General features: G+C 43.2%; 1 long non-coding RNA gene across 1 annotated transcript; it reads right to left on the bottom strand.

The window, feature by feature from the left end:
- Window positions 1-43,346: 43,346 nt before the first annotated feature.
- On the bottom strand, window positions 43,347-45,593 carry LOC138802163 (uncharacterized). Its single transcript, XR_011364693.1, has 3 exons — window positions 45,506-45,593; window positions 45,286-45,431; window positions 43,347-43,641 (listed from the first exon to the last, which is right to left on the bottom strand). It is a non-coding gene; the product is annotated as an uncharacterized lncRNA (long non-coding RNA).
- Window positions 45,594-72,089: the final 26,496 nt, after the last annotated feature.

Raw genomic sequence — 72,089 nt, 5'->3', positions numbered from 1 at the left:
AGCCATCTATAATGGGGGAGGGGGGGAGAGGGAAGCCATCTATAATGGGGGGGGGGGAGGGAAGCCATCTATAAGAAGGGGGAGAGGGAAGCCATCTATAATGGGGGGAGGGAGAGGGAAGTAATCTATAATGGGGGAGAGGGAAGCCATCTATAATGGGGGAGGGGGGAGAGGGAAGCCATCTATAATGGGGGAGAGGGGAGAGGGAAGCCATCTATAATGGGGGGAGGGAGAGGGAAGCCATCTATAATGGGGGAGAGGGAAGCCATCTATAATGGGGGAGAGGGAAGCCATCTATAATGGGGGGAGAGGGAAGCCATCTAAGAAGAGGGGAGAGGGAAGCCATCTATAAGGGAGAGGGAGGGAGAGGGAAGTCATCTATAAGGGAGGGGGGAGAGGGAAGCCATCTATGGGGGAGTGGGGGGCCATCTGTAAGCAGGGGGGAAAGGGAGCCATCTATAAGGAGGGGGGAGAGGGGAGCCATCTATAAGGGGGTATAAGTAAGGGGGGAGAGGGCCTATAAGGAGGCTACACAGAGGGGGGCATATACTATAAGGGGGATCACATAGTGTCAGCCTACTCACTAAATGAGGGCATATAAGGACCAATACAGATGTGCAGTTAGTAGAAAGATAAGGATGGTGCCTAATGGAGTGAGGAGCCTAATATGTTTGTCTGGCAGATTCTGTGGATTCGTGGCTCGGAGAAGTTCTCATAACGGCCCAGGACGGATGGAGGAGAAAATTAAAACGACTCTGATCAGAGAAGACGCCCCTTGTGAGTCACCTGATATAACTGCACTATAATGTATATGGTGTACAGAGCCTGTGTAGGGCTGGGTCAGCCTCTATATGACTGGATGAGGTGATAGTGATCTGTGTACAGTGGATTATTCAGTAGCAGCGGTGGTGTTAGTCAGTATGTGGTGGTAATATTTGTTACTTTTATCTGGTACTGTGTTTTATTGGTCTCAGTATGGATTTGGTCAGTAACAATATGGTGGTGATGGTAGTGGGTGTGGTGTAGCGGTAATATTTCCTTCCTATATACTGGTAATATTGGTCTCAGTGTACAGGATTTGGTCAATAAGAGTATGGTGGTAATATGTATGGTGATAAAATGTTCTCTTCCTATAGGCTGGTGTTATTGGTAATATCGGTCTTGGTCGTGAAAAGGGGGGGGGGCCCAAGTTGACCTCTCGCACCAGGGCCCAGGAGACATTAGCTATGCCCCTGTCTGTATATATATATATAGAGTTATTATATGGTGGTCACTCTATGGTGGTAATGACTCTATATATACACTATACAATATTACCGCAATAAACTGACCACCACATAATGACCCTACATGCACACTATATACTGACCAATATTACCGCCATAGACTGACCTCCGCACAATGACACTACATACACTATATACAGACCAATATTATTGCCAAAGAGTGACCACCGCATAATGATACTGTATACACTATATACAGACCAATATTACCGCCATAGAGTGACCGCCACATAATGACTGTATACACTGTATACAGACCAATATTACCGCCATAGAGTGACCACCACATAATGACTATATATATACATACTACATACAGACCAATATTACCGCCATATAGTAACCACCACATAATGACTATATATATATACACAACATACAGACCAATATTACCGCCATAGAGTGACCACCACATAATGACTATATACAGTATATACTACATACAGACCAATAATACCACCATAGAGTGACCACCACATAATGACTCTCTCTCTCTATATATATATATATATATATACTACATACAGACCAATATTACCTCCATAGAGTGACCACCACATAATGACTATATATACACTTTCCTCTTCGTCCTCAGGCAGCACAGATGGGATATTCTATCCCCCAGACTCCACCCTAGGACCGTCCACCTAGCAAAGCAATCAAGAAATTAGCATGCTTAATTGATGGCCTATAAGAACCCACTCTCACAGCTCTCACATGTGTTTTTTTCTGTCCTCATTCCACCATGACTTAAGGTATTGCTGAGTCCCTTCGTCTATCCCCTACCGACCACTACCCCCCCACTAAAACCCCTTATTCCACACACCCCTTCCCCCCTTTGACCCATTAATTGAGGACACCTCCTTTAACGTTGGAAAAAATTGGCCATAACAGCCTCTTTATTAAAAGTGCTTCCAATAATTAACAAACATAAAAATAAATAACAATAATAACAATAACATTCGTTAACCCATTATGACTAGGGAGGTCTGGCAGAGCACCCTGCAGCAGCACCAGTATTCCTGGCTATCCCCCCAGCCGCACCGCGCCGACTCAGGGGCTGACAAATCTGTCATCTGGCACTGCACCATTTTCCATCCACAAGCCACCAAACAAGCGGGGAGTATCATCCCTCTTATGGGTCCCCATCCAAATTACCACCTTAACGTGCCCTGCAAGACCTCCCTACCGCAGGCTGTCATGACAAAGAAAGCACCCAAAGCCCACACCCGAACACCAAAAGCCTGTAATAGGGCGGGCGGGCGGGCTGAATCGGGTCCGGCAAGAACTGTAGCTCCACCTCTTCCTCCTCTTCTTATCACACCGCGTCCGTTGGTAAGTGACTCACCTAGCAACTCCCGCGTTTTCTCCTCAAACCCCTCACCCCCTCCCAACTGGCTCACACTTAACCCCTTACTGCCCCACTTAACCCCTTAAACTACATTCCCAGCTAACCTAGTCATGCTGGGCCTCCGCTAGGTCTGCGCCTCCCGCTCCGTGCCCTTCCTGCAGGAGTGTGTAGTATCTACCGCTCCTGCTCTTGTCCACCTTTGTTTTTTTTCCATCCTCCTATTTTGGAGGCAGTTGAGTATTTCCTCCCCTGCTTCCATCTTGTATTCTAACATATATTTCTGTTTGTTTTATTCCAGATTGGCCAATGTGGGAAACCCTGGCCACAGCACTAGCAGCATGTGCTGCACTTAGGGGTCATGCCATGAGTGCTGTGGCATTTTCATATGACCCTTTGAAGCAACAGCCAGTGAAGGAAATCCTGGCCAAGTTGCAGGCTTGCTGTACTTTCTGGGGATCCTGAAAGGTCAGCATATCCCCTGTGCTCCTGATAGCTGAGCTGAGCTTCCTGGTGTGTTTCACCCAGTGATCAGGGAGGCCCAATGGCCCTGGCTGTAGGGTGCTGCAGTTATCCATTGTGGCTGACCGCCAGAGGGAGAGTCCATGTGGATCCTGGCGTGTCCTGGCTTCCACCTGCCGGTTGAGCTATCTGCTTCCTGTATCCCGCTCCTGGCGTAGCATGATGGTTGGCGCGTCTGTGGGGAGAAGACTTCGATCTCCGTCATAGGTGAGTGGAGCTGTCACTTAAACTATTACACGTGTGCAGAGGGTTGTTACTCTTGCTCCTGCACTGCTGTGCTGCCGCACCTTGTGTGCTGGGCAGCCGAGGTCCCTGTTTGTTAAGGTACTTGGATATTAGGATGTCCATAAGACCTCATGCCAGCCAGAGTGTCCCTGCTTCAGGTATAATTATCAGGTATACAGCACGCCATGTCTGGTCACAGGCAGCAGGTATGTTTCTCCCCCTGGGGAATAATACTCCTGTAGGCTTATGTGGCCTGTGTATAGCGCCTCCTATGCAGCCCTATCCTGGTTCTCACCCCGGTGAGTTATCGGCTGCTATGACCACAAATATTAAAAGTGGGGTAATAAGCACTGTCTTATTGTATTCTGACGTGCTCATGTTATATATTCTGTGTATGGTTCTGCCATGTTATATACTCTGTGTATGTTACTGCTAGTGGTTCCCAGCATTACTGTCATGGCGTCTCCTGGTTGACCATGTGCTGTGTCCTCTGCATTCTGGGTAAAAGGAGTTGCTTGCTGCCACACTGTGACCACACTTCTGTAGTACAAACACTGTGATTATGGAATTATTCTTCCAGCACTGAGCCCTGTTCACACAGTTGAAAACACCAGATTATACATAGGCCTGGTATACAGCTATACAGGCCAAGGCATTGGTTCAGTCACTGTTGGAGTTGCGTTAGCACTCTATAGCAAGCTATTGCTTTCTGTTATCATAGTGTCAGTACGGCCTGTCTATACAGGCTATTTCTCCCTGGGGTCAGCCATTACATGGCACACAGCTTGTAACGTTGCTTCCATCTTTTGGAAGTCATATTAGGCTGGATAAGGCTCTAAGGCTTGTGAATATTGTTGTGGTTCCCTGTTGTCAGCCAGAGTGCTTGTAGCTCTTGTGAATGCAAGCTATTTTTCCCTGCTATCAGCCAATTAGACTGGATACAGCCTGTAGGTCTTGTGCTCCCTGTTATCAGCCAGTTCAGGTATTGATGGGAAATGCAGAAACATCATCTGGGTTCATGATTTTTGCTCTTCTTACCTATTTTGATCCTGGCAGCGTGTAGAGACATAGCAGCTGTAGATGTATGATATCCTTAATTACATCAGTGTATATCTGTGTATGAGATCTCTCCTCATATCAGTGTATATGTATGTATGTATATCCCTGCTTACATCAGTGTATATGTATGAGATCTCTCGTCGTATATATCTGTGTATGTGTATAGATCTGCTATTCCTTGTATGTCATAGCTGTTTCACTTCTGCTTCTGTGCAGTTACATATAGAGTCCTGCTCTCCTGTTTATATACCACCTTCTCCTGGTGGTTCTCTGGTTGTGTATTATCACTATGATGTACTGACATATGTTTCTTTTACAGATATCAGGCCTTTCCAGTGAAGCCTCCTGATAAAGGATCCATAGGTCTAAGCACAGCTGTGTACTATGCGCCTATAGCCGGTGTGATGTGGGCCTATAGACTATGTGATATGTGCCTATAGCCGGCTCCTACATTCACTATTATCTGCTGATCTCTTCTATAGTCTAGAAGAATATCTGTTTATTGGGAATGTTTCCTTTGTCCCTTGCAGATCCGGTCTCTGAGCAGCGCTGGTCGTCTGACAGGAGCACAAGATGTGCAGAAGTCTTCATCTTCATCAAATGTCAGAATTGTTTCATGAACTTTTGCTGCCAGGGGTCTCCGGTCAATACGGTGATGTATTCATGATTTACCTCATTGCTGCTGATCTGCTATGAGTTTTATCCACTATTCCCTGTGCTGGGAGGTCGGGGATCTTTCTCCTGTGTGTGTCAGCCTAAACATAGGGAGAAAATTCTAGATGGGTTCCATAATATGTCTCCTCTCTTCTTCTGTAGAAGTCTCTATGCTTTTATGATGCCATTCATACATTGCTGTACAATCCTTACATCCACACCTCAGGGAGCACACATGGCTTATTCTTCACTGTCTAAGCAGTAATTGTCATCTGCAGGACTGATTTCGTCCTTGCTTGGTCTCCAGTCCTGTATACCATTATGAAGCTGTGATGGCAGCCCTCCAGGTCCTTGGTGTGGTAATGTATACCCTTATCAATTGGCTGTTGTGATGGTAGTCCTCAGAGTCCTTGGTGTGGTGATCTAGCCATTATGGTGATGACTGCTCTCCAGGTCCTTGGTGTGATCCTGTGTTGATGATCGGCCATTTTCAGGTAGATTCAACAGGGAAGCTTCATGGATTTCGCCTCAAACGTTCTCATTTACTACAAGAGAGCCTCTACCGTCAGATGGCAGGCCACTCTGCGAGAATTGGAAATGAGAATCTATCCTCTCTACCATAAGGACCTTCACCATCTCACTTCTTCTGCCACAGATAGAGGTACCTCAGAGATCTCCAACAGGAAATCCTCCCATCCTGGTATCAGATCCCTTCTGGTTATAGAGGCTGAACTCTATTAGTGGAGCAGGCCTTCTCTACAGCTGAATGAGAAGATCTCCACAAACAAAGACCTCTATTACTGTACCCTGATGTCTGTGCTCAAGACGGGGGGACTGGCAGATGCGTGGCCTATAATGCAGTTGATTGTCCTTATGGTTCCCATGAGATGTGATCTGTGAGATGTTGGTTGCTTTTCCCTGTGTCATGTTAGGTTGAAACATCTGTACCTGGGAAACAGATGTGACTGGAGCCAGTGATCCAACCTCTGTGAGCTGTGACTGGAGCCAGTGATCCAACCTCTGTGAGCTGTGACTGGAGCCAGTGATCCAACCTCTGTGAGCTGTGACTGGAGCCAGTGATATAACCTCTGTGAGCTGTGACTGGAGCCGGTGATCTAACCTCTGTGAGCTGTGACTGGAGCCGGTGATCCAACCTCTGTGAGCTGTGACTGGAGCCGGTGATCCAACCCCTGTGAGCTGTGACTGGAGCCGGTGATCTAACCTATGGGAGCTGTGACAGGAGCCAGTGATCCAACCTATGGGAGCTGTGACAGGAGCCAGTGATCCAACCTATGGGAGCTGTGACTGGAGCCAGTGATCCAACCTCTGGGAGCTGTGACAGCAACCGGTGATCCAACCTCTGGGAGCTGTGGCGGGAACTGGTGATCCAACCTCTGGGAGCTGTGAGGCATCTGGACAATTCAGATTATCATAGGAAATTTGTTCCTGATCTACACAGACAACCTGACATCAGCCCTTACCATAAGTGTGTTATGGTCTAATGGAATGCGTTTTTCCAATATCCAGGCAATACATTAGAAGATCTATGGAAGGAGATATTCTGTAACAGCAGAGATTAAGACCATCAGAACGGGTTCAACAGGAAATAGCAGAAGCTGCACCTCTGCAGGATACCGACCTACCAATAAGGCTGGTTATGGTGTTACCTATGGAAGAGAAAATCTTGGGAGTCCTTCTCCATAACAAGATCTACCATAATACACAGTAGGATCAATATTTAACAGGATTCTATTGCCAGCATGGAAGCTAGTAGATAAAGGACTTAAGAAGAAGGTCCTTCATTGTTCAGAGTGGATACCAGCTACTGCTACAGATGGTGCCGGTGGGAGTCTCTGGAGAATGTAAACCTCATAGTCACTCCATTTCTGCACAAAGGCTTCCATTAGGATTACAGTACAAGTCTCCATCACTGTACGATGGATGATGTTCACTATTCTGCCACTTACTAACAGATCCATTATAGTGATCAGAAATATGAAACAAGACCTTCTCTTGGCATCTTCCTCTTGTAAGAAGGTTCTCTGAGGCTTCCCTGAAGTTTTTTTTAGATCTACCAGAAGACTGGAAGAAGGTGTAGACTTCCTTCAAACATTGGACCCCAGTTGCCAGATGGTGATGACCTAATACTCTGTCCTTCATTGTATTCAGTGCAGAAGAGAAAAATATTATTTTCTCCTATTCCTGGCAGATTATATATAAAATTCAATCCAATGAAGTCAAAAAGACACTGTAATTGTGTCCAGAACTGTTACTACTAGACAGGCTCCTTCTCTTGCCCAGAGGATGCATCAAATTTTCAGTGATTACTGGAGGATGAGCGATTCTACCATCTCAACTAATACAGCAGAACCTTTATTCCACCTGGCAGAGAGGGTGTAATTCTTCCAAGATGCCTGTACTATAACATTCTGCTCCAGGCTGTGAGGGGCTTGGTACTCAAAATTGTAGTTTTTAGAAATTCAGCTTATTGGCTGATGTCCTTCAATATTTACCCTCCCCTGGGTTTTAGCTATAAAAATCCCATCTGTGCTGCCTGAGGACGAAGAGGAAAGATAAAATTTGTCTTACCTGTAATTTTCCTTTCCTCGAGTCCGAAGGCAGCACACATATACCCACCCAATGATCTATTTTTGGGAATTCGTCTATATTTAAAACACATGTGAGAGCTGTGAGAGTGGGTTCTTATAGGCCATCAATTAAGCATGCTAATTTCTTGATTGCTTTGCTGGGTGGAGTCTGGGGGAAAGAATATCCCATCTGTGCTGCCTTCGGACTCGAGGAAAGGAAAATTACAGGTAAGACAAATTTTATCTATATACAGATCAATATTACCTCCATAAAGTGACTGCCACATAATGACTCTATATACTCTATATACAGACCAATATTACCGCCATACAGTGACCACCACCTAAGGACTGAATACCACTTTAGTTTTTTTCTCAATAAAATACATGGTATTACCTTAGTGACATCATCATACACTATACATAGGAGCTGCAGCCAATCAGCGGCCTCAGCGGTCACCGGCAGCAATTACATAGGACTGATGAGGCCAAAGAATGGCTGCAGCTCCTATGTACAGTACATTCACCTCTACACTTCTGCTGGACAGTGGAGTCAGCCATGCTGATACACACACACACACACACACACACTATATATACACACACACTAACACATCCATAAAACACATTATACAGATCTAAACCATCCAGTCCATACACTATACACATGACATGTAACACACACTACATTTATGCATTATACACCTACATTCATAAACACACTGCATGTACAGTATACTTACTCCCTTCTAGCAGCTTGCTGGGTGTAGTGGTCCTTGTCTGCAGCCCTCTCCTCATCGTCTTGACTGCTGGTACATTACAGCAGTCTCACCAGCAGGACGGAGACAGGTCACATGGTACAGGAGGCAGGTCACATGGTGCAGTATAGGGGGAGGGGGAGCTACACTTCAGGAGCAGAGCGGGTCCTGCAGCCTCTATGTGACCCCTGATAGCAGCTATTAGCTGCAGCCAGGGATCACTGACAAAGCCTGCAGGACCCTGTCTGTGCGGTCCAGCCCCTGACACCTAATGTAACTGTGGCAGGGGGCCCCTGGGGGATGGGGGCCCTGGGCAACTGCCCTCTTTGCCCCCCCCCCCTAATGCCGGCCCTGGCCTGGTGGGAGAGCAGTACGCCGGGACCCCGTGCAGCGAGGAGAGGTAATGTATACAGAGCGGGAGCCAGGCGGCAGCTGAAGGGGTTAGGTGGCCGGCAGAATTACATACACGGCAGTGGTTGTTCAGACCGCTGCGTGTATGTAGTGAAAGTGATCTGCCAGGACCTAGCCGACTTGCAGCGTTATTAACGCTGCGAGTCGGTACGTGTAAGGCTACCCTTAAACAGAACCCTGAGACTATCACAGAGCAGGAGCATTTATACAGAGACTGGATTACTCACAGGTGCATTCTATTTATTATCATCAGTCATTTAGGACAACATTGGATCGTTCAGAGATCCTCACTGAACTTCTGGAGGGAGTTTGCTGCACTGAAAGTAAAGGGGTTAAATAATTTTTCACGCCCCACTTTTCAGTTTTTTATTTGTTAAAAAGGTTTAAAAGATCCAATAAATTTTGTTCCACTTCACAATTGTTTCCCACTTCAAGGGGGCCAAATAGTTTTGCAAGGCAAAGGTATTTTTTCAACCAAAGCAGGAGTGGGTTGAAAACACAGAAACTGCGCACACTTTTCCACTACTGTTCTCTCTGTCGAATTCTCTCCTCATTTTGGCTAAAATACTGACCAAAAATACTGACAAACACTAGCCAAAATACTATGTTTGAACAAAGCCTTAAAGGGAATCTAGCAGCAGATTAGATGATCCTAACTTGCTGATAGATTATGCACCGTTGGGGTTTATGCACACGGAGTAATGGTCGCTGAAAACTCAGTGTGGAATCCTCCGCTCGTTCCTGCGCGTTTCCGCTTCCCTCCCAGCCATTTCCATAGGCTCCATTATATGCTTCCACTGTCGGATTCCACTGTCCACCCAAAGAATTGTCATATCAATTCTTTGGGCTGACGAGGGAATCCACCCAAGCATATAATGGAGCGTCTGGAGCCAGCAGAGAGGTAAACGGGAGCGTGCAGGGATTAATATGTATCAGTGGCGGATTATAATATGGGTAGTTTGGGCGGCCGCCCGAGGCTCCGGCGGGGCCCACGCCACGCCGCCCACATTATAATCCGCCACTGCACGGCTGATGCGCGGCTGCCAGGGGTGTCCCGTCCTATCCCCGGCAGCGCGCGCATCAGAGAGCTCCCCGTGCGCCTGTGGCTGTGACTTCTGGCGCACGGGGAGCTCTCTGATGGGGATAGGACGGGACACCCCCGGCAGCTGCGCATCAGCCGGGGACAGACCAGGAGGCGAGAGGCTCGACGGGGGAACGGATGGCAGGTGAGTTGTTTTGTGTTTTTTTGTGTGTTATCTGCACGGGGGGGGGGGGAAGAGGGGGACCATCTATAAGGGGGGAAAGAGGGGGACCATCTATAAGGGGGGGAAAGAGGGGGACCATCTATAAGGGGGGGCAGAGGGGGACCATCTATGAGGGGGGGAAGAGGGGGACCATCTATAAGGGGGGGAAGAGGGGGACCATCTGTAAGGGGGGCAGAGGGAAGAGGGGGACCATATGTAAGGGGGGGCAGAAGGGGACCATCTATAAGGGGGGAGAGGGGGACCATCTATAAGGGGGGCAGAGGGAAGAGGGGGACCATCTATGAGGGGGACCATCTATAAGGGGGGCAGAGGGGGACCATCTATAAGGGGGGGGCAGAGGGGGGATCATCTATAGGGGGGGAAGAGGGGGAACATCTATGAGGGGGACCATCTATAAGGGGGGCAGAGGGAAGAGGGGGACCATCTATAAGGGGGGCAGAGGGGGACCATCTATAAGGGAGGGAAGAGGGGGACCATCTATAAGGAGGGAGAGGGAAGAGGGGGACCATCTATAAGGGGGCAGAGGGGGACCATCTATAAGGGGGGGGCAGAGGGGGACCATCTATAAGGGCGAGAAGAGGGGGACCATCTATAAGGGGGAATAGGGAAGAGGGGGACCATCTATAAGGGGGGGGCAGAGGGGGACCATCTATAAGGGGGGGGGCAGAGGGGGACCATCTATGAGGGGCACCATCTCCTCTCCTGACATCCTCTGTGCTGCTGGGACCCTGTGACCTCAGCTATAAGATCAGCGCCCTCCTCTCCTGACATCCTGTGTGTTGCTCGGACCTCTCCTATAGATCAGCACCCTCCTCTCTTGACATCCTCTGTGCTGCTGTGACCTCCCCTATAGATCAGCACCCTCCTCTCCTGACATCCTCTGTGCTGCTGGGACCTCTCCTTTAGGATTAGCACCCTCCTCTCCTGGCATGCTTTGTGCTGCTGTGACCCTGTGACCTCCCCTATAAGATCAGCCCCCTCCTCTCCTGACAACCTCTGTGCAGCTGTGACATTGGGGGGGGGGGCAACAGCAGGAAACCAGGTGGCAATATGTTTATTGGGGGCAACAGCGGGTGAACAAGTGGCAATATGTTTATTGGGGGCAGCGGAGGTGGGGTGGACACTGCTTACTGGGGGTCGCAGCAAGGGACAAAACATTATGTTTATTGGGGCCAGTATGGAGGGGAGGCAGGCAGTGTTTATTGGGGACAGCATTGGGGGGGGGGGGGGGGGCAGTAGTGGATTATAATGTGGGCAGTTTGGGAGGATTGACCGGGGGGGGGAAGGTTGGGTGGACAGCCCGGGGCCCAGGGTACATTTAATCCGCCACTGGTATGTAAATATGAGCATTTCGTGCACTGATGGCGATCCTATAGTGAACCGATCCACTGGCTTCTGCAGAACACCTTCTCATGAATATTCACTCAGCGCTCTACAATGAACGTTGCCCTATAGTGACTTTACTGCAGAGTGCTGGGTAAATATTCATTAGTTTTCATTCTGTGTGCTGCTTTGCCTTTATACCCCACAGCTAAAACGGAATATGTAGGGTGTTTTCATGTCACGGGGTAAGTGATAACTTTACTCTTTAAATGGCAGATGCAGTTCAGTTTGGTTCATTGGACATTGAAAGGTGTAATGAAAAATATATTTGTGAATTCAGCATATTTTGTGATATCAAATATAGCCTAAAGTTATTATCGACTTCACTTCCCTATGTAAACATTAAAAAAATAAAACTACTTATGCAGGACTATACTACTGATGTGTATTGCTATTAATAAAATGAATTAAAGGTGACATGAGACCTGGCAGATAAACAGTTAAAAAATGTTACCCACTTGTGCATCAAGTGGGAAATTGAAGGTTCCTCAACAGTACACTCTGCATTTAATTGCCAGATTGTCCATCTGGCATCAGGCAATATGATAAATGAGGGCCACTGATAAGTCAGTTGGCTTTGTGTATTTGGATCCTAATTTAAATAGTAACACCCCATAGTATCATGGACCAATATGCGGGAATAGCCTAGGTTATATTAAGAAAAAAAAGGGGGGGGGGGCGCTTAGGATTTTTTTTTCTTGTTTTGTTAGTCATGGCCATTTATATATTTTCTGCAGACACTAAAAAGACACATTTTCAAAGGTTTGCCTTTATTTGTGTTGGCCTAGAAAAAATGACTACTAATAATTCTGTAGTCAGCTAACGTATATAGTTTAACATGTTCGTAATATACTGTACCTTGTGGAATCGTCTGCGCATACATCAAAATTAGATTTTCCTATAGTCCTCTTCATAATGTGGAGGTCAACACCAGGAACACTCAGATATTTTATCAATGTCATGGATTACCACCCACTGGTCAAACAAAGTTTGTAAGGTTAGGAAAATTAAGTATAATAAAATAAAAACACATATTTTATTTGTTTTTATAAAAAACTAAAAGTTGTAGTCTTGATTCTAACAGAACCTAAGCGCTTATAAACATGGCTATAAAGGTTGACAGTTTATATAGAAACACACACAATGTGCTTTAAATGTATGCTCTTTTACTTTGGGGTTGCTTCTATAATATTAGAAAATATTGTTTTTAATGGAATCTGGGGCTTGGACTCCATCGCATTAAACATAGAAAAACCTAACCAAACCATGAGCCAGACCATGGGCAGACATATTGCCTGTGTGTGTGTAAAAGAATTCCCTGAGTGTCCCTCCAGTGCCCTGTCTCCCTCAGTGTCCCCCTGCCATCATCCTCTCCAGCAGCCACAGCCGGCACAGCTCTGGGAGTCTGGTTGTGACATCACCATGTTATCCAGGAAGTGAAGCCTTGATGCAGTAGTAAGTGCAGGGAAAAAACACTTTATGTGCATTTCCAATAACAACTGTATATTGGTAATTTGTATAACTTTTTGGGGGGTAATATAATGTTTAAATTTTTTTGCCAGACTAGAATGCAGCTGTTAGGACTAGGAATAACCGCTCAGGCCGGTTGCTGGGGGCGCGACGACGGCATCCATAGCAGCCGGACTGCTGTGCATGTTTTTCACTAACTCTGCTCTGCTACTCCTTGTTGAAGCAGTGGCCAGGGTGCTCTTCCCTGGCCGATCAGCATAAGCTGTAGTAGGTTTCATTAATTGTTGATTGACAGCTGACACTCCAGTCAGCTGTCAGTACCTGGGCAGGACCTGGAGCCTCAGCCCCTATCACGCCTGGGGGCTGGGACTACAGGTTGCATAAGTATCCTCCTCTGTCTTCCACCCCCTGCCTGTGAAAGTGCCTAGTTCGCTAGTGTATCTGGATCAAGTGTTTTCCCTTGTATTTCTGGTAACTTGACTTCTGGCTTCTGACTTATCGACTACCCCTTGAACACGTTTGTACTGCACTGCTCGACTGTTACTAACCCGGATTCTTGACCTTGCTCTCATTGTGTTTTGTCTTGTTTCGTTAAGTGTTGCATTTTAGTAGATAAGGGACTGCCGTCCAGTTGTCCGTTTGCCACCTAGGGCATCTGAGGCAAGCTGGTAGGGACAGCGGGGCGGGTGCCAGCTTCAAGGGCTCACCTGTCCTTGTGTCTCCCTGTCCCTATCCTAAGAGCAGCTTAGCCTTTTCATTCTGTTACAAATGTAAAATATGTTGATGCTTCTCTTTCTAAATAATTAGTGATGAGCGAACATGCTCGACCGAGCTTGGTACTCGTTTGAGTATTAGGGTATTCGATGGTTACTCGGACGAGCATCTCGCGATACTCGAGAAGATCTCATCATCCGTTTCCTGTAAGTTTTGGCGCTTTTTCTCAGCCAATAAACATGCAGGAGACTCTTTGGTACATCCTGCGATCACGTGGGACCCATACATGTCGATATCAGTGATTGGTTGGCCAGATCAGATGACCCTGCCATATAAAAATCTCAGCCGCCGAGGCTTGGCTCACATGCATGCTGGAAGAGATTAGGGACAGAGCTGCTGCTGGTCAGGGAGAGCGTTAGGGGGGGAATTAGCGTTCCAGTAGGCAGGGAATACTAAAGAAACAACCAAACAGCCCTTGTAAGGGCTTCAAATGGTTTTTAAATTGTATTACTACAGACTGCTGTCTGGGACTTGTAGTGCAGCTACCACGATTTTAGCAGCACACTGTAGTGATCAGCTGCTGGCAGAAAGGGGACATTAGGTGTTGCAGACAGACCCCTAAGAAGTGCTCAGTACTATTTTATTGGGCCCGCCACTATATTTTCTGATTTCTGTATTTCTTACGCAAGGCATATCTAAGTTCACTACTGCTTGCACAGTGTAAAGGGGGTGTCACAGAGTGTGTATAGGTGCAGCCACCAACAAATTGTATACCACAGCCTCCCAAAAACTAGTGGGACCTGACCACCATTAAATTTTCTTATTCGGTATTTCTTACTGTGGGCATATCTAAGCTCACTGCTAATTGTCCTGTGTAAGTGCTGCTATACACCATATAGCAGCACTTACACACAGACTCAATACGACTACCTCCAAAAGTAGTCTGAGTAATATATTTTCTTGGCTTGCTGTGATCTGTAGTGCAACGATCTCAGTCTTGACTGTTCAGTGTCCATAAAATAGTGAAGCCCAGGGGTAAGGGTCGAGGGCATGGGGTTCCAAGCGATGCAGTGGGCAGAGGTAGCAATTCTGGGCAGGGTGACACAGCAGCCCCCGTTGAGGAGGGAGCTGTGGCACACCACAGACATTCAATCCCTAGCTTCATCTCGCAACTTACAGAGTCTCAGGGTAGACCACTATTGAAACCACAGCAGGGTGAACAGTTGCTGATGTGGATAGCGGATAATGTGTCTAGTAACTTATCCACCACCCAGTCTTCCACGCAGTCCACCCACGCTAGCCAAGGGAGTGGAACCCTTGCTCTAGAAGTTCAGCCTCCTTCGCCATAGCCTGGCCCCTCCAGGGAAAGGAGGGATTCAGAATTGGAGGAAGGGCTGGTGGTTGATGAGGACGAGGTGACTGACCCAAGCTGGGTGGATAAGCCTAGTGACAGTGCTTCCAAGGGGGATTCAGGTACAGCCACAGGACAGCTTGGAAGAGGAAGAGGGGTAGGTAAAGGGAGAAGCAGCGCCAGAGCAAGTAGATCAGCAACTGTTTCACAGAGTCAAACTCCCGTGGGCAGGCCTAAATGTTCGCAAGTCTGGAGGTTCTTTAAAGAAACTGTGGATGACCGACGGACTGTAGTGTGAAACCTGTGCCACGCCAGGATCAGCAGGGGAGCCACCAGTACCAGGCTAACCACTACCAGCATGCGCAGGCATATGAGTGCTAAACACCCCATTCAGTGGAACCAAGGCCATTCACTTAATGCTCCTTCCCCTGTGTCACATGCTGGCTCTGTCAGTCCCCCCGCTCAGGCCCCAGGCACGAGTGCCTCCCGCCCTACACCCGCCCATTCACCTCCACTATGCTCAAAGTCAGACTCCAGACTGGTGGCTGGGACATGCAGTGCAGCTACCAAGATTTTAGCAGCACACTGTGTTGATTGGCTGCTGGCAGAAAGGGGACAGCAGGTGTTGCATACAGACCCCTAAAAAGTCCTCAGTACTATTATTATTACTATTATAAAGTATATACCACCATCTTTCACAGGGCAATTAGCAGTGAGCTTTGATGTGACTGCAGTTATAAATGAAGAAATAAGATAATATACAGGTCACACTAGTTTCTGGAGGTTGTCGTACACACTCTGTGGTTAACTGCAGCTATATAGTATATAGTATATGCCACCACCATCTTTCACAGGGCAATTAACAGTGAGCTTGGATGTGACTCATCACTTCTCCCCAACGCTGATTGGATTTTGAGTTTGAGTTTGACTTGGAGGTGCCGGGCTGCCCTGCCCCTAGCGTGTTGTCAGAGCGGGTCTTCAGTGCAGCTGGTGGCATCATCAGTCACTAATAAGCGCACCCGCGTGTCAACTGACAGCGCTGACCGGCTGACGTTTATTAATTTTTTTATTTATTTATGTGTTATTGAAGCCATATCCAAGCTCACTGCTAATGACCCTGTGTAAGTAGCAGTGAGCTTGGTTGCGTGTGACAAGAGGCAGAACCTTGTGGCGGCTCTGCAACTCGGCAGCCTCACACATGTACCATGCCTGGCCCACATCTTCAACCTAATGTTGCTGCCGTTCCTTAAAAACTACCCCAATTTGGCTGACTTGCTCACCACCTTGCGCATCTGTGCGCATTTCCGCAAGTAAACCAGGGAAAGTTACCCCAACTGCTACAGTCAAATTCTAAGTCGAAACAGCGGAGGGGGAAAAGTGGGGAGTCACATTATGCAGGGAATGTTACCCCAACTGCTACAGTCTAATTCATAGTCAAATTCAATTTAGCAGTCTTGACCATTTCGACCATTTCGAACCATATTATCTGTGGATGTCATCTTATGGGTGTCCTCTGCTGTCCTTTCAACAGTACCTTTTACCTTTTTTCGATGTTGTAGCCGTTTTGAAGGCAGGATTGACCAGGCCTTTCACCAGTAGCTTCTATCCTTCCTTGGATGTTGTTGTAGCCTTTTTGAAGGTAGGATTGACCAGGCCTTTCACCAGTAGCTTCTATCCTTCCATGGATGTTGTATTAGCCGTTTTGAAGGCAGGATTGACCAGGCCTTTCACTTCTAGCTTCTTAACTTCCTTGGATGTTGTTGTAGCCTTTTTGAAGGCAGGATTGACCAGGCCTTTCACCAGTAGCTTCTATCCTTCCTTAGATGTTGTATTAGCCTTTTTGAAGGTAGGATTTACCAGGCAGGCCTGTTACCAGTAGCTTCTATGCTTCCTTGGATGTTGTAGCCTTTTTGAAGGCAGGATTGACCAGGCCTTTCACCAGTAGCTTCTATGCTTCCTTGGATGTTGTATTAGCCTTTTTTGAAGGAAGAATTGACCAGGCCTTTCACCACTAGCTTCTATCCTTCCCTGGATTTTGTATAACCTGTTTTGGAAGCAGGATTGACCAGGCCTTTCACCACTAGCTTCTATCCTTCCTTGGATGTTGTTGTAGCCTTTTTGAAGGCAGGATTGACCAGGCCTTCCACCAGTAGCTTCTATCCTTCCTTGGATGTTGTTGTAGCTGTTTTGAAGGCAGGATTGACCAGGCCTTTCACCAGTAGCTTCTATCCTTCCTTGGATGTTGTATTAGCCTTTTTGAAGACAGGATTGACCAGTCCTTTCACCAGTACCGTCTACCTTCCTTGGATGTTAGAGCCTTTTTAAAGGCAGGATTGACCAGGTCTTTTTAATAGACAGGCTACAGCACTTGCCCTCTCTTAGAGACTCTTTAAAGAATTGAAAATGTATTCATTTGATCAAATCAAATTCCGGGGCCTCTTAAGAAGACTGTTTTGTTATTCTTCGCCCCCTACCTCCAAAGATATGCCTCTCACGCACAACTGCATGAGGGTGTGAGGCTAAATCTAGCCATAATCCAGCTATTTATTGGATGATTGTATTGTCCATCTTGGTCTGGGTCTGTGGTGTCAGGCTAAGTTTTTGGGTGGTTCATATGTTACCTGTATTTGAATGGTTCCCTGTGTCCTCACCGCCATGCTGTGTCAGGCTAAATTTTGGGGTGGTTTATAGGCAACCTCTGTTTTTATTAATTCTCTGTGTCCTCACCACCATGCTGTGTCAGGCTAAATTTTGGGGTGGTTCATATGCTACCTCTGTTTTTAATGGTTCCCTGTGTTCTCACTGCCATGCTGTGTCAGGCTAAATTTTGGGGTGGTTTATAGGCAACCTCTGTTTTTAATAATTCTCTGTGTCCTCACCGCCATGCTGTGTCAGGCAGGCTGTTGCCCAGAATTTGGCATAATGGTGCGATTAGGCAGACTCAAAGGCATCCGTACAAGCTGCCCCTGCTGTTTCCTGTCCATTTCAGTGGTGTTTCCATCATTTTCTGAGGTTGACAGGTTTTCACACGACTTTCCCTCTACCGAACTTGGGTCCCCTGCAAAAATGCTCAAGTTTCCCATTGACTTCAATGGGGTTCGTTACTCAAAACGAGCACTCGAGTATTGGGAGATATTCGTCTCGAGTAACGAGCATTTTAGTACTCGCTCATCACTATAAATGATATAACACCAAATTCTCATGTCTAAATCAAGCTTAGTATTCCTTCTGTGCTCCTGCCAGCAGAGGGAGTACTTCCTAGGCATACTCCCATGTGGTACATTACAAGGATGTAGGTGAATAAAATGGGATGAATGATAAAGTAATAAATTGTCCTATATCCTCCTATCAAACGTAAAGAATTATCTTTGCCTCAGCTGTTTGCTGAAGTAAAGTTTGACAAATTACATAGTAATAAAATACATCAAGATTTTAAGTCTGACATTTTTACCCAGAGAATAAAGAATGTCTGTCACTGTACCTCCAAACCGTGAATAAAATATTGTCTTCTATTAGTTACTGTCTGAGTTGAATTGATGAAATGTAACCTACATCTTCTAAAATCTTCTTCTAAAAGATAAAATCTAGAGAGATAAATTATGATTTGCATTTAATCCTGGTGGTGGTGATGTTTTAAACTAAGCTGCGTATCCTAGAATGATGGAAACTACGGTCAGATACTGAGAATGATAAATTTAAGATTAATATACATTATGAAACTGAAGGTCATATATTTGACCATGCTTCTGAATATTTGGGTTATTATGGTGCTGATTATGTGAATGATATTTAAAAATTAAAATTATTGATAAATAGTGGTACTTTGGTTTAAGAGTAAGCCTTTAACCAAGCCCAAAATGACCCAGTGGACCGCGCCAATTTTCAATTTTGCACTTTCGTTTTTCCTCCTCCCCTTCTAAGAGCTCTAGCAGTTTCATCTACAGGGCCATGTAAGGGCTTTTTTTTTTTTTAGGCATAGGGGTACTTTGTAATGGTGCCTTTCATTCTACCACAACATGTATGAGGTATCCCCCAAAATATTATTTATGAAAATTGGTGAAATTGGAAAAAAGAATGCAATATAACTTTTGGGGGTTCTTGTGTCTACGAAATGCATTATATGGTTTAAGCGACATGATACCATTATTCTATAGGTCAGTCACATTTATTGTTTTGTTTTTTTTTGGTTTGTTTTTTAATGAAATCTTTTTTTTTTTTTTTCTTTTTGCAATTATTAATAAAATGGCTTTATTGTGACTGTGCATTAATAAAAAGTAGAGATCATGGCGCAATAACAGTTTTAGTTTTTCACCTACGGGCTGTATGATCTCTACTTTTTGTTAATGCAATATTTGTGTAGTTCGGGCGTTTTGATTACTTTTTATTATTTTTATATATATATATATATATATATATATATAGTTACATAGTTAATACGGTTGAAAAAAGACACATGTCCATCAAGTTCAACCAAGGAGGGGATAGATACAGGGAAGGGGGAGGGGTGATATGTTCTATACATATGCATCTATATTATTTTGGTCTAAGAACTTGTCTAGCCCTGTTTTGAAGCCCTCTACTGTTTTTGCTGTGACCAGATCCTGTGGTAGACTGTTCCACAGATTCACAGTTCTCATGGTAAAGAAGGCTTGTCGCCTCCGGAGATTGAACCTTTTTTTCTCCAGGCGGAGGCAGTGCCCTCTTGTCCTTTGAGGGGGTTTTACCTGGAACATCTTTTCCCCATATCTCTTGTAGGGGCCATTTATATATTTAAATAAGTTAATCATATCTCCCCTTAAACGTCTCTTCTCCAGACTAAACAAATGTAATTCTTTTAATCTCTCCTCATAACTAAGATGCTCCATTCCCCTTATTAGTTTAGTTGCCCGTCTTTGTACCCTCTCCAGCTCTAGAACATCCTTTTTATGAATCGGGTTCCAAAACTGGACGGCATACTCCAGATGGGGCCGCACCAAAGCTTTATAAAGCGGTAATATTATATCCCTGTCCCGAGAGTCCATGCCTGTTTTAATGCATGACAATATCCTGCTGGCTTTAGAAGCAGCTGACTGACATTGTGTGCTGTTCTGTAGTCTATTATCTACAAGTATACCCAGATCCTTCTCCATCAGTGACTCTCCCAGAGTAACTCCCCCCAGGACATATGATGCATGCGGGTTATTAGTACCCAGGTGCATAACTTTACATTTATCCACATTGAACCTCATTTGCCAAGTGGACGCCCAAACACTCAGAGTGTCTAAGTCATCCTGTAACATCTGCACATCCTCCATAGACTGTACTGTACTACAAAGCTTGGTGTCATCTGCAAAGATAGAAACATTGCTGTTAATTCCATTCTCAATATCATTAATAAACAAGTTAAACAGAAGAGGGCCCAGTACTGACCCTTGGGGTACACCACTTATTACCGGGGACCATTCGGAGTAGGAATCATTGACCACCACTCTCTGGGTACGATTATTAAGCCAGTTTTCAATCCAGTTACACATTAAATTTTCCAAACCAATAGACTTTAACTTACCCATCAGACGTCCATGAGGAACTGTGTCAAACGCTTTTGCAAAGTCCAGGTACACTATATCCACAGCCGCGCCGCCATCCAGGCTTCTACTTACCTCTTCATAGAAACATATTAGGTTGGTTTGACAGCTTCTGTCCTTAGTAAAACCATGCTGGTTATCACTTATAATACTATTAGCCACTACATACTCCTGGATGTAGTCCCTTATAAGCCCCTCAAATAGTTTCCCCACAATGGACGTTAAGCTTACGGGTCTATAGTTATAGTCTATAGCTATAGTTATATATATATATATAAATGTGACAAAAAAAGGTAACTCTTGTGCTTTTTTTCCCCGCTTTTCGTTTACGTCATTCATCGTACGGGATGATAATTGTTATATTTTAATAGATCGGACAATTACGCACACTACAGTATATAACATGTTTATTTTTATATGTTTTATTTATACTATGGGATAGTGGGTCATTTTAATCCTTATTGGGGAGGGGATTATAAGCCCTTATTGACACATGACGGGTATATTCGTCATGCGGATGTTAAGGGTAAGCAGATAGGGCTCCCAGTGTGAGCCCTCTCTGCAGCCCACGGCCCCCTGGTTGCTATGTGCAGCTGGGGACCGCAGGTATTAGCCAATCGCTGCTGCCAGCTAATTAACTATTTAAATGCAGCTGTCAAAGCTGACAGCTGCATTTAAATAGTAGCTTTTCCCCTCTCCCTGGTGTCTTGTATTGAGCAGGCCAGAGCTTAGCGTCGGAATGACACTGATCCCGGCTCGGCAATCAGTGTATCTGGTCTGCTGCCGACCAGTATAATAGGGCAATGATCTCTATTATATACACAGCATTGATCTCAATGGGAGATTACAGCTGTGTATATATAGTCCCCCAGGGGGCTTCTAATTGTGGCTATGTTCACACTACGTAAAAGTACGACCGTTGTTGCTGCGGTGGAACAATGCCTTACTTTCAATGGGATCCCGGCCGGAGCGTATACACATCGTACACGCTCCGGCCGGGATCCCATACAGGGCCGCAAATAACTGACATGTCGTTTTTTTGCGGCCGGTATTCAGTGATACAGCGTAAGCTTAAAAACCCGCCAAAGTGCAAAAATGTATATTTTTGTTTACTTCAAATCTAGAAAAAAATGTAATAAAAATAAGTGATCAAAATGTTGCATATATGCAAACAAGGAACTGAAAGAAAGAAGAGATTGTGGCGCAAAACATGACACCGCACACAGCCCCATAGTCCAAACAATAAAAGCGTTATGAGGATGGGAATAAAAACTTTTTTTTTTTTTTTAAGTTTTAAAAGCCATCTTATATAAAAGGTATGCAAGTTACATATTGTTGGGATCGTACTGACTTTAGGAACATAGATAACATGTCAGTTTTACCATAGGGCGAACGTCCTAAACATGAAACCCCTCAAAAAAAAAAAATTGCATTTTTTTAAAAATTTCACTGCATGTATAATTTTTTTTCTGGTTTTGCGGCATATTTTATAGAAAATTTAAGTTTGTATTTGCAAAGTATAATTGGTGTCACAAAAAATTAAGGGCTCTTATGGGTCTATAGGGGAAAATATGCAAGCGCAGTGGCCTTTTAAACATGAGGAGGAAAAAACGAAAGCACAAAAATGAAAACTGGCTCCGTCCTTAAAGGGTTAAAACATTTTTCCTTTTTTTTATTTTTTACACATTTTAAGTCAAATGGACTATATTAGATACTTGTAAGCAGATACCCAATCACAGTTGTCCATATTAAGTGTCAGTTTTATTTTTCTTAAGTGACATTTCTGCAGTTATTATTTGACAAATGTACCTCATGTTTTAGTTTAAGGATATACAGGTCATGTGACCAGAAACCACTGTGTCACACTGCCTGAGTGATCGCATGATACCACCACTTATTTAACTGAATGTGGCCACACCATGCCTTTGGCATCAAACAGTGTCTACACAAATCATAGGAAGGCGCTTGCATGACATTGGATGTCTGGCTAGTAGCAGGTGTTCAGTTGAACTCATGTCACTGTTGTCAAAGGCTATTACATTGCAGTGCAAGAAACGCAGACATTTCTGTGATTTTTTTTTTTTTTACGATTACAGCCCAGAACAAAATGGAATAAGAAGGCAAATGAACATAAAAAGTGATACAGATAAAAAATACTATAGATAAAACTATAGATCACAGCACAAACAAATGAGCCCTCAAAGCCTGGAAAGCCTGGGCAATTTTAACCCTTTAACGACGGCACTACTTTTCATTTTTGTGCTTTCGTTTTTTCCTCTTCGTGATTGAAAGGCCACTGCATTTGCATATTTTCCCCTACAGACCCACATGAGCCCTTATTTTTTGCGACACCAATTATACTTTGCAATAACAGACTTAATTTTTTCATAAAATATGCTGCAAAGCCATAAAAAAAATATGTGCAGTGAAATTTGAAAAAAGGTGCAATTCTTTTTATTTTGAGGGGTTTCGTGTTTACGCCGTTCGCCCTATGGTAACACTGAAATGCTATCTGTGTTCCATACAATTCAGTACAATTACAACAATATGTAACTTGCATAGCTTTTATTTTATTTGATAGCTTTAACAAAAATTAAAGCCTAAAAAAAAAAAAAACTAAGGGTGAGATTTATCAAGGGGTGTAAAATTTAGACTGGTGTAAACTACCCAAAGCAACCAATCACATATCAGCTATAGGCAGTGCTGAAAGGAAAGCTGAGCTGATAACGCTTTTATTGTTTGGTCTATGGGACTGTGTGAGGTGTCATTTTTTGCGCCACGATCTGTTCTTTCTTTCGGTACCTTGTTTACATACAGTACATGTGACTTTTTGATCACTTTTTATTACATTTTTTTCTGGATTTGATGTAAACAAATATGCACAATTTTGCACTTTGGTGGGTTTTTGCGCTTACACCGTTTACAGTGCAAGATCAGAAATGTGATCATTTAATAGTCCGGGTGAGTACGCACACTGCAATACTAAATATTATAATTTTTATTTTATTTATTTATTTATTTTTAATTTATTTATTTTTATTTATAAAATAGGAAAAGGGGTGTGATTTAAACTTTTATTAGGGGAAAGGATTTTTTTATTAATAAAAATACTTTATCTTTTTTCACACACATTAATTAAATTGAGATCAATGCTGTGTGTATAATAGAGTACTAATCCATCTGATCACTGCTTTATTATTTATCATTCCGATGCTGAGCCCCGGCTGTCTCAGTAGAAGGGATCTGCGGAGCGCGATCACATTGTGCGGGGGGGAGATTCCCCCATTAGACACCAGGGACAGGGGGACACAGGCTATTTAAATGCAGTAATCAGCTTTGATAGCTGCATTTAAATAGTTAATTAGCCGGGAGCGGTGAGCGGCCAATACATGCGGTCCCCAGCTGCACATAGCAACCGTGGACCGCTGACGCCAGGAGCCCTCTCTGTTTACCCTTAACGACCGCAGGACCATTATACTCGTCGTTAAGAGGTTAAGCAAATTTTAAAACTTTTCAGGATTTATTATTTTTAAGGCAGGAAAAAAAATTTTGTTAAGTAATTTTCAACCAAAACCAGGAGTGGATTGAAAACACAGAGGCTATGTTCTCACAATTGAGTGGATTGCTGCCGTTTAATGACAAATAATGGTTGTTATTTTAAAACAACGGCCCTTGTTTAAGGCTAGGTTCACACTCTGTATCTGTGCGGCTGTATTGCGGGCGGTAAATCATCGGCCGGATTTTTCTGGTTCATGCGTACCCTGGAAAGTATACGATATACGGCTGCACAGTGCACACTATGTATGAATCTACGGCCCTATCATAAACGGACCCGTAAAAAATGAACAAGACCAATGTTTGCGGCTGGTAAATGCGGCCGTGAATTGACAGGCGGTCCGTGTGGAGTACTTCAAAAATAGCCGGCAATGATGCCGAATGCCGATGCCTCTGATAGTTCATACTGTATATTAAATTAATAAAACACATTTTCTTTGTAATAAAGTCACTTTTGTTGTTCAATAATTTAATTCTAACGAATCCATCATTGTGCAATTAAATATACTGTTAAAATAAATATATATAAATAAATAAATGTATATTTATATATTTATTTATTTTTTGACAGTATATTTAATTGCACAATGATGGATTCGTTTAAATTAAATTATTGAACAACAAAACTGATTTTATTTAAACAAAAATGTGTTTTATTAATTAAATATTAATTAGTACAGGAAGCTCCAGTAAGCCGTTAATTCATATTGCCGGCAATAGAGCATTCTGTACTAATCATCACTTTACTTTAATTAAAACATCAAATGTTTCTTCAAATTATGTTATCACAATAGCATTATTAGAAGAAACATTTAGAATTATATGTGCGCTCAGCTGATTGGCGCACATATAATTAGCGGGTCTGCAGCACAGTGACTTCATTGTGCTGCGGACCAGCGAAGAGACAACATCGGGGTGAGTATAGAGCTCTCCCCATCCCCTCCCCAGCACTGCACCCCTCCCAGCAAGGAAGGGGGGGTCACTTAACCCCTTCCTTGCTGGGATGGGTGCAGTCTGACATCAGTCTGGCCCCCAAGGAGTTAAGGGGGATAAAATACATCCTCCCTTAACCCCTTGGGGGCCAGACTGTAAGCAGCGATCTGTAAAGATGCTGCATACTGTAAGAAGCACAACACCGCTTACAATGATGGGTGTTGTGCTCCTGTTTGTGTGTTTTTTGTGTGTTTCTCCCTTTTGGTTTTTCAGATATCGGTATCCTGTGGATTATGTCGGATTCCGTGGACTATGTCAATGATCAGCGGTTCTTTGTTGTTGTTTTTTTAATAAAATGGTCAATGAGGGGTGTGGGGTGTTTTTATTTGAATAAAATTTTTTTTTAACTTGTGTGTTGTCTTTATTTCTTTACTTTATAGACTTAGTTGTGGAAGCCGTCTAATAGACGGAATCCATTACTAAGTCGGGGCCTAGTGTTAGCCGGTATAAAATGGCTAACACTAACATCCCATTATTACCCCAGTACCCAATGCCACCAGGGGTACTGGGAAGAGCCGGGTGCCAGTGGTCCCGGAGCGTCAAAATTGGCGCTCCTGGATTGGGTGGCAGCAGGCTGGTAAGATTTAGGCTGGGGAGGACCTAAACCAATGGCTCTTCCCACCCTGGTCTTACCAGCCTGCTGCCGCCCGGTCCAGGAGCGCCAATTTTGACGCTCCGGGACCACTGGCACCCGGCTCTTCCCAGTACCCCTGGTGGCATTGGGTACTGGGGTAATAATGGGGGGTTAGTGTTAGCCATTTTATACCGGCTAACACTAGGCCCCGACTTAGTAATGGAAGCCGTCTAATAGACGGAATCCATTACTAAGTCTATAAAGTAAAGAAATAAAGACAACACACAAGTGAAAAATTTTTTTTATTCAAATAAAAACGCCCCCACACCCCTCATTGACCATTTTATAAAAAAAACAACAAAGAACCGCTGGTCATCGACGTAGTCCACGGAATCCGACGTAATCCACAGGATACCGATATCTGAAAAACAAAAAGGGAGAAACACACAAAAAACACACAAACAGGAGCACAACACCCGTCATTGTGAGCGGTGTTGTGCTCCTTACAGTATGCAGCATCTTTACAGATCGCTGCTTACAGTCTGGCCCCCAAGGGGTTAAGGGAGGATGTATTGCATCCCCCTTAACCCCTTGGGGGCCAGACTGATGTCAGACTGCACCCATCCCAGCAAGGAAGGGGTTAAGTGACCCCCCTTCCTTACTGGGAGGGGTGCAGTGCTGGGGAAGGGGTGGGGAGAGCGCTATACTCACCCCGATGTTGTCTCTTCGCTGCTCCGCAGCACAATGAAGTCACTGTGCTGCGGACCCGCTAATTATATGTGCGCTCAGCCGATCAGCCAATCAGCTGAGCGCACATATAATTCCAAATGTTTCTTCTAATAATGCTATTGTGATAACATAATTAGAAGAAACATTTGATGTTTTAATTAAAGTAAAGTGATGATTAGTACAGAATGCTCTATTGCCGGCAATATGAATTAACGGCTTAATGGAGCTTCCTGTACTAATTAATATTTATTAATAAAACACATTTTCGTTGTAATAAAATCAGTTTCGTTGTTCAATAATTTAATTTAAACGAATCCATCATTGTGCAATTAAATATACTGTCAAAAAATAAATATATATAAATATACATTTATTTATATATATATATATATTTATTTTAACAGTATATTTAATTGCAAAATGATGGATTCGTTTAAATTTAATTATTGAACAATGAAAGGGACTTTATTACAACGAAAATGTGTTTTATTAATTAGATATATTAACCATGAGAGGCATCGGCATTACTGCAGAGGATCGCAAACCCCGGTACTAGCAATTCATGTAAACTGTTTCCCTGCTTTCCCAGATGCATTCCAGAGGTGTTTGCATCACTTTCTAAAGATTTTATTTGTTATTTTTAGTTGAAGCAGATTTCCAAGTAAATGACCGTATGTTTTCAGCCGTATGTCTATTTTTTCCCACGCCGTAGTTTCAGCCGCACATTTCCAGCCGCATAAAAAATACAGCCGAACACATACATAGTGTGAACATAGCCTAAAAATAACTGCAATTATTTGCCATTAAATGATGGCCATCCACTAAATTTTAACAGTGTGTGAACATAGCCTTTTTGTGTCTTCAATCCACTCCTGGTTTTAGTTGAAAAATACTGAGCAAAATACTGAGCATAAATACTGTGTGGGAGCATAGCCTCAGTTTGCAAGTTTGCAAATTTTACGCCAAAAATTTTCGAATCTGGCGAACCAAATTTTTTAAAATTTTACTCATCTCTAGTTATTACCTTACATGACCTGTAATTTATAAATACCTCCATAACAGTTTTGACAGCTAATTTACAAAACATGGAACCAGAGGTCAGCAGTGCAATTCAGACACTGTAACATTCTAAACAATTTTACAGTAAAAGAATAATATCAATACAATAATTCTGAAATTATTTTACAATTATACCTTTTTCTGGTATGTTGTAGCTTCAAAAAATAAGATCTAGTAGGTGGCTAAATATACAGAAATAATCATCCCTGCTGTTATAATGTATTGGGTAATCATTTTAGTTAGCACAGTGGTTAAGCTGAAGGCACTATATCTAGCATTAATCAAATAAAAGGGAATCCATGGTTAAATGGCACTGAGGTCTCCTAACATCACATCACTATGATAATGCCAACATTTTCCACTTGTACTGCAACATACATTACTGCACAGCTCTTATCAGTCTCTGCAGGCTGTGAACAGACTTTGTGGTTTGATAACAGAAAATTTTAGAAAGCAATTTAAAACACCAGGCCATAGACATATTCTGATTTCTAGTCTATCTTAAGTTTCATCTACAGTTATACTCTGAATCTTCTCCACCTGCATGGCATGTTTATTAAAAACTTTCTTCAACTTTTTACTGTTGAAACACATTGTCATTCTTGCATACCATATACACTGTAGTGTATTAAGTATACAGACATGATCTGCTGCCCTCTGGTTTTTATGTGTGTTTGTCAGATGTTTTTATCACATACAGAAATATAATTGCAATCATATTATGAGTAACAAAAGCTTATATTGACAGTTAGAATAATGCTTGCGGGTCTTTCTTTGGGCGCACTGGAGCCTTTTTGGCAACAATGGAACCTTTCTTCTTGAAGTTCTTGATGATGCTATAGATTGTTGACTGAGGTGCAGTCTTTCTAGCTGCGATACTCTTCCCTGCTAGGCCATTTTTGTGCAGTGCAATGATGACTGCACGTGTTTCTTTAGAGATAACCATGGATAACAGAAGAGAAACAATGATGCCAAGCACCAGCCTCCTTTTAAAGTGTCCAGTGGTGTCATTCTTACTTAATCATGACAGATTGATCTCCAGCCCTGTCCTCATCAACACCCACACCTGCGTTAACGGAGCAATAACTGAAACGATGTTAGCTGGTCCTTTTAGGACAGGGCTGCAATGATGTTGAAATGTGTTTTGGGGGATAAAGTTCATTTTCTAGGCAAATATTCACTTTGCAAGTAATTGCTTTTAAGCTGATCACTCTTTATAACATTCTGGAGTATATGCAAATTGCCATTTTAAAAACTGAAGCAGTAGGCTTTGTAAAAATTAATATTTGTATAATTCTCAAAACTTTTGGCCATGACTGTACAGTGAACCCACAGTAGCCAAATTTTTTTTTTTTTTTTTTTAAAAAGGCAGCGTACACACTGCGTATAACACTGGCCATTTTGTGACCCTACTGGGTCACAGAACGGCCGGTGTTACTGATGATCTTCACTTCTGGTGAATTCATCACTGCACACAATGGAGCGTGCGAGCGTAAGCGAGCGTGAACTGCCAGGTCAGTTTTTTGGGTGGCCAGAAGGAATCCCTGTCGTAGCGTATATTATGTGTATAGGCTCCAGACGGGATTCTATTTATTCCAATACAACATAAGTTTTGTATAAATTACAGCCGTTTTTGCAAATTGCAAAAGACATGGCCCCCCTGGGCTCCAGGCCGCACCACCAGAGTCCACCACAATATACACTTACTAATTAAACCACTTGGGTGGGGGAGGAGTGCTGAACCAAGACAGAAAAAGGGAAAAAATTTAGAAAGTAATTCTATGGGGAGAAAAAAGGCAGCTCATCCATAAACTTATGACAGACCATCTGCATCTCAGCACTATATGCTACTAACATCAGGAGTAAGTTACTATTTAACCCCTTCCCCCAATATGACGTCCAGGGACGTCATGAAAAGCAGTGGCAGAATGCATCATGACGTCCCTGGACGTCATGCTTTCCCTGCCTCCCCCCTCTGTCCCTGGGTGAGATCGGGCAGCAGGAGGAGGCTGTGTCACACAGCATCCTCCTGCTGCCACTGCCCGGAGGGGAGCCGCGCTCCCCCCCGGGCAGTTAACCCCATAAACGCCGCGGTCAATGCGACCGCAGCGTCTATGGGGAGATTCAGTGTCCCCCGCCGATCGGGCAGCGGGGGGAGGCTGCAGAACGCTGCCTCCCCCCACCGCCACTAACAGTGTTTCCCCCGGCCCCCTCCCCTCGTCCTCCGATACCGGCGGATCGCCGCTACTACCTCTTTAGCGGCGATCCGCCGGTACCGGGCATTACCGGCGCCGCCGATAGTTTTCATCTCCCCCCACCGTGAATCCACGGTGGGGGGAGATGAAAAATGTCCCCTCAGACCCCAGATCAGCCCCCCGATCACCCTACCCGGGCGGCCATCAGATCCAAGATGGCCGCCCCCATCCCTGCTAACAAACGATGTTTGTTCGCAGGGATGGAAATGAATAAGTGATCAAAGCCCCATGCTCTCCGCCACCGGAGGTAGCGGAGAGCATGGGGCAGTGATCGGGGACCCCCCCGTGTGGTCCCGGAGCAGGCGATCGGCGGTATATACTATATACCGCCGATCGCCTGTTCCCAGTGCTGATCAGCACTTTTTATCCCCTGTCACCATAAATCATTGGTGACAGGGGATAAAAAGTGTCACCGTGCCCCCCCCCCAAGTCGCCCCCCACCCCCCCAGTCACCCCCGTCCCCCAGTCACCCCCCCTTCCGCACATACGTTACCTGATCCACGGAGCTCCGTCCTCCTCGACGTCCAGGCTGATTCTGAAGTGCGCATGCGCTCCAGAATCAGTTAGCTCTGAAAATTTAAAGTGACAGAGACCAATTTGGTCTCTGTCACTGAACTATGATTACTGTGATAGAAAATATCACAGTAATCATAGTAATACAGTGAAAATTAATGTATAAAGTACAAAAAGTGAAAAACATACAAAAAAATAAAACACACATTTTTTATTATAGTAATAATTGCAGTTTACTCCCAGATTACCCCTAGCCCCCCCAAATTACCCGTAACCACCGCAGGTTGCCCATATCCGCCCCAGATTGCCCGTATCCACCCCAGATTGCCCGTAATCACCGCACGTTGCCTATAACCACCGCACGTTGCCCATAACCACCGCACGCTGCCCATAACCACCGCACGTTGCCACTAACCACCGCACGTTGCCACTAACCACCGCACGTTGCCACTAACCACCGCACGTTGCCTATAACCACCGGACATTGCCTATAACCACCGCATGTTGCCTATAACCACCGCATGTTGCCCATAACCACCGCACGTTGCCACTAACCACCGCACGTTGCCACTAACCACTGCACGTTGCCCATAACCACTGCACGTTGCCCATAACCACCGCACGTTGCCACTAACCACCGCACGTTGCCCATAACCACTGCACGTTGCCACTAACCACCGCACGTTGCCACTAACCACTGCACGTTGCCTATAACCACCGGACATTGCCTATAACCACCGCATGTTGCCTATAACCACCGCATGTTGCCTATAACCACCGCATGTTGCCCATAACCACCGCACGTTGCCCATAACCACCGCACGTTGCCTGTAACCACCCCAAATTGCCAGTGAGCCCCTCCAGATGGTCCGTAATCAGCCCCGATTGCCCGTAACCCCGCATATTGCACGTAACCACCGCACGTTGCCTCTAACCACTGCACGTTGCCTCTAACTCACACACGTTGCCAGTGACCCCCTCCAGATTGCCGTAACCACCCAAAATTACATGTACCCACCCCTGATTACCTATAAGCACTTTCGTTTATCCGTAACCACCCCAGATTGTCTGTAACCACCCCATGTTGCCCGTAACCACCGCAGATTGTCTGTAACCCCCCCAGGTTGCCCCTAATCACATGTAATTCCCCCCAGATTGCCTCTGACCACCACACGTTGCCTCTGACCACCGCACGTTGCCTCTGACCACCGCACGTTGCCTCTGACCACCGCACGTTGCCCCCGACCACCGCACGTTGCCCCCGACCACCGCACGTTGCCCCCGACCACCGCACGTTGCCCCCGACCACCGCACGTTGCCCCCGACCACCGCACGTTGCCCCCGACCATCGCACGTTGCCCCCGACCACCGCACGTTGCCCCCGACCACCGCACGTTGCCCCCGACCACCGCACGTTGCCCCCGACCATCGCACGTTACAGGTTCCCATCCCAGATTACCTATAAGCACTTCAGTTTATCCGTAACCACCCCAGGTTGCCCGTTACCACCCCACGTTGCCCGTTACCACCCCTCGTTGCCCGTAACCACCGCAGGTTGCCCGTAACCACCACAGATTATCCGTAACCACCCCACATTACCTGTAATCTCATTTTTTTTTTGTATTTTAGTAACTGCGCTATTCTAATAACCATTACTAGCTGCGGTTTTGCTCCAGCAAATTGGCGCTCCCTTTCTTCTGAGCCCTCCTGTGTGCCCATACAGTGGTTTATGCCCACATATGGGGTACCGTTGTACTCAGGAGAACCTGCGTTACAGATTTTGGGGTACATTTTTTCTCCCATTCCTCGTGAAATTGAGAAATTTTAAACTAAACGAACATATATTGGAAAAATTCGAGTTTTTCATTTTTACTGTCTTATTTTGAATACTTTCCTCTAATACCTGTGGGGTCAAACCGCTCACTGCACCCCAAGATGAATTCTTTGAACGGTGTACTTTCCAAAATGGGGTGACTTTTGGGGGGGTTCTATTCTGCTGACACTACAGGGGCACTGCAAACGCACCTGGCGCTCAGAAACTTCTTCGGAAAAATCTGCACTGAAAATGCTAATTGGCGCTCCTTCCCTTCTGAGCCCGGCTGGGTGCCCATACAGTGGTTTATGCCCACATATGGGGTACCGTTCTACTCAGGGGAACCTGCGTTACAGATTTGGGCATGCAGCTTCTCTCCTGTTCCTCGTGAAATTGAGAAATTTCAAACTAAACAAACATATTATTGGAAAAATTCAAGTTTTTCAATTTTACTGTCTTATTTTGAATACTTTCCTCTAATACCTGTGGGGTCAAAATGGTCACCACACCCCAAGATGAATTCTTTGAGGGGTGCACTTTCCAAAATGGGGTGACTTATGGGGGGGTTCTCTTCTGCGGACACTACAGGGGCTCTGCAAACGCACCTGGGGCTCAGAAACTTCTTCAGCAAAATCTGAACTGAAAATGCTAATTGGCACTCCCTTCCTTCTGAGCCCTCCTGTGTGCCCATACAGTGGTTTATGCCCCCATATGGGGTACCGTTGTACTCAGGAGAACCTGCGTTACAAATTTTGGGGTGCGGATTCTCTCATGTTCCTTGTGAAATTGAGAAATTTTAAACTAAACGAACATATTATTGGAAAAATTCGAGTTTTTCATTTTTACTGTCTAATTTTATATACTTTCCTCTAATACCTGTGGGGTCAAAATGGTCACCACACCCCAAGATGAATTCTTTGAGGGGTGTACTTTCCAAAATGGGGTGACTTTTGGGGGGGTTCTCTTCTACGGGCACTACATGGGCGCTGCAAACGCACCTGGCGCTCAGAAACTTCTTCAGCAAAATCTGCACTGAAAATGCTAATTGGCGCTCCTTCCCTTCTGAGCCCCGCTGTGTGCCCATACAGTGGTTTACGCCCACATATGGGGTACCGTTGTACTCAAGAGAACCTGTGTTACAAATTGTGGGGTGCAGATTCTCTCTTGTTCCTTTTGGAAAGGAGAAACTTTAATCTAAACATATATATTATTGGAAAATTAAAATTTTCGATTTCTTTAAGGCCTAATTGTGAATACTTTCCTCCAGCCCCTGTAGGGTTAAAATGCTCATTATACCCCTAGATTAATTCTTTAAGGTGTCTAGTTTCCAAAATGGGGTCACTTATGGGGTTTTACAGCATACAAGCCTCCTAAATCAACTTAAAAAAAGAACTGGTCCCTAAAAAAAAATCAGTTTTGGAAACTTTCACAAAATGTGATAATTTGCTAATAAATTTCTAAGCCCCATAACAGCCTAAAAAAGTAAAATATGTTTCCCAAATTATGCCAGAATAAAGAGGACATATTGGTAATGTGATTTAGTAACTAATTTATGTGCTATGACTTCCTTTTTTAGAAGCAGAGAATTTCAGAAGTTCATAAAATGCAAAATTTTAAAATTTTTCATGATATTTTGATGTTTTTCACAAAAAACACACAAAGTAGTGACCAAATTTTGCCACTAATATAAAGTGCCATATGTGACAAAAAAACAATCTCAGAATCGCTAGCATACGTTAAAGCATCACTGAGCTATAAGCGCATAAAGTGAGACAGGTCAGATTTTGAAAAATGAGCCTGGTCATTAAGGCCAAAACAGGCTGCGGAGGCAAGGGGTTAAAGGACAAGTGCCATGAAAAACTTTTCCCCAGTAATTGAAGCACATTACAAAGTTATATAACTCTGTAATGTGCTTCAATCACCTATCTGCCTCCCTTCCCTGTCTTTTCCCCCCTCCACCCCCCATCAGGAAGTGTCCTAACTTACACAGACCTAATTACTGTCGTCACCGTCACCAAGCACTTCTTTCAGCTCCTTCTCCTGTTACAGCAGCCCCCTCCCTCCCCTGCCTTGTCAGGTGACTCAGCTTTCTCAGCTCCCATTGGCTGAACAACTGCAAGCCATCACTTGGACTGGGGAGGGGGGGGGAGGCTGCTGTAACAGGACCTAGACCAGCCCTCCTGCTGATGACTGGTGACAGTGACGACAGTCATTAGGTCTGTGTGAGTTAGGACACTTCCTGGTGGGGGGTGGAGGAGGGAAAAGACAGGAAAGGGAGGCAGATAGGTGATTGAAACATATTACAGAGTTATATAACTTTGTAATGTGCTTCAATTACTGGGGAAAAGTTTTTCATGGCACTTGTCCTTTAATCAAAGTGCTTTAAGGGAACTCCACATAAGGAAAACTTGTTTTATATTAATAGTACATTAAAAGTTATATAGCTGTGTCTATATAATGTATAACCATATCTGTGCGGTTCTGCCACACTGGTAGCTGATAGAAATTAAGGAAGTGAAGAAAATGGCCTCTGTGCCAATCCACATTGTCTCCTGCTCCAACTGCTCTCCCACCCTAGGAGACAAATATTCCATGCTTCTCTCTCACATTGTGTTTGTTTGCTGAGGACAGGCTGATGATGCAGACAGGGGGCAGGGCGTGATGTCACAGGAGGCTTGGCTGGATCCTCCAAACCCCTGAGTGATTCACCATCTCTGACCAACCAGAAGCAGGTGTGCACTGATTTCTCTGATTGTGCTAAAATTTGCAGTGAAATTAGTGCTATGTTCACACATGTTGGAGTTTCATTGCAGTACTGCAGCATATTCACAAAAATTATGCAGTAACACAAGTAAATTATTTTAAATGGAAAAGTGGATCAGACCAGGCACTGCAAATCCCACCTGGAGAAAAAACGAGCCATAAACTGCATATCCCATGTAAGATAACTTTGGATAAAGTCCTAATTGTGGGGCTCAACTTCAAAGATGAAAGATGTTTGATCATAATATGTGCGTGGAAACGAAAAGAAAAAAAATGTTAAATTTAAAAAGTACTTTTCCTTATTTCAATATCAGCATTACAGGTAGAGTATACAGCGTGCTGTTCGGGTGGGACCACAATGAAATTATAAAGTACTGCATATAATTCAGTAACACAATAAAACTGCAATGTGTTAACACAGCCTAGATGTTCTACAACAGCTTTGGGTGCGGAATGGGCAGGGTGGGGGACTGTGATGAACAGCTAAAGGAAAGCAATGCATTCTGGAACCAGTGCTGCATTCTGGGAACTGCTCAACCAGGAAGTACAGAAACACAATACAGAACAACCCCCCCCGAACCCCACACCCCCCCCCCCCACCCCAAAAAAAAAAAAAAAAAAAAAAGTGGATTTTTGGTAGTTTCAAAACTGGGATAGCTATTTGCTCCTGCAGAAGTTTCTTATAAAACCAATATAAGCATTCAAAAAGTCCCATCTACCCCAAAATAGCAATTAAAACTACAGATCACTGTGGAAAAAATGAACTCCCACACAACCCCATAGACAAAAAAAAATTACAAAGCTCAGAATATAGCAATGAAAAGCAATTTAATGCCACTATTCCAGAAATCCTGTACTGTCCTCTATTGGGCTATGTTCACACAACGTATATTCCTGTAAAACCACGGCCGTTGTACAACAGCCTTGATTATTACAGAAATATAAGTTACCTTTCCTTCTATGGGATCCCGGCCAGAGCGTATACACATACGCGGTACTGCAAACAACTGATATGTCAGTTTTCTGCTGCTGTTATTCATTGAATAGTGGCCGAAGAAAACCATGTCAGTGCACACTGTGAAGCGAGCAGCTCTGGACACTCGCTCCATAGTGTGCTGTGGAGAGTTCTGTTGCAGGTGCGCACGGATGCGCCAACATCAGAAGTCTGCGGCCGAAAAGATCATCTGGCTTGTACTGCAGTACTGTCTGGGATGATCTTTTCAAAGACCAGCCTTTCCATGACCCGGAACGGAACGACCGGTCTCTTACTAATGTGCACATAGCCTTAGCCTGTAGCTGAAACCTGGCTCATGCCTCACCAATGGTGGCACCAAGGTAAGAAGAGCTTTTTGGAAAAGGCAGAACTCCATGTGAGCGGCCAAATACTGAAGTTTAAAGTACTGAAGTACACATTTATATAAAGTTTTAGAATGTTTGGAAACAAGGCTATTATGACTTTGGAACATAACAAATGACTCACTATATCTCAGTGGTGTAGACTGCTAGCTACTCCTTAGTCAGCTGCCATTATAATGCAGCCTGTAATAAATTTCCATTGATTTTAATAACACTAGGTTTTCAATGCCCCAATAACCCTAGCAGTTAATTAATCATAAAATTCTTCATAAATAATTTCTGAATTGCCTTAGATAATTAGTTACTGCAACGTTCATAATAGCTTATCAAAATCCTTGGCATTTATTCATTATGACTAAAACAACCATTAAAACAGCACAGTTACAGTGCGTTGCAGTACAAATAAAAGACATTAATCTGAAAGTCATCCCTTATATTGTTCCAGTTGAACATTTTGCCAGGGGTACAAGAACGACTTAGAGTTTGCTGCTGACTATCCATAATTCCTTGCAGCTGTGCAATGGGCTGCAGCGACCCCCCTTAAGACATCACACTTTTTCCAAATCATGGCAGATCCACTTCAGGCTGGGGCTTACATCAGGGGACAGGACTGTGGTTGTAATCTCTTTATAGTTGTAACCCCTCTATTCCTGCACAGAGAGTGCTGCTATACTGTGCCCACATCTGTCCTGCTCATTCCTTTATGCTCACTGCAGTCTCTATCAGCCTTTGTGTTTCCCATCCTTTCCATTCCTGCTCTAATGTGCCTCCACTTACACTCAGCTATACACCCTACTGATATAATGTGCCTGCACTTACACTCAGCTGTATAGAAAAATTCTGTCAAAGTCCTCCTGAACAGCTCTGTGATTTTCACTTTCTGATTGGTCCATGCAGAACATACCCCCTTCCCCATTGCTGTCATGTGACCACACAGACCTCTGACAGCAGCCCTGCTTCTCTATTCTAGCCTGTTGTACTACGCTACTGCATTGGTTTATGCACCTACTATACAATATACTCCACATGCTGACTGCTATACTGTACAGTAACTTATAATATGACCTTCAGCTGTTGCTAAACGTTTGTTTCATTTGTTTTACATGTTATTCAGAATTTAAAAAAAAGCATTATTTTTGGGGTATGGAATATATAATCAAGTCAATTACTGTACAGTTCTACAGTGAACTGAACATATAGATTTACACTAGCTAGACTGAGACAGGTAAAGAAAAGGTTAGAAAGGATTATAGCAGGTTGATTAGCTATCAGGGATAGATAGAGAATAGTGTGAGAGTTGTAGTCTAAGCTGTCTAGCTGGCTCCTGTACTGTCACTTTGTGTGTCAGCACACACTGTCCACAGCTCTTCTGGGTAAAGTTAATCCTGTAAATCACCTGTCAAGTAGCCTGTTCTAAAACCTTGTCAGGTGACTTAATGAGTTAACTTCACTAAGGAGAGCTGTGGACGTTGTTAGATCACTGACATACAATGACTCAGTGTACAGTACATCAGTGATCCTCCAACATCCACATCTCTCCTGGGTGAGTTTTAAGGGAACCAATCAGTCCAATTGGGCTGATATGGTTCCCAGGAGCGCTGTATGAAGCTCCTGCAGCAGCTGACGGGCTGCAGCTTCTGCAGAACCTTTATACCAGAGAAAAAACAGCGCGTGACAGGCAGAGGTGGGGAGGTAGTCATCTAGGCGGCTCCCCATCCCTGTATAGTCACAGCTCTGTGCCTGTCAGCTCACTCAGAGTGATGATTTACAGGCAGAAAGGCCAGTAAAGGACCTCTCTGCCTGTCAATTACCCCCTCCGAGTGCGCTGACAGGCAGAGAGCGGTGACTAGACGCTGACGGGCAGCAGCCCAGATGACTACCTCCCCACCTCTCCTTGTCACGCGCCCGAGGAATAAAACTCGGTTTTCTCCTGTATAAAGCTTCTGCAGCAGATACAGTGCTCCTGTGAACCATATCAGCTCAATTAAGCTGATTGGTTCCCTTTAACACTGTTAATGAGGAGAGAGTATGTTGAAAGTGGACTGCACCGAGGTGTTGATATTGGTGAATCTTGAAGTTTCCCCTGTCACCAACTCCCTAATACTATAAACTGAGGTGATCAGAGAGCTGCCCTAGGTATTGGTGAGGTGCAGTAGAAATCAGTCAACAGGGAGACAATGTATTATGGTTCAGCAGTGGCTTTACTAGAACATTTGTGGAGCAACTTTAAAATGGGCACGGGACAGAGATGGGCCAATAAGTGCAGATTTCTCTCTCAAATACAACCAGGGCCGGATTAAGGTTGGTGGAGGCCCAAGGCAACAATCTTGTTGGGGCCCCCCATCCCCCCCCCAAAAAAAAAAAATACTACCATGATCTATACAGATGCCCGCTTACTGTAGACGAGTAGGCGACTTAGCACAGACCCCACCTCACTCCTGGCTGTGTGGCTCAGCATCCTCCTCTGTTGTGCACATGATGGTCACAAGAGGCTGCAGTGCAGAGGAAGATGCCAGGCCCTAGAGACAGGAGAGGGGAGGGCTCAGTGTTCTTACGTTGTGTTTGTGGTAATAACGCAATGTAAAAACCAGGCACATTCTCTGCGTTCTTACCTACTGTGTTAGGGCCATATTACATAGTCTCATATCCTGGATAAGTAGCGTCGTTCTGCTAGACAAGCGCTTGCTTACAGAGCCTATTATAAGGCTCGATCAGCCATTGGTTGCACATCACTATTAAACGCAGCGATGCACGGCCGGTGGCCAATGATTTTTGAACATATAGAAAGACATCGATCAGTTAATGGGGATTTTGGGGATTGACGGGGATTTTGCTAGGGAGAAGCAGTGTGAGTATTATGGCTAACCTTTTATTTTACCCCAGGCCACCCCTACTAAATAATGTTCTAAAAAATACGAAAGAAACATCTTTAAGTGACTCAGTTGTAGTTCTCCCCCCTGGTGTCCTAGTAGCTCTAGATCTCCCCCCTGGTTTCCTGGTAGTTGTAGTTCTCCCCCTGGTGTCCTGGTAGCTCTAGTTCTCCACCCCTGGTGTCCTGGTAGCTGTAGCTGTAGTTCTCCTCTCCCCTTGGTGTCCTGGTAGTTGTAGTTCTCCCCCTGGTGTCCTGGTAGCTGTAGTTCTCCCCCCCTGGTATCCTGGTAGCTGTAGTTCTCCCCCCTGGTAGCTGTAGTTCTCCCTCCTGGTGTCCTGATAGCTGTAGTTCTCCCCCCCTGTTGTCCTGGTAGCTCTAGTTCTCCCCCTGGTGTCCTGGTAGTTGTAGTTCTCCCCCCTGGTGTCCTGGTAGCTGTAGTTCTCCCCCCTGGTTTCCTGGTAGCTGTAGCTGTAGTTCTTTCCCCCCACCTGGTGTCCTGGTAGCTGTAGTTCTCCCCCTTGATGTCCTGGTAGCTGTAGTTCTCCCCCCTGGTGTCCTGGTAACTGTAGTTCTTCCCCCCCCCCCCCCGGTGTCCTGGTAACTGTAGTCCCCCCCCCCCCCCCGGTGTCCTCATAGCTGTAGTTCTCCCCCCTGGTCTCCTAGTAGCCCCCCTTCCCCCCTCACCTTTCCTCTCTCCAGAGCTGGGCAGGCCTGGTCTTCTCCAGCAGGTGGCGCGAAATGAAATGACGTCATCGCACGCGGCCCACCAGAAAGGTGCTGTCAGGAACAGCACTTTCCTGTGTATAGCAACTGCTGGACACAGGAGAGCGCTGTGCACGCGGGCCGCATCAGGAGATGTCGGGAGCCTGATGCGGCTCGCAGAATAGAGCTCCCCAACCTGAACCCGGAACTCTGCTTCCGGGTTCGGGCTGGTGGGGGCCCCAAAGTGGTGGCCTCCCTTTAATCCGGCCCTGAATACAACATACAATTGTGCTCAAAGGTTTACATACAAAGGTTTACCAATGTTTTGGTCCACCCACGGTTAGTATTTGGGTAAAGCCATTCATTGTCAAACTACTGTGTTTTCTCTTTTTAATTCATAATGATAACCAGAAATACTGTATCTAAATGTCCTTGATGAAAAGTTTACATAGCCTAGTTATTAATACTGTATATTGCCCCCTCTAACATCATACAGAGCTTGAAGTCTTTTGTGATAGTTCTGGGTGAACTTTTTATTTTCTTAGATGGTAAAGCTGCCCATTCTTCTTGGCAAAAATTCTCCAGTTCCTGTAAATTCCTGGGCTGTCTTGCATGAACTGTGCACTTGAGATCTCCCCAGAGTGGCTCAATGTTATTGAGGTCAGAAGACTTATATGGTCACTTTGGAGGGAGTGGGTTCTGCCACAGGAGAGGGTATCCAATTAGAGAGGGCTCAAGCAATGTTGACAGCCTCAGTTGGAATGCTTTACGCTCTGGATGGTTTGACAGCCTCAGTGGGACCGCTGCACACTCCGTATAGCTGCACACTCAGGCATGTTTGACAACCTCTCTGGGGCAGCTTCACACTCAGTATGACTAGAAGGAGACTTCTGGAGACTCCAGTCACTTTAGTAACCAGGCCTAATACAGCTTCCTAGTATGATGGTGGTGGACTGCGTGAAACTGGCTTGATAGCTCCAAGTAGCTGGGCAGCGGTGACAAGAGAGTCATTTGCCATGACACCGTATCTTCCTCCTCCTCAGGCCACCATAAGCATTTGTGGATGCCAGGGCTCCTCATTGTCCTCAGGCCCTCAAGTCCCCTGTGTCATAACTATGGTGGCGGACCAGGATCAGCCTAGTGATGTCCCCATGGTGGGACCGTAAAATAAAGTATAACAGTAAATATAAAACATACACAAATAAAAAAATAAAGTACACAACAAATAAACTCTCCATAGCCCCCAATGCAATAAAAAAATGCAAAAAAAAAAGGCATATATAGTATTGCTGCGTGCATAATGATGCTGACAAATCTGAAAATCACTCATTTTGTCATTTTTTCATAAAATGGGCATTTTTCAAACGAGAATTGTATGGATATCAGCAACATTTTACCACTAACCTAAAGTATAATATGTCCAAGAAAACAACCTCAGAGTTGCTAGTATATTTTAGAATATCACTGAGGTGTAACCACTAGAGATGAGCGAACCGGGTTCGGGTTCAAGTTGATCCGAACCCGAACGTTCGGCATTTGATTAGCTGGGGCTGCTGAACTTGGATAAAGCTCTAAGGTTGTCTGGAAAACATGGATACAGCTAATGACTATATCCATGTTTTCCAAATAGCCTTAGGGCTTTATCCAACTTCAGCAGCCACCACTAATCAAATGCCAAAAGTTGGAGGGGGAGACAGAGACAACAGCTCAGACACAGATTTTTGTGTCTTCAGCACAGGCAGCAGCTCAGAGCTGGGAGGAGACTGAATAGATAATAACAAGTATGGAATGAATTGTTAGTCTCACCATGGGCTGCAACATTTTAAAAGTTATGTTTGACTGGAATATCACTTGAATAAGGTTTAATATTTCTGACCTTTTTTTTATTATAAAGGTCTTTACTTGTAAATAAAATATTTCAGATATGATTATATCTTACCAGGAAAACACAAGCAGAAAAATATTGAATAAAATATTCTTAAAATCCCATAAATGAATCTAAGTGTATCTCTCAATGTAGGTACTTAGGTACTATAGAAAGTGACAAATGGTAAGATTGAGAGAATGAATGGTTTCATGATGACCAGACTTCAAAGAGAAGTCATATACAGACATACATATCTGATCTATCCATGCTTGACCATCATTTGATCTCAGTAGTAATCTTTATAAAAAAAAAAAAAAAACAACTCATAGTATCAGATGAAGAAATTAATTTGTTTTTCTTATCCTAAATCCATCTTCTTTTTCAGCTGTTTTGAAAAGATAAGAGTTTAATGAAAGGATTCGGAAAAGCTCTTTTATCAGTAAAGTAAGGATTGATGAACAGGGTGGATCTGTTGTGCTTTAAAAGGTTTAATTACTTGATGTTACCAAACACGTAATTATTATTTCATTATTATCCTGTCACAAATAGATTGTTGTCATACACAGTATTTTTTATACTGAAAAACACTGCACTTTTTCTGGCAGTTTTCTGAGCCAAATTCAGAAGTAGTGGAAGAGTGGATTCAAAAGGCATTAGAAATATAAAGATGTTATACTTCTCATTCCTGCAAGATCCTCTCTTGGCTTAAAAAAAACCTCACCTAAAAATGTATATGTTACCAGCTAAAGGCCTCATTTTGTTTTTGTAGTCTGAAAAAACCCCACAGAAAACACTCAAAAACTGTCAGCAGTTTTTACGGCTTTTGATGTTTTGTTTCAGATTTTCTTACCAGTCATGTTATTTTTTTATCATGTGATTCCTGAAATTTTAATGAAGATTTTGGAGAGAAAATGGTGTTTTTTTTACCTAGAGAAGGTGGGAGGGGAAAAACATATGTAAAAATGCTGCTGTCAAAATGGCAATATATTGGTGTTGCAGTAAAACAGATCAGATCGCTGCGATCACAGGAGAACTATCTGTTGTCAGGTTAGACAAAGCCCTGTGCTAGGCCTACATGACTGCCACGATTCAGCCTGCCTAAAGCAGGCAGAGGCAATAAAGTGCAGGTCTAACAGATCGATGCAGTACAAGGCCATGTTCACACAACATAAAGTAATATTCATGGCCGTTGCTGCCGATTTGCAACATGGAGGTGATTTATACTTTACTTACATTGTGCTGCAGCTAGAGGGAATCCCAGCCGGAGTGTATACATATAGTATACACTCCAGACGGGATCGCTAGTGGCCCCGTAAAAAAAAAACCCACATGTCATTTTTCTGCCGTCGCTATTCATCGAATAGCGGCTACAGAGAACATGTCAGCTCATACAACAAAGCGGCCGCACGCTCCATGGTGTGCAGCGGGGAATTCAGCTGAAGTGAAGATCATCCGTCTGGTACTGCAGTACCGGCTGGGATGATCTTCTCAGGTCACAGAACGGCCAGTGTCTTACGCCATGTGAACATGGTCCATATTTGTAATCAAGTTACTGCTCATAGAAACCCCTTACAAAAGTATTTAAAAAATGTTTCCCATCCAATAGTAAAAGTTTAAATTGCATCCCTTTTCCCATTTTTTAAATAAAAATACTACACTTACAGTATTTGGTATCACCACACAAGGATCACATTTTTATTCACACGTGGTAAACAGTGTATGTGCAGAAATGTCCACAATTGCTGATTTTTGGCCACATCAAATTCCCCTAAATAAAAGTGATCAACAAGTTGCATGTATGCAAAAGTGGTTTAAATAAAAACTAAAGATTAGAGATGAGCTGATAAGCAAGTTGTATTCCCTAGGGCTCCATCCGACTTCTTCAGCCATAGGTATTCAAATGCAGAACCATTGGACTAGAGTTGCTCGAGTTGCGCTCATCTCTACTAAGGTTAATGGTGCAAAAAATTAACACTCACGCAGGCTCACAAACTGAAAGATAAAAAGGTATAGGAGCCAGAATAGAGAGATTTTAGGGACTATTTGCGCCCAAATAACAGCTGTTATTTCAAAACAATGGCCATTATTTCAAAAATGGACATTATTTTGAAATAACACCCATTATTTGGGCGTGAAATGCAGTTGAACAGCCAAAATAAATAAATAAATAAAAATAACCTGGTGTTGATATATACAGTATGCATACAGTATACAGTGGGGAAATCTATTTGCCACTCTTTTGTGTAATACTATCAGCGTAAAGCTTCCTTGAATCTGGTTGTTAACACTTCTGTACGTAACAACCACTCTGGCCGGTTGCTAGGGGCGTGTCTGCGGCGTCCATAGCAGCCAGACTTGTTTCTTGTTTTCTGCTCTGCTATTTCTTGATGCAGCAGTGGCCAGGGTATTACCTTCCCGGACCATTAGCATTAAGTGTTGGTGTTGGTGATCTCAGTGATTTTGATTGACAGCTGACACTACCAGTCAGCTGTCGGTAACTGGGCCGGGTTGGGACTCCTAGTTCTACAAGTACATGCACTTGTATCAGGTCTAGTGCCTGAAAAGAAGCCTAGTAACCCTAGTGTATCTTGATCTAGCATTCCTCTGACCTGTTTATCCTGTTTTCCTGACCTCTGGCTTTTGACCTCGACTATTCTTTTTGGACTCGGATTTTGTACCTGAGTATACCGAACGTTGCTGACTTGGACTGCTGACTATGCTTTATTGTGCGTATCTGACTGGTCTTGTTTTGTGTGTTTCACTGTACCGCAGGTGAGGGAATGCCACCAAGTTTTCCGCTGCCACCTAGGGCATAGTGTGGCAAGCAGGTAAGGACAGCTGGGTCGGGTGTCAGCGACAGGGACTGCATTGTCTTCCCAGTCCCCATCCTAACACTGGTCTTTTCTCTTTTGCTATTGGGGTTTAAGGGTACAAACCCACTTGACGTATTTGCTGCGTGAATCAGTCTTAAAAATAAGCAGGCAAAATGCAGGTTGGCTTTATACGATTGTTCTGCGTTAAAATACGCAATTGCGTATTTTTGAAGCGTGAAGCTTGTTGTTAGCAAAGCATCAGTTGTTAACAACCTGTGCGAAAAACGCATGTAGCTTCACGCTTCAAAAATACGCAATTGCGTATTTTAACAACTGATGCTTTGCTAACAACAAGCTTCACGCTTCAAAAATACGCAATTGCGTATTTTAACGCAGAACAATTGTATAAAGCCAACCTGCGTTTTGCCTGCTTATTTTTAAGACTGATTCACGCAGCAAATACGTCAAGTGGGTTTGTACCCTTAGGGTGCGTTCACACCTACAGGATCTGCAGCAGATCTGCAGCAGATTTGATGCTGTGTTCAGTTATTTAAATGAAATCTGCTGCAGAAAATCAGCTGCAGATCCTGTAGGTGTGAACGCACCATTATAGTGTTTTTTTAGTGTGTACCAAATAACTAGGTTTTAATTTCCATTTTTTGGCAGTTGGGTTGACCCATTCAGCTCAACTGCCAGATTACAGTAATTTTACCTGACATGTTAAAAAAATTAGGTTCTGGGGGCCTAAAAATTGTGGGCTTTCTTTCATCCCTCCAATATTTTGACAAAACAAAAAAGGGAAAGTCCTGGTACAGTTACCAACCTCAACTGTCTTTGCTAGGCCCCTCACGTTTGAAGAGTCCAAATGCTTTGCTGCCATGTCCGGATGTTTTTCCCAGGCCCCTCAGGGTTGAATCGAGTGCTGCCCCTTCCCTGCCACCTCCTGCTCCACCGATGTCTACTGCTGCCCTGGGAGTAAATTAAAGGGGTTGGCCACTATATAGTAAAATAGGTCAGTACAAAGTATTAGTAAGTGTACTCACTGTATATACTAACAGCAGCTCCCTGTGTACCTCATAGAGCTAAAATCAGACTCCCCTTCACCAAGCTGGGCTGCCCTGCTCTGTTTTGTTTCAGTCCACAAAATGGCCGACATGGAGGAGCATGTGACCAGGCCCCACCCCCAAGTGTCCACCATAGACATATACAGGCTCAGTGGTGGACACTGGGGGGCGGGGCATGGTCACATGCTCCTCCATGTAAGCAATCTTATGGACCAAAACACCACAGAGCAGGGCAGCCCAGCCTGGAGGAGGAGAGTCTGATTTTAGCTGTATGAGTTACATAGGGAGCCCCTGTCTGTAAGGGCTGTGAGTACACTTACTAATACTGTACACTGAGCAATTTTACTATAAAGTGGCCAACTCCTTTAATGTTTTGCTGCTGGTCCACTGATGTCCACTGCTTTTCTGGGAAGAAATTGATGTAACGCTGCTGGTCCACTGATGTCCATTGGTTTTCTCGAAGAAAATTAATGTAGCAACACGGTGGCTCAGCGGTTAGCCTTGCAGCGCTGGAGTCCTAGGTTCAAATCCCACCAAGGGCAACATCTTCAAAGAGTTTGTATGTTCTTCTCTGTGTTTCCGTGGGTTTCCTCCGGGTACTTCAGTTTCCTCCCACACTCAAAAACATATGGACAGGTGAAGCGCTGCGGAATCTGTGTGCGCAAAAAAAAAAAAAAAAAATATATATATATATATATATATATATATAAAATTCGATTAATGTTATTGATGTTACACCGTTTGTTCACCAATGTCCACTGCTTATTGATATGTTTTTAAATTGTGTTTTTTCAATTTTTAACACTTGTACAAGAGCATGCATTAAAAAAATTGTCCTTCTGTAATAGTTTTTTTTTTTTATACAACCCATACCAGATATAATAATAACATAAAATCCCGGCACAAAATATATATACCCCGACTTTATATATATATATATATATATATATATATAAAAATATATATATATATATATATATATATATATATATATATACATATATATATATATACATATATATATATATATATATATATATATATACTCCAACTTGTACCAACGGGAGGATTGCCGACTTTCCCCAATTTACTCTTAAACCAGCTATTTGCCAAAATTCTACAACAATCCTATTCAACTTAGGGACGCTCTGACACATCGTCAGCATATAAAATTATTTTTTCCTTATCTCACTTAATACCAAAGCCCTGGATACCCTCCTCCCTACAAATCATTTCTGCCAACGGTTCAATATACAAATCATACAAACAAGGGGAAAGCGGACAACCCTGCCGGGTACCTCTTGTTAGAGGGAAACTCTCCGTTAACTCATCGTTCACAATAACTCTAGCCATGGACCCTGCATAGAGAAGTTTCACCCAGCCAATAAAATTTCCCCCGAGTTCAAAGGCCTCCAGGGCCCTCCAGAGGTAGCCCCACTTCACCCTGTCGAAGGCCTTCATGGCATCAAGGGACAGGATGGAGTGGGGTACCTCTGCCTCTATCTGGATATTAGCAAAATTATCAAATATAGAGCGACCAGGCACAAATCCTGTCTGTTCAGGACCAAGTATGTCCGGGATGACCTTGTTCAATCTCCCTGCTAACACCTTAGAGATTATTTTAAAATCAGTAAGAAGATTGGACGGTATGAGCCCATTTCCCTCGGGTCCTTATCTTTCTTTAAGATTAGTATGATGTTAGCTTCTCTCATAGAGCACGGCAAGACATCCTTCTGTAATAGGTCAAGTTACTCTTCAATTTGCAAATATTAACAAATTTGACCCAAATTTGCAAACCTTGCAAAACAAATTTCCAGCTCCTTTGCTTATCTCTAATCATGAGCTGTCATTGTAAAAAAAAAAAATTTAAGTAATTATTTTCAAAACAACAGCCATTGTTTTTTATAAAAAAGACATTGGGGGAGATTTATGAAAGGCGTAGATATACACCTGGTGTAAACTGCCCACAGCAACCAATCACAGCTCAGCTTTCAGCTCTGGTAAGATATAAGAGGAGCTGTGATTGGTTGCTGTGGGCAGTTTACACCAGGTCTATATTTACACCCTTTCATAAATCTCCCCCATTGTGCAAACATAGCCTAAAGAAAGTCAAAGGGTCCTTTTACACACACAGATATCTATCCCAGAAACAGACTATAAACAGACAACAGATCATAAAGAAAATACTGAGATTTCTCCTCTTTTGTTTCAAAAATCTGTCAGATAATGTGTGTGTGTGTGTAAAAGGACCCTTACACCCACTCCCAGCCTTGCAGTTGTGCATTCACAGGAGCAGGATCACTGTTCCTGGCAAGCTGCCACACCAGTTTTCCACCTTCCATATATGCACCAGCAGCCTTTTCATTGGCTGTAGCGCATCAGATGGCTTCTAGATTGCTCAGCCAATGCCAGTTGAGCAAGCTGAGTCATCTAATGATGCAGTAGAGGGGGTCTGGCATGACTGAGGGGAGGAAGAGAAAGGCCAGCCTCCTAAAGAGTGATGACATCTACACAAAATTGCTCCCAGAGCAGAGGACGTGGTATGCAGTTATTAGGTAAACATGCATTTATTACACTTTCTCTGACTTTGGCTTAAAAATTTAAAAACAAAAAGACAATGTGACACCAACCTTATAACGGAGTTGGCAGTGTCTCATCACTATGTACTAGCTCTGTAATTGCCAAATCAGTGGCTAGAATTTCTGTCCCCACGCTCAAACAAGAGAGTTTCAGTGTATTCCTATAAGATGCAGCTTCCCCATTTCTCCTTGCTACTTGTCAAATTTTACAAGTCAGGAGAGTTTTAGAACACCAATAATTGTATGACTTTATCTACTATATCACTGCATTTCTGCTCCCTTACATATGGCATAAATTATTTTCAGGAGGACAAAGCATGGTGTGGATGGGTCTGAGAGCTGCCAGGATGGGTTTTGGTAGGTGATGATGGAATTAGAGATGAGTGAACCGGGTTCGGGTTCGAGTCCATCCGAACCCGAACGTTCGGCATTTGATTAGTGGGGGCTGCTGAATTTGGATAAAGCTCTAAGATTGTCTGGAAAACAGCCAATGACAATATCCATGTTTTCCACATAGCCTTAGGGCTTTATCCAAGTTCAGCAGCTACTGCTAATCAAATGCCGAACTATCGGGTTCGGATGGACTCAAGCATGCTCCAGGTTCGCTTATCTCTAGATGGAATCATATAGTACATCGCAAAGACCAATCTCCTGTGTACAATAGGAAACATATCAATTACTATTGTAGTAGTCACATGACCTAACTAACACAATATGCATGGATGCAGCTAGAACAAATTCCACTGCTACAATATTGCTGGTGAATTAGCATTACATGTGCAATTAAAACAAAACACTGTGTGCTTCTTTCAGGTTTCATTTCTGGGTTTAGCTTACAAATACTAATGCAAAATACTGACCTAAATACACAAATGTAACTGAAACTTAACAATGTTTTTGAATGTTGAACAAAGTGTTTGAATGAGCTTCAAAGAACCTGTGTTTGCTATACATTGAACGAGCAAGCTGCCAAATTTCCCTACAGCTCTGTTGGTTATTATTGGAACATAGCAATTAAAAATACAATTTTTTACAAATACGTTTTGCGAATGAGCAACGATAAAAATAGGGCCAGGTCTTATAAAGCGATCAACGATTTCTCATTCGGTCGTTAATCGTTAACTGCATTTCAACCGAAAGATTATCGTTTAGATTCGAACGATTTAATGATAATCTGAACGATAATCGTCCAGTGGAATAGGGCCCTTAGGGTGCCTTTACACAGAGTGATTTATCTGACAGATTTTTGAAGCCAAAGCCAGGAACAGACTATATACAGAGAACAGTCTGTAAAGGAAAGACTGAAATTTTTCCTCTTTTCTTACTCTCCAGAGTAAGGGTACGTGCACACTACGGAATAGCGATGGAAAACCCATTGCGCATTACGCAGCTTGCACCTGCTTGCGGACTATGGCGCGCGCACACGTCTCCGCCCGTGTCATAGACTCCATTCTATACACGGCCGGATTCCGTCGTCCGTCCGAAGAATGAACAGGTTCATTCTTTGGATGGAAGGCGGAATCTGTCTGTGCATAGAATGGAGTCTATACCCATTGGAAAACCTCTTCTATTCTGGACAGTTCCTGACATGGCCAGTGATGTCAGCAGAGAGCACTGTGTCAGACTAAAAATAAAACACCATTTCCTGCTTTACATATAGTAGCTAAAACGTGTGGGGAGACTTGAGATTTTTAAATAGAAGTAGATTACAAATCTATTTAACTTTCTGACAACAGTTGATTTGAAAGAAAAAGATTTTCCCTGGACAAGGATGCTATTGCAGAGAATGACCAGGATAACAGTCAGACTAAGAGCCCTTTAGAAGTTAAAAATCAAGCCAGTGCACTCAGGTGCCTCTGCAACTCCCATCGCCAACAATGAAAAGCTGTGCCTATGTGCTCTTCTGCTTCTCCGCTACCTTACCAGAGAAGGTACATTTTAACAATGCATTTGGGGACACAACACTTATCCCTAGTAGGTGGGGTCCCAAAGGTGGTTGTAATGCTGTTGTATTTCCATAAACATGTATAAATGATCATTATTCCTGGGACATACCTTATGGTTTTTTTTTTTTTATTTACAGATAGATAAATAAATAGATAACTTGTAAGAAACTTAAAAAAATTGATTTAAAAAAATGAGGAAAAGGGAGTCTAGCAGTAAGCACTTCCTAGACATGTTATTGCTTGTCACTATGTTGAAGTGCATCTTGTTGAAATTATAGAACTCTAGCATCTACCACATGAACACTGTCTTCTCTAAGGAATCACTCTAAGGTGAACAAGCCAGTTTTGCTTTAGAAGATGTCAAGTTTTCAGACAAAATTTAGTTTGAGAAGAAGTACTTATGGGAATACGTAAAAAGCTTGCAGTTATGTTTTGGGTCAATGTTTTCACAACAGCAGGTCATAAATTATTCATTGATGATAGGGATTGGTGAGGCTGCATCTACTGCTTGTAGATACAAAGATGTTCCAGCTAAACAGCTTTGAATGAGTTTGCTGCAATCTGCAGAGATGTCATATCAAGAAAACTGTATGAAAGCCATACACGGTGTAAATAATTTAGCATTCTGTCATTTAGAATTCCTATCAGATATTAGAACCATATTTCCTTAAATTGCCAGGTCTGGTCTGCGAAGTTTTCAACTACAAAAGGCAATCTTGGATATTGTAAACTATTTTTAGCATACAGACTACTATAATGTATACTAATTTTCATTTTAACCTTTGGCATTGTCACATGCATAATTGTTTGAACTATTAAATTTGCACTCGCATGGTAAACAGCATTAGTCCCCATGGGATTAAGTGAGGATGCCATGAATCTTCACTTAACCTCTTGTGTGGCAGACTGTAAGCAGCATCTGCCAAGATGCTGCATACTGTAAGGTGCAGAGCACCTGTCAAAATGATGGGTGTTCTGCTCCTGGCCTTTTCTTTTTTTATGTGTTTTTCCCTTTTGTTTTTCAGATATCAGTATCCAGAGGATTTTATTGGATTTGGTGGACTAGCGATGGCCAGCGTTTTTAATAAAACGGTCAATGAGGGGTGTGGTGGTGTTATTTTTTAATAAATAATAGGGGGAACCCTACATGTTTTTAACTAAAATATTTTATTAAAAAAATAATCCGGCCAGGAGCACAACACCCATCATTTTGACAGGTGTATTGTACGTTAAAGTATGCAGTATCTTAGCAGATGCTGCTTACAGTCTGCCACACAAGGGGTTAGGATGACGAAGATGCATACCATCCTCACTCAGCCCCATGGAGTCCACATTTATATCACAATGTACCCATCCCAGCAAGGAGGGAGTTAAGTGCCCCCTTCTTTGCTGGGGTGGGTGCAATGCTGGGGGGAGAAGGGGGATCAATATTCACCTTAGAGGTCTTTCTTCACCAGAGCCTGGCAAATTGAGCTACAAGTGTGCCAGGCTCTGGCTCTTTAAAGCATAAAGCAAAAAACATAGGATGGCACTCACCAGGCTGTAGTGAATCAACGTCCAACTTTATTCAAGCATGTGGGGAGCGGGGGAGAACCGAAATCGAATGACCACAACCGCTTTGTAAAACTCACACGTGATCTCCACGTCACTCCTTATATACAAAACTTTATACAAAGTGCACAAGTGAACAAACATATGAAAAAGTTTTAAAACATATATAAAAAATGACACAACACACAATGTTACATCACAGATTGATATCACTCCGGGTATTCATTCCAAAATTCCCCAAAGCTTCATATTTGATGATGAATTCAGTTTCTTTACTTAATAGTGTACTATGCCAATCATTTTCATATCTAGACTGCGGTATTGTTTTCAGACCCATGAACATTTATTGTAAAGTATCGCCCTGATGTACATCAATCATATGTTTAATCATCCGTGGGCTACCCTTACCAGTGCGGATAGATCGCATGTGCTCTGAAAACCGTTTCCACATCGGTCTGATAGTTTTTCCTACATAATATCTCACCGATTTTAAATTTTTTAAGGAGGAGCAGTAATGACACTGACCCCATCTATGATTACCCATAGCAGATGGTGACTGTATCCAGGAACTTGTTTTGGGGGAACTAGGTTCTATTCTCCCTCGACCCAAAATGTCCCCCAAATTTTTAGTTCTCCTAAAGGCTACAATAGGTCTCTCACATGCAATCTCTTCAAGTAACTCATCTTGTTGGACAAAATGCCAGTTGTTCTGTATGGAGCTTTTAATAATTTGTTCGAGAGAGGAGAAATCAAAAGTAAAAACTGTCCGTCTTTTATTTGGGGTAGTTGTTTCTCTTACTCTTTTTTTTTATTTGATCTGTTCACATTTTGCGCTTTTTCCATGGCTTGTTGTATCAGCCTATCCGGATATCCTCTTGCCCGGAGCCGTTGACTTAGTTCCTCTGCCTGTTTTATAAACAAATCATTATCATTATTGATCCTTCTAAGTCTGACAAACTGACTGTATGGCAAGGACTTTTTAACATGGTAAGGATGGAAACTAGAAAATTCCAATAAGGAGTTAACTGCTGTCTCTTTTCTAAAACAGGATGTGATTAATGTAGTATTGCTGATATCTAAATGTACATCTAGAAAATCCAAGCTTTTATCACCAAACACAGCAGTATATTTCATATTGAAGGAGTTATTGTCTAGGTACTCAACAAATTCAAAAAACTTTTTCTTGCCACCTGACCACACAACCAATATGTCGTCTATATACCGCAGGTAAGTGTGAATATGTATCGAAAAATGATTCTTTACCAAAAATACCATTTCTTTTTCCATATGGGCTAGGAAGATATTAGCTAATGTGGGGGCTACTGGTGTGCCCATCCCTACTCCAGAGCACTGTAAATACCATTTTCCATTAAATCCAAAGGCACTAGATCACTAGCTCCAACAACTCGCCTATGTACTCAGAGAAATCTTTCTCATATCCTCCAACTTCACACAGACACCATTTAACCGCCTGTACATACCTGCCTGTATAGACTTTCCACATCAATACTGGCTAGGCAAAAATTCTCCCGCCAGTCAAAGTCCTCCAGAGTAGCCAACAAATCACCAGTGTCACGGACATATGAGAGGATTTGTCTCAAAACTGGACGAAGCAGCCAGTCCAAGTACTTCGAGACTTGCTCAGTAGCTGATCCCCTACCTGCCACAACGGGCCTCCATACACTTGTGAATCTTCGGCAACCAGTATCAATATGGTTTCTTTGGATTGACCACTAATAGTTTTTCCGCATTTTTTTTTACAAAAAATCCCCCTCTCTACCCCCTTACGTAACAGGGAACGGGTTTTATTAACAATGGACAAAGTGGGGTCTGAAGATAGTGGTGTGTAAACGGCATCATTGGATAACTGTCTATAAGCCTCCTCTAGATAGTGTGTCCTGGAGAGTATAACCACATTACCTCACTTGTCTGCCGGACGCACAACCACCTCCTGTTGGGACTTAGGCCAAGCAAGTTCACTCCGTTCACCCTCTGTAAGATTGGAACGGGACTTAGGGTAAATGAGTGCTTTTAAATCATGCATGACTTTGTCCATAAAAATGGAGATGGGTGATCCGGCAGGCAAGAGGGGATTGAATCTGGACTCCACTCCATCCGTAAATGGAATGTGTATAGGATCTGAGATTTCACCTGATGACTCATTAAGCCCTGTGAGAAGAGACAAAACTGTTTCATCCTCCTTAGAAGTTTCTCCACATAACATGAAACCTAAAGGTCCCACCTGTACCTGTGTTTCCCCCATACAGGGTACATCCAATCTACTGTCAGTTTTTTGGGCAAAGAAGAGCTGGATATTAAGTTTCCTAATACACCTACGTAAATCAAGTTCAAAATTGACATAATCAAACTCATTGTTAACACAAAAAATCAGACCTTTTGTAAGTATTGATAAACAATCCTTATCTAGAGCCAGATCAGTTAAGTTAATAACTCTGATTTCATCTACTGTATCATCATTATTTATTACTGTAGGTAGAAGCATAGCAGAATCACCTACCTGCCCCAGGTGACCTGCTTGCGCTTCGTTCCTCCTTTTGTATTTTGTACGTTGTTTCTCCCGACGGATCCTCTTCCTAAAGAGGCCGCTCCACCTCTAGCCACAGGGCTTGATGGAATATTGTCCATGGTGTCACTGGAATCGGTGCCTGTATCAGTCGTCCAAAAATCTGATTGTTTTTTATTTTTGTTATTCCATCCCCGCTTTATCCTTCTTTTATTTTTAGTCCCTGATTGGTTCCAAGGAAATATTTTCCCTTGTTCGTAATCCTGTTTATCACAGATAAATTTATCCTTTTTTCTTTCTTTTATATCAGCTTGTACCACAGCAGTCCTTTTGTCCACTCTGCCACTGAAAGCAGTGAACTGTGCATCCGTGAGTCTGGTTTTAAGTTCATTTTTCATTTTTAGTAATTCAGCAACAACCACCGCATGTTCCTGTTCTGTGCGTCTCAGCACCAGGCGAGTCAAATTAAGAGCATGTATTGCATGAATTGTATTCCATTCTTCTAGAAAATCAGTATCCATAGCGAATTGGGAAACCTCCTTGTACATCCTTAACCCCTTAAGGTCAAAGCCAATTTTCGTTTTTGCACTTTTGCTTTTTCCACTTTATGTTTAAAAGGCCATAGCGTTTGCATTTTTTCACCTAGAGACCCACATGATCCCTTATTTTTTGTGAAACCAATTGTACTTTGCAATGACAGGCATTATTTTTCCATATCATATGCTGCGAAACCGGAAAAAAATAATTTGCGCTGTCAAATTGAAAATAAAAAGGAATTTGTTTTGATTTCGGGGAGTTTTGCATTTACGCCATTCGCCCTATGGTAAAACTTATTTGTTAACTTTTTTATTATCTGATGGCTTGTAAAAAATTCAAACCATTGTTAATATATGTTCCTTAAAATCACTCTATTCCCATGCTTATAGCGCTTTTATCCTTTGGTCTATAGGGCTGTGTGAGGTGTCATTTTTTGCGCCATGACATGTTCTTTCTATCGGTACCTTGATTGTGTATATGCGACTTTTTGATCACTTTTTATTACATTGCGCAATTTTTAAGTTTTTGCGCTTACGCCGTTTACCGTGCGAGATCAGGAATGTGATTAATTAATAGTTCGGAGCGATTACGCGCACGGCGATACTAAATATGTTTATTTATTTGTTTATTTATATTTATAAAATGGGAAAAGGGGGGTGCTTTAGACTTTTAGGCTATGTTCACACTGCATATGTTTCCGGCCGTAGTGCGAACCGCGAATATACACACGAAGTTTTGAGGTTGATGCGTTCGCTTGAAAGTATACGATATACGCCTGCACAATGTACACTACGTATGAGCTTACGGCCGGATCGTATACGGCGCCATGAAAAAAGAACAAGATCATTGTTTGTGGCCGGAACTGTTCCAACTCACGGCCGTGGATTTCCATGCAAAGTACTTATTTCAGCCAAATTGAACTTGATTTTTCGATCCAAAAGGTTCTGTGTGGTTTACGGGGCTGGGCGAAGATTTCCAAGTAAATGACCTGCCTCAGATCGCTTTGAAACAAGCTAGGGAAGCATAACTCTACTACGGGCGTATGTTCACGATTCGTACACATCCGGCCGCATGTCTATTTTTCCCACGCCCGTAGTTTCAGCCGCACATGTATGGCGGCGTACGAAATGCGACCGGACTCGTACGCAGTGTGAACATAGCCTTAAAAGGGGAGGGGATTTTTTATTAATAAAAAAACATTTTTACTTTTATTTTTACTTTAACTAGAAGTCCCCCTGGGGGACTTATATATACACAGCACTGAACTCTCATAGAGATCAATGCTGTGTATATACACAGCAAAGATCCATCAGATCGGTGATAGATTGCTATGGCCTGCTGCAGGCCATAGCAATCTATTGCCGAGCCGGGATCAGCGTCATTCTGACGCTGAGGCCCGGCACGGGCAGAAGAACGGATCCGCCCCCCGCGATCGCATCGCGGGGGGGGGGGGGGATCCGTCCCACTAGACACCAGGAATTCACAGATCAAAGCCTCTAAGTGCAGCTGTCAGGTTTGACAGCTGCACTTAGAGGCTTAATTAGCCAGCGGGGAACGGGACCCATGCCGGCTAATAGAGGCACTGCCCAGCTGCACATGTCAGCCGGGATCAGCGCCGTTCAGAGCGGGGTCCCGGCGGGACCCCGCTCTGAACACCCCCCGCGGCACCATGATGTATCAGATACGTCATGGGTCGCTAAGGGGTAAAACCCCTAGGAGCTCTTTCATGTTTGCTGTACGACTGTAGGGAGTGAACCGTCCAAAACAGTTTTGTCTCCTTTTGAGACATCGGCAGTATTTTAGACTCCAGGGTTCTAGTACTAAGGAGTTCAAGAGTGTCTCTCTGTTCACATTGTGTGAAAAACTCCCCCGCATCCTCCCTGTCTGTGGTTATGGATATCGCATGTAGGTCAGACACACCTGTGTCCACTCCGGTAACAATGTCCATCTCCATGAGAGAACTGTAACTAGCGTGCTCAGTCTCAAAGTAATACCAAGTCAAAGTTATAAGAATAATAGCAGACGGCACTGCTTCACTCTCAACTACAATTCAGACCTTGTCGGTGTGACCATGCGTAACGTAGCCGGCGTGGTGCTCAATCCCAGAAACCAGCACAAGGAAAGCATAAAGCAAAGAACATAGGATGGCACTCACCAGGCTGTAGTGAATCAACGTCCAACTTTATTCAGGCATGTGGGGAGCGGGGGAGAGCAGAAATCGAATGACCGCAGCGGCTTTGTCAAACTCACACATGATCTCCACGTCACTCCTTATATACAAAACTTTATACAAAGTGCACAAGTGAACAAACATATGAAAAAGTTTTAAAACATATATAAAAAATGACACAACACACAATGTTACATCACAGATTGATATCACTCCGGGTATCCATTCCAAAATTCCCCAAAGCTTCATATTTGATGATGAATTCAGTTTCTTTACTTAATAGTGTACTATGCCAATCATTTTCATATCTAGACTGCGGTATTGTTTTCAGACCCATGAACATTTATTGTGAAGTATCGCCCTGATGTACATCAATCATATGTTTAATCATCCGCTTTGTCAAACTCACACGTGATCTCCACGTCACTCCTTATATACAAAACTTTATACAAAGTGCACAAGTGAACAAACATATGACAAAGTTTGGCTCTTTAAATCTGAAGGCAGTAAATCAGCAGCTTCAGCCAGGACATCGCTGCAGACGCTGATTGGCTGAGATGACAGGCCACAAGCATCATCTCAGCCAATCAGCGGCTGAAGCAGTGTCACTGCTTAGATGCTGAGTGAAAGAAGATGGGAAGAAGACCAGGGAATAAGTTAATTATCCCCTGGCTCCCCCTACCCCCCAGGAACGGAGCACAGTCTGGCCCACAGGGGGTTCATATAACCCCCTGAAAATCAGACTGTGTTTTTTTTTCCCCCACAGCGACACTGCACACAGGAAACTATGCCAACCACTCTAGCAAGGAGAGGGTCTCTTAACCCCTTCCTTTCTGGAATGGGTGTATTCGACTCGAAATCTATGTTCAGGTAAAAACGCCAACCAGAAAAACACCCAAATTAAAAAAAAAAATCCACACATAAAGTCAAAGACACCAGAAAAAGAGGCAGAAAAAAACGCAAGCGAATTGAAAAAACACCATGCACCGTATTGCTGTTTTTTGTGGCATTTTTCTTTGGGGCGTAGAAAAAAACCCCCTAAAAAACAAAAATGCTGTTTGGGGACACCCTTAGTTTTGGTTAAAAAGAAAAAAAAACTGCAGTAACAGTTTTCCAGGAAAACCAGTGTGTGTAATGAGCCAAAGCATTGCTAAAGCATTGCATAGATCAGTAGTAGCAGTCTTATGATTGCTTATGATAGGTCCCTAGGGGCACTTAAAAAGAATAATAAAAAAGTTTTTGAAAAATATTTAAAAAAAGTTCAAAGCACCCCCTTTTACAATTTTTCAAATACAATTTTCATATCCAAAATAAAAATAAACATATTTTGTATTGCCGCATTCCAATCTATTAAAATATCATGTTCTTAATCCTGCACTGTAAAATATGGAACTGTAAAAAAATCAAGTCCCTACAACAGAAATAAATTAATAAAAAGAGATCAAAATGCCCCATCTAAACCAAAATGATGCAAATAAAAACTATGGATCATGACTAGTGTTATGCAAGCACTACAATGCTCTAGTTCTTGTTACCTTTTTTAGCGCTCGTTACCTTGTTCAACTTGAGTAATGAACCCTATTGAAATAAATTTAAAATTTTGTATATTTCGTGCCTAGAATTAATGTTGATCGAACTGCTTGTGAAAAGTTAAGTTCGAGTCAAACATCTCTACTTTCTCGAACTCGAATCAAACCTAACATTTTACTGTTCATTCGAGTTAGCGTTCAAGATCAAGTTTGAGCCCTTTTCTGCCAGCCAATCAGTGCAGAGCACATAGAAGTGTCAGAAAGTTCATTGCTGAGGTGTAGGGGTCTCATTGGCTGCTAAAATTACAAGACCATCTCATATATACCTCACTGTGACGTGTTCTAAATGCCATTTTCTGCTCACTCACTGTGCTGTACAGAGTGCTCTCTGTCTGCTTGCTTGCATGCTGCTATTTAGTTAAATTAGGTAGGTAGTTAGTTAGTGGGGTGTATACTGCATAGATCCATGAGATCATTGCTCCGGGCTGCGATGCTGAGGCCTGGCCTGAGCAGAAGCATGGATCTCGGCAATCGCATTGTGAGGGGCAGTCTATCCACTAGACCACCATGGATGGGGCTTTTACTGGCATTTAAATGCAGCTGTCAGTTTTCGTCTAATTAGTGGCACATATGTATTTTTTCAGGTCCTTAAAATGGGATGACGAAGCAGTAAACAGTGAGCACCTGGGCCTTTTTATTTATTTATTCCATTTAAACCACCCTGACCCTTTTATAATTTATTTCACCAATCACTTTAAAAGGTCAAAAAAGGCAACAAAATTCTACCTAGTTTTAGGAGGTATTACTATTTGTCTTACTTTGTAGCTTTTAAGCTGCCATTTCACATGACATATAAGTGGTTCATTTTAGATGTGTTTTTTGACTAATAAAGGAATTATATGATTTCCTGGAGGAGATCCTTGCTTCTGGGTTTGAGTGGTAGAAAGCTGTTAGACAAATGTCCTATTTTTTTCCCTGACAGGAGGCTCTGTACGTTTGGAAACAAGGATGCCTAATTTGCATTTGATTAAGTGTGGTAGAATCCTATTATTGCACAGCATGTTTTAACATATTGTGTTATGCATATAATTATTAGAGGCTTCCACTCTCATTAATAGAAGATTTTCAAAGCCAGTAATTACCTTAGCTATTCATTTGCATACTTTGTTCTAAACAGCTTAAATTAACTATACAATGGCAAAAGTGATTTCATAATTGGATAATTCAGATGACACGATCAGATAACCATCAATGACTATACAAGCAATAAAATTGAAATTGTATCCGTACCATCTGTTTTAAATAGATCATAAAGCTGTCATTAAGGGTGCGTTCACACCTACAGGATCTGCAGCTGATTTTCTGCAGCAGATTTCAGTTAAATAACTGAACACAGCATCAGATTTGATGCTGTGTTCAGTTATTTAACTGAAACCTGCTGCAGAAAATCAGCTGCAGATCCTGTAGGTGTGAACGCACCCTAAAGAGGTTTCCTGGAACTAAAAAAAATGACTACAGGTTGAAAGTGGCCTAAAAAAGAAAAAAAGCACTAATGGTTTGGTGCTCCCTACTGGCCCTGCTGCAATTACATTGCTATAGCCAATCACTAGGCTCTACAGTCATGTACTGTACATGCAAGCAGAGGTTTTACTACCACCATAGCAGCCATAGTTGCTGCTGCATGGCTTGCCCCAAGGGAAATTTAGGCTGCACTGGGTGCCTGGGTAACACACCTCAAATACTGTGCCTGGTGGCTGGGTAAGCTTAAATTGTAACTAAATCTGTGACCTCAGGACACATATGTGGTATCCCCTATAAAGCATCCTTCCCCTCCCTCCATAAGTAGTAGTGCCCCTGTATGTAAACTATTCCCAGTAAGTAGTACCCCCAGGTATGTCCCTGTAGGTAATCCACCTGAAACTTAGCCCTCCCCAGTAGATAGTATCCCTCATCTTAAAATCCACCCCCTCCACTGTAGGTACCATGGTAGCACCGCCAGTAGGCAGAATACCCTACATAGCTAGACCCCACACACACACCGCCACCAGTAGTTAGTCCGTCTACGTAGGTAGGCCCCACTCGGTAATTTAAAATAAATTACCCCATTGCATGATCCACCGGTGTCTATTCTGCCTCCCTTTTTTTAAAAAGTGTAACATTTAAACTAGTGTAAACTGGCCAAAGCAACCAATCGCAGCTAAGATTTCATTTTACCAGAACTGAAACCTGTGAGGTAATTGGTTGCTACAGGCAGGTTGCAAGAAAATAATAAACAAGTAAACTCCCAGGTGTATCAGTTTGCTCCCAGGTCCGCCGGCTGTGATCTTCGTCTGAAATTCAACTGCAATGTCATGGCACGGCTGAGCGGCTGCCCGACTGGGCCAGTTTTTCATCCTAGTGACTGATTGGCTGAGTGGGCAATCACTCCTATCTGACTTTTTTCAATTTCATGGGGCTTCTCCTTTAACTTACATAGTGGCTACACCATGAAGTTTCAAGGAGTTTTAGTAAAAGAGCAAAGAACAGCTGACAAAATTAGACCATATATTTGGTTTGCTAATATTCTACATGATTAATAATTATTCTTGAGGGAAAATGCTTTAACAAATTTATAACACTACAGCAGAAGCATTACCATATAGTATGATAAATGATGAACAAATTGACCTTCATTCTAGTACATATTCTATGGATCATGCATGAAAATAGAGCTGAGCTATAATTTGTGCCATAATAAATTTCAAGATAAAAATGACTTCAACACATTGTTGGGTAGATATATAAACTGGGGAGCTAACTTTCCCCAGTCTGTCAGAAGTACTGTCAACCAATAAGATGTATATTCTAAAGAGATGTGATAGAGGAGCCAATTACATTATCAATATCAATTTTTAAAGTTTAGATTGCTGGAAGACATGGTAGGTATGGTACTAGCCTCATTGAATACATTACTATTCAATGATTTGTAGTATTATGTCTGTTTTAGAAATAAACAGTGCATAAATAATCATAAATCATCAATCTGTAATTCTATCTATAACCGTGGTATAATTATTCGCTATATATACTTACTTTGTTCACTTAAATGTTCAACGTGATTTTAGACAACTTCTCTCTATCTCATAGCTTATGGGATCTTTAACATACAATGCATTTGAAAAGTCTTCACCCCCCCCCCCCCAATAAATAAATATTCCACATTTGATACCCCTAATGACAAAGTGGAAAAAAGTGATAAAAAATATATATGCAAGGCAGAAAGTACAGATGATGGCGTAAAATATAACACATCAAACAGCCCCATTGACCAAAAACAAAACTGTTATAAGGATGGTAATAGAGAAATTTTAAGAACATTTAGGAGGAGATTTATCAAACTGGTGCACAGTAGAATTGTCAGATTCCACTTTTCATTCCTCACAGATTCTTTGAAAAATTAACGGTGGAATCTGATTGGTTGCTAGGGGCAATTAAGACAATTCTACTTTACACCTGTTAGATAAATCTTCCGCTTAGTTTTTTAAAAGCCGTCAAATAAAATAAAAGTTATTAAGTTGCCTATTGATGTAATCGTACTGACTTGAGAAACATGGCGAACCATATGGAGAACGATGTAGACACAATACCTGGACAAATTATTTCTGGTTTTGCTGCATATTTTATGGAAATATTCAGTCTGTCTTTGCAAAGTACAATTGGTTTCACAAAGAATAAGGGCTCATGTGAGTCTGTATGTGAAAAATAAAAGCATTATAACCTTTTAAACAAAAGGAGTAAAAAAAGAAAGCGCAAAAACAAAAATTGGCTTAGTCCTTAACCTCTTAAGGACCCATGCTGTATGGGTACATCATGGAATCCTGTCACTTAAGGACCCATCCCCTATCCGTACATCATGGAGTCTGGCAGCGCTTTGAAGTGAGCTCAGGAGCTGAGCTCACTTCAAAGCATGTGGGGACTGGCTGCTATATGCAGCCAGGTCCTCACTGTTAATGACGGGCCGCCGCGATCGGCGATCACTGTATAGAGTCTGCACAGGCAGGCTCTATGCAATGATCGCAGATTACACTGATCAATGCTATGCTATGGCATAGCAATCATCAGTGTAATAAATCCAATGTAAAAATGTTAAAGTCCTCTAAGGGGACATAAAAAGTGTAAAAAAAAATCTTTTAAAAAGTTTTTAAAAACATGACATAGCCCCTCCCCCAATAAAAGTTTAGATCACCTCCCTTTCCCTTTGTATAAATAAACCACATAAAAATAAATAAATGAATTAAACATATAATATATAGCGTGCATAATCATCCGATCTAATAAAATAAATCAATATTGTTCCCGCACGGTGAACAACGTAAATAAAAAGTGGTAAAAAAACACTGGATTGATTATTTTTATTACATTTTATTTAAACTCAAATGAATAAAAATTGATCAATTATGTCTAAACTACACAAATATGATTAATAAAACTAGAGATCATGGAGCTAAAAATGACACCCCATAAAGCCGCGTACGTGAAAATATAGAAATGCTATAAGAGTAGAAAAGGGCCATTGTCATCACACCTATTTGCAAAAAAGTTTTACTTTTAATAAAAACAGTAAAACATTAGATAAGCTACGTAAAATGCATATTGCTGTATTCATACTGACCTATAGAATAGTCAGTATTACTGTAAAGTGCATTACGTAACCAGGGAACCCCCCCCCCCCCCCACACACACACACACACACACACACACACAATTTGCAGAATTGTATTATTTTCCCCAATTTCACCCCTTATGAGGGGGTTCCATCATACATGGTATGGTAGATCAAAAGGTCCAGGTCCTTAAGGCCATTTTGGGCTCCATCTTTGAAGGGAATCTATCAGCTCCTGGGCCCTACCTGAGGTGCTGACAGTGTGCTGTAGCTGGCAGCCCCCAGTGAGCATGGTGCCTTTTTGGTGCAGCGGATTATGTACAATCTTATGTCTCCTACTGTACTGAAGAGTCACAGAGCAGTTGTTCATGCCACACTCTGGCATGCATCCTTCTCCCTCTTCATGAAAAATCAATGCTGCCGGGCCTCCTGCTCGCTCAGCTGTCAGATTGCAGATCATTCCTCTGTAGTCAGTTTATGTCTGAAAGAAAGACCTGCCAGCAGTTCATTCTTTCGTTCGAATCCCCTGATGGAAATTAAATGTATGTCTTTTTTTTCTCATTATTGTATCATTTTTAAGGCTATGTTAACACACAGTATTTTTTCTCAGTATTTTGCAACCAAAACCAGGAGTGGATTGAGAACACAGAAAGGCTATGTTCTCACACTGTTAAAATTGAGCGGATGGCCGTCATTCGGCAAATATTGGACGTTTTAAAATAACAGTAATTATTTGCTATTAAATGGCAGCTAGACCACAGCTCCAACACATTAGGGAGAAGAGATTCAATTATACCTGAGTGTTTCTTTCAGACATAAACTGCCTACAGAGGACTAATCTGCAATCTGACAGTTGAGCGAGCAGGAGGCCGGGCAGCATTGATTATTCATGAAGAGGGAGGAGAATGCATGCGAGAGTGTGGCACGAACAACTGCTCTGTGACTTTTTCAATACAGTAGGAGACATAAGATTGTACATAATCTGCTGCACGGAAAATTACCAAAAAGGCACCATGCTCACTGGGGCTGCCAGCTACAGCACACTGTCAGCGCCTTAGGTAGGGCCCAGGAGCTGACAGATTCCCTTTAAGGGGTTAAGGGGTTAAAAATATGCCAAATACCGTCACCAATAAAACTTTAAATTACCCCCTTTCTCATTTTACAAATAAAATATGTAAAAGCAACTAAATAAACATATTAGATATTGTAGCGTGCACAATTGTCCGATCTATTGAAATAAAACAATAAGACAGGATTTTTGTTACATTATATGAAAAAATCCCATCTACACTTATTTGATACCAGTAAATAGTAGAGATCATGGCGCAAAAAATTACATCCTAAACAGCCCTGTAGATGAAAAAATAAAACCATAATAAAGAGCCATAATAGCCATTTTAATCATAAAAAATAGTAAAACATTAGAAAAGCTATGGAAACATGGCTATTCAGACTGACGTATAAAATAAAGATAACCTGTCAGGTTTACCATAAAGTGCATTATGTAAAATATGGAAATGGCCCAAAATTTGTGAAATTGTAATTTTCGCCAAGTGTTGTACTCGACTCGCTCTGGTGGCTCCATAGAGAATGAGTAGAGCCGCAGTTCACATGCTGACCCATGGCTGTATAAAAAAAAAAAAAAAAAAAAAACAGGGCCTGAACTGTCTCCAGTTCGGCCCCTGGCTCTTTTGTTTTGAAAACAGCAAGGGGGGCTTGGAGGTCATACCCTCCCGCATTCTCTTACTTGTCTCCCATTCCTGTATATAGGGGACAAGTAAGTTTTAATTGGAAAACTCCTTTAAGGGGTTAAACATGATTTACTATATCTAGAATGTAGATCTAGACATTCCCATTGCAAATTTAGCAAATGTTTCATTACTCATTTAAAACTGCTGCAAATGAACTGTGAATTAAAATGTAATCTGGACTTTTTTTCACCTGATCATTTACCAATACATTAATCTTTCTGGTCAATTAGGAAAATTGCTGTTACGGTCCATTTACTAAGACAAGCACAACAGTGTATTGGCCGACTATTAAAACAAATTACTGGAAGATGTTTATCACCAAGCTACAATACCTTTAGGGAAGCAAGAAGTAATTTTCTTCAGCTCAGATATTTGAATGTAATATTGACAGTGAGAAAACATAGTAATTTAATTACAGAGGTTTCATTTTTCATTTCCTTGTAAAATATATTAATAAATGATACACCTCTGAGCTCCCCTTAGTGCAGATATGAAGCACTACAGATATTCTGGAACAGGCACCATCCTAGAAGTCAATACTAGGAGCCCTACAGCCACCATGTGTATGATTATGTGTTTTTTCTTTTTTTATGTTAGCTTATTGCCTTAGTTCTTAAAGTGACACTCGAGATAAAAGATATTTTCCTCTCCCAACATGGTGTGGATGAATGGCTGCCATTACTGTATTTCCTGGAGCGGATGCCAGCTATAATTCCCTCCAATTACTCAAAGTAATTAGCCAATTCAGGCAAAACTTAAAGCGACTCTGTACCCACAATCTGACCCCCCCCCCCCCCCCAAACCACTTGTACCTTCAGATAGCTGCCTGGGGTCCGTTCAGCAGGGGATGCAGTTATTGTCCTAAAAATAACTTTTAATCCAGCAGCACTGTGTCTAACGGCCAGGGCTTACATTTGCATATGCATTAGGCTGGCACACCCTCTCTGTCCTTCCTTCCCACCCTCCTCAACATTTACTGCCGTTTGAGCTTTGCACAGGTATATTAACGATCCAGCCCATGTTCATTATACAAACAGGTGGGGAATAGGGAGCAATCTGCCTGGATCATTCCTAATGACGAGGAGGGTGGGGAGGAAGGACGGAGAGGTGGTGCCAGCCTAATGCATATACAATGTAAGCCCCGGCCATTAGACACAGCGCTGCTTGATTAAAAGTTATTTTTATGTCGCTTTAACCAGAAGAAACTTTCCCAATGTAACACGGGCAGAAGCTCAAGGGGTCTCGTACAAAACTGTAGTAAAAACTGAGAACCCAGTAAAAAGGGGAGCAGGGCAGGCATGCTGGAAAGGGGAAAAAAACTTTTGGCTGGACTCGTCCTTTAAAATGATTTTCTATTAAAAAGTACATGAAAAGTTATATAGATGCCTCGATATAATGTATTACTGTATCTGCACAGTTCTGCTGCCTGGTAGCTGATTGACATCCAGGAAGTAAAGAAAACTGCAAATGAAAAAATGCTAAATGGTGCTATTCGCACTGTGTGACCTTGTCCCAAAAACCGGGTCGCCAACCCGGTGTGGCAATCAGTATAGGTAGAAATAATGGGACATACAACAGCAATTACTTGCAAAAAACTTTCTTCTTTTATATACTATTTGGTAAAGTTCATCTCATACAAGGCAATAACAGCTCAGAAATACAAAGAAAAGAAAGTCACCACAGTGACAGATACGCCGGTTTTCACACATGGCACGGTGCTCTACAGCTATCAGTCCAACGAGGCTCTCACCCTCGGGGAGGCAGATGATGTAGACACGCACGCTACGTTTCGAGGGAGGATCCCTCTTTCTCAAGCGCTGACGGTGAGTGAACCCTCCACCATATTTATACCAAAAACATAAATGGTGACACATCACTACTAAAAATAAAACATATATTACATTACAACATAATAAAGGATATCACTGTTAAAATCAATGTCTGTAATCGTGCATATACATATATCTAAACATTCTTACGATTTTATGGCATTGCACTAATCAGACCTTAAAGGGGTATTCCCCCCAAGAGCTAAAAAAAATGAAATGCTCCCAAACCTAGCTGGTCTTACTCACCAAGTCCCCCTGAGTATTTTGAAATGTCTCCCATCTTTCTAGCTGCTGCCGTTCCTGAGTTACAAGTTTTTCTAAAAGCCGATCTATATCCAAGATGATGAAGATGATGGCGATGTAGCAGAGCTGAGACAATAAAGGAGATGATGACAGTGTAGCAGAGCTGAGTTGGCGGTGACGGCGTAGTAGAGCTGAGTTGGCGGTGACGGCGTAGCAGAGCTGCTTTGGCGGTGACGACGTAGCAGAGCTGAGTTGGCGGTGACGGCGTAGCAGAGCTGAGTTGGGGGGAAGGCGTAGCAGAGCTGAGTTGGGGGCAGGCGTAGCAGAGCTGAGTTGGGGGGGCGTAGCAGAGCTGAGTTGGCGGTGACGGCGTAGCAGAGCTGAGTTGGCGGTGACGGCGTAGCAGAGCTGAGTTGGCGGTGACGACGTAGCAGAGCTGAGTTGGGGGGGGCGTAGCAGAGCTAAGTTGGCGGTGACGGCGTAGCAGAGCTGAGTTGGCAGTGACGGCGTAGCAGAGCTGAGTTGGGGGGAAGGCGTAGCAGAGCTGAGTTGGGGGAAGGTGTAGCAGAGCTGAGTTGGGGGGGCGTAGCAGAGCTGAGTTGGCGGTGACGGTGTAGCAGAGCTGAGTTGGCGGTGACGGCGTAGCAGAGCTGAGTTGGCGGTGACGGCGTAGCAGAGCTGAGTTGGCGGTGACGGCGTAGCAGAGCTGAGTTGGTGGTGACGGCGTAGCAGAGCTGAGTTGGCGGTGACGGCGGCGATTGCGGGGGGGGGCAGAGCTTGCCGTGGGCGTTTGCTGGGGGGCGGAGCTTGTCGCGGGCGATTGCGGTGGGGCGGAGCTTGGCGCGGGCGATGCTTGGCGCGGGCGATTGCGGGGACGGAGCTTGGCGCGGGCGATTGCGGGGGGCGGAGCTTGGCGCGGACGATCGTGGGGGCGGAGCTTGGCGCGGGCGATCGCGGGGGGCGGAGCTTGGCGCGGACGATCGCGAGGGGAGGAGCTTGCCGCGGGGGGGGGGGCGCGGGTGAGTGCGGAGGCTATGCTGCGGGTGAGTGAGGGATGCCATGGGTGATGGGGGGGGGCTGTGTGCTGCGGGTGAGTGCTGGACAGTGCGCTGGGAGACTCTGGACACAGGGGGTGAGCTCTGGGCTGGGGTTGACCAGGTGGCTGCTGTTAGAGAGGGAGACAGTCACAGACAGGGAGACAGTCACTGCGCTGATCACTGTCTCCCTCTGTAACAGCAGCCACCCCATCAGTGTTCTCAGTCACTTCACTGTGCTGGGACTGAGGACACCCGATGCCGACACGGAGGGTGGGGGCCAGGAGCAGGGAGCGTGTCAGAGTGGACTGAGGTCTGATGATTCTATGCAATCCGTGGGGGTGAATGCAGCTGGATAACAGCAAAACTGTGCAGAATCGATAATAACTTTATATTGGAAAGATAGAAAGCTACGGGTGGGCAGCGTATTAATGCAAAAATAATTTTGGGGGGAATACCCCTTTAATCCTACGTCATAATCTACTGCTAGATGACACTAGGCCTAACTCTATCAAAGATATTTACAAAAATACAGCAAAATTGCAAATCACATTCATCCCTTTCGGGGAAACACAATCTAGTAAGTGTATCTAATAGGTCTCTTTCTGGAGTAATTTCTTTTTTATTTTAGTTTTATTCTCCATCACGACCTCCTCTAACACTAGTCATCTCAGATCAAATACCTTATGTTTATACTCATGAAAATGCCAAGCTACAGTCGTCTCGCAGTACGTTTTTGTCTCTTTGTCCCGTCCTCTCTTTGACCTATTGGATACATCATTAGGAATGCCACTGAAACATTCTCTCCATGCTGAACATTGCACAGGTCCTTAACGATCCAACCCATGTGCTGGGCTGCCACAGGTGGGGAATAGGAGGCAATCTGCCTGGAGCATTCCTAATGATGAAGAGGGTGAGAAGGGACAGAGAGGTTGCGCAAAGTTAGGGCACAAATACTCCCGTTTGGCACAGGGCTGCAAGTTTAAAAGTATTTTTTTAGGACGATAACTGCATCACCTGTCAAACGAACCTCAGGACAGTTCTTGGATTAAAAGCAGCTATCCGAAGTTACAAGTGGTTTGGGGGGGACAGATTGTGGGTACAGAGTCGCTTTAACTGCTCGTAGAGATCAATGCAATACATATTAAATTGACGCTCTAAAAGCTGAAGCAATTGAACAGCAAAGGTGTTGGGCTGCCTTATAAAATGGATTGGCTTTCCGCTACCCAACTAATAGTGTGTTTACACAGAAAGATTTATCTGATAGATCTTTGAAGCCAAAGCCAGGAGTAGGCTCTAAACAGGGAACAGATCATAAAGGAAAGACTGAGATTTCTCCTCTTTTTAAATCCATTCCTGGCTTTGGCTTGAAATGTCTGTCAGAAAAATCTCTCTGTGTAAATGCACCCTAACTCTGAGAGGTATTTATGACAGCTCGTTCTGTGCTGGTTTTGAACCCTAGTCCTTGGCTGTCCTCTCTATACCCCTTAACAACAAAATAGCATACCTGTATGTCATATGTTGTTCAGAGATTAAATTAATATAGGGACCTTTTATATACTGTACAATCATTGGATTGCTAATACTGATCTACGCAGTGCTAGCATTGTCTGGCTGAGAGATGATTAGCAGAGACGCATGACGAGCTTCAGAAGGCAAGTAAGGACCTCACATTTGTTAAAGTGACCCATCTGCACCCTTCAATCACACTGTGGGGGTGCCAATCAGACACCTGACAGGTGCAGCATCTCTCATTCAGCGCATTCAATGTAGTTATCGCATTACATCAGGTTAAATGATTTTGTTTTTTAAAGAATAATCTAAACTCCTAGAATAATAGACATAATTGTGTGTTTGTACTGAAATTAAATGTCCAAAATATTAAAAGACTGTATAGTGCTATTTACCCAATATGGAAACACTTTAATTTTAATAAAAAATCCAGAAAATCCAAAAACCAGAACTGCTGATTTTGGTCACATTTTACAAACATGGTTTAAAAAACAATTAAAAAGTGACGTACCCTCAAATCATATAAGGGTGCCGTAACACACAATTTCTCCCAGTTTCCTAGTACTGGATGCCACTTTTCCTCGACAATTAGCGCGGAGAGAAGAGCCGCGTGAGCCTCCCATAGACGGTCATTAGGACAGGGAGGCTGGCGGCATTCCACCACTTTTGCTCCGTTTGCACGGAGCCTTACAGTGTGTAGTACCTTTACAGATGCTTGCTTACAGTGTGGCAACCAAGGGGTTAAGTGAGCATGAATTGCTTTTCCTGGGGGCTAGACGGACCTTACACTGCCCCCATGCCAGCAAGGAAGGGGGTTAAGTGACCTGTTCTTGCTGGGAAGGGCGCAGAGTGTGTGTGTTGGGGGGAGGGGGTAATACTCACCATAAATGTCTTCTTTCTTCACCAGAGCCCAGCAACTGAGCTTAAAGTGTGCCAGACTCTAGCTCTTCATATCTCCACTCAGCCAATCAGCAGCCAAGGCGGGGCAACGCTGCAGCCACTGATTGGCGCTCAAAAACTTCTTCAGCAAAATCTGCATTGAAAAAGCTAATTGGCATTCCTTCCCTTCTGACCCCCGCTGTGTGCCCAAACAGTGGTTTAAGCCCACATATGGGGTACCGTTGTACTCAAGAGAACCTGCGTTACAAATTATGGGGTGCTTTTTCTCTCATGTTTCTTTTGAAAATGAGAAACTTTCATCTAAATGTATATACTATTGGAAAATTTTAACTTTCCATTTTTTACAGCCTCAGGCTAGGTCCAGACTATGTAACTGTGCGGCTGTATTTGCGGCTGTAATTGTGCGGCGGTATTTTTGGTGGTTCATGCGTACGCTGGAAAGTATACGATATACGGCTGCACAGTGCACACTATGTATGAATCTACGGCCCTATCGTAAACGGACCCGTAAAAAATGAACAAGACCATTGTTTGCGGCTAGAAATGCGGCCGTGGATTGACAGGCGGTCCGTACGGAGTACTTCAAAAATAGCCGGCAATGATGCCGAATGCCGATGCCTCTAATAGTTAATATATTAAATTAATAAAACACATTTTCTTTGTAATAAAGTTCCTTTCGTTGTTCAATAATTTAATTCTAACGAATCCATCATTGAGCAATTAAATATACTGTTAAAATAAATATATATATAAATGTATATTTATAAATATATTTATTTTTTGACAGTATATTTAATTGCACAATAATGGATTCGTTAGAATTAAATTATTGAACAACGAAACTGATTTTATTTCAACGAAAATGTGTTTTATTAATTAAATATTAATTAGTACAGGAAGCTCCAGTAAGCCGTTAATTCATATTGCCGGCAATAGAGCTTTTTGTACTAATCATCACTTTACTTTAATTAAAACATCAAATGTTTCTTCTAATTATGTTATCACAATAGCATTATTAGAAGAAACATTTAGAATTATATGTGCGTTTTTTTTAATTATTTATTTATTTAAAAAAAAAAACCCGCATAGGGTCCCCCCTTATTTTTATAACCAGCCGGGTTAAAACCAAACAACAGCAGCCTGGTAACACCAGGGTGGAAAGAGCCATTGGTTTAGGCCCTCCACAGCCTAAATCTTACCAGCCTGCTGCCGCCCGGTCCAGGAGCGCCAATTTTGACGCTCCGGGACCACTGGCACCCGACTCTTCCCAGTACCCCTGGTGGCATTGGGTACTGGGGTAATAATGGGGGGTTAGTGTTAGCCATTTTATACCGGCTAACACTAGGCCCCAACTTAGTAATGGATTCCGTCTATTAGACGGCTTCCACTACTAAGTCTATAAAGTAAAGAAATAAAGACAAGACACATGTTAAAAAATTTTTTTATTCAAATAAAAACACCCCCACACCCCTCATTGACCATTTTATTAAAAAAAAAAAAAAAAAACAACCGCTGGTCATCGACGTAGTCCACGGAATCCGACGTAATCCCCAGGATACCGATATCTGAAAAACTAAAAGGGAGAAACACACAAAAAACACACAAACAGGAGCACAACACCCATCATTGTGAGCGGTGTTGTGCACCTTACAGTATGCAGCATCTTTACAGATCGCTGCTTACAGTCTGGCCCCCAAGGGGTTAAGGGAGGGTGTATTTTATCCCCCTTAACTCCTTGGGGGCCAGACTGATGTCAGACTGCACCCATCCCAGCAAGGAAGGGGTTAAGTGACCCCCCTTCCTTGCTGGGAGGGGT

Source organism: Dendropsophus ebraccatus, chromosome 9 (assembly GCF_027789765.1).
Source record: "Dendropsophus ebraccatus isolate aDenEbr1 chromosome 9, aDenEbr1.pat, whole genome shotgun sequence".
Classification (NCBI taxonomy): domain Eukaryota; kingdom Metazoa; phylum Chordata; class Amphibia; order Anura; family Hylidae; genus Dendropsophus; species Dendropsophus ebraccatus.
This window is presented reverse-complemented; position numbering and strand designations above follow the sequence as displayed.